The sequence below is a fragment of the Ciconia boyciana genome, chromosome 9, assembly GCF_034638445.1.
Source record: "Ciconia boyciana chromosome 9, ASM3463844v1, whole genome shotgun sequence".
NCBI lineage: Eukaryota > Metazoa > Chordata > Aves > Ciconiiformes > Ciconiidae > Ciconia > Ciconia boyciana.
In genome coordinates this window covers 14,625,312-14,697,400 of record NC_132942.1, presented here as the reverse complement: position 1 = coordinate 14,697,400, position 72,089 = coordinate 14,625,312, and the positions used below count along the sequence as shown (strand labels likewise).

Below are 72,089 nucleotides of genomic sequence, written 5' to 3'. Positions count from 1 at the left end.
ATGGCATTTTAGATACCGGACAACTGGTATATCAAGCCACATAGCATGTGGTTTTATGCATCAACTATCCCCAACATTTCCAAGTAAGAAAAGCTACTAAGTTCATGGTTTCTACAAATCTTGATGGGCCTCCTTGGAGCTATTTAATCCCAACTGCAGTGAACCTTAAATCTTCATATTCAGCACCACCCAACCATAGAAATCATGCATGGTTTAGAACAGTTTTGTGAGAGAAAATATAATTAAGCTAAGTGATGCAATGTTTTTCAGACTGTAGGCTGTGAGCCTCTGATGGCCCAAAGTTTAAATGTGAACCTTGGAAGTTTAACACCACTTAACCAATCCACTGCACTTTGCTAATTTGCTTTGAAGAAGCAGCATATTAGTATTAATATAAGTAAGAATGATAACATCTTTTAATATAGATAGTAAATTGTTCAGGATATATTAGTATTAGTACTAATAGAAGCAGTGTTATATCTCGGTGTGTAAGAAAGGTTGCACTATTTCCTAGAAAACCTGACAACTGAGAACTTGGCATTCACCTGAAGGTCATATCACTCATTTATTTGCTTATTTGTGGTAATGGTTGTTGTGTAAAGGAATGAGAGATGAATAATTGTTATTGAGACAGGCTAAGATTTTTCAAGCATTATTTATGAATCTGCTAAATATATTTTTATGGAATAAGGATTTACAATACTCTTTCTAAAAAATCAACAAGTACCCTTCTATCTTATATATATTTAAATGGTTCTGAACAGAATATGTAAATGTGTTTCTTTTCTAGGTTGTCATATTGTAATAAACAGAGAAATTCCAGACTTCTTGTGACCTAGGCAAATGAGTGATCTTTAAAGTGCAGGACATATTGCTGCAGATTGACTAATGAAAGGACATGAACACCAGACCTTTAGACTCAATTAGACACGGTGGGGGGGGAATCCAAGAAAACACTTCTGACAGTGTTTTCATCTTCTAGTTTAGTCACTGTATTGTTTTAGGCTTTTTTTTTTTTTTTTTTTTTTTTGAAGCTGCATATTGCTAGCACACCCAGAAAATAATTTCTCTTCAGATGCTCCCACATTTGCACAAAGTGCCTTCTCAGTTGTAAATCTGCAGTGGTAACGGTGTGTTTGTACATAGGGCGTATGCTATGCAGGCAGTTTGCACCACCATAGGCTGCCAGTAGAGCACAGCTGTAGGGGAGGAGGGAGCCTCAGGGGCTGCATTGCTCCCTACCCCAGTAGCATCCCCAGAGCAGCTCAGCAAGCACAGGGAAGCAGCAGGGGAACCTCAGCTCAGCCCTTCTTTCCCCTTCTAGCAGCAGAGGAGCCTTTGTAGCTGTTTTTTTAAAAAGACATAATGTTTAATTTCTTGATTTTCTCTCTGCTATGTGTATATATGTCTCTCTGCTTGCCTGCATTCCCACTGAAATATATACCTCTGTGTATGCTATTATCATTGTTTGTGAACTGCTTTCAATGTTGTATATATGAGCAACATCCTAGAATGCCTTCAGCCATAAGCACATAAACCATTTACAAGTTTAACTGATGCACAGACATATTCTAATATAATGGGACAGGGAAGACAGATGAATATGGATATGGAAAAGGGACATAAGATGTTTTGAATAAAAGGTAGCAGGACAGAACAGTGAGCATAAAACTGAAGCAAGAATCAATAAATATCTGGCAAGATCCTTCTTAGGTAAGTGATGGAACATATTATGAAAATATTTTCTTGCTGCATCTTCTAAAGCATACTATAATATTACAATGTTAAAGCAAACATAATAAGCTTCTTTATATAGAGGGCAGTGTAGTCCACATAAAAAAAGGATGGTGAATGAGAATCATTTAAGAAAAACAAGAAACATGCAAACTCTCAAGGGACCTCTCCCACACAGATTTTTTTTGCTTTTCAGTTGAAAAAACAATGTGCAGCAATTCCAAATTTTACATTGTCACTCTCTCCCTGTTTACATTTTGTACCCACTTTTTCAATGCATGCAGTTCTCACTGGGGAATGTGACGCTCTTGGAGTCACTGAGCAAAGCAACTTCTTTTGTGAAGCCTCCTGTTGCAAGAAGGATTTGAAGAAATTTGGCCAGAGCAGCCCAAAAGCGGCGGGGAAGTGGGGGGAGAGTATTTGGGAACAGCGTACAGGGTTGTAAATATCAGCAAAGACATGCAGAAAAGACTGTACAAATGACAGAAGTCAAACAGATGACAAAAATCCAGACTTGTTCACAAGTATTGAAGTTACTGCTTGTTCAGGTTTGGCAGTAAAATACTGCACCATATTCTGTCCTATTGAATGGCTTCAGTGAAGACTTAACTATCTGGATAAATGGGTCACTACCAGATTTCACTGCTTATCAAGCATATTTCCAGTAATGTTTTAGAGACTTGGATTCAGCTGCTACCTAGATGCAATGAAAAGCTCCTTCTTTTATAGGTGCTACAAACGTACTCTCTTTATAGTCATCAAAATATTTCCCTTTCCCATATCTATGTCACTAACAGAAGTCAGTCTAAGTATTACTTTTTAATACACTGCCCAAAGAAACCTAATCATTTAGTACAATTGTTTCACTGGCTGTTTTGTTGTTTGTGCTGTTCTAATAGATTTATTGCTTATGTCAGTCTTGTAAGGCTTTCATTAGATCAGCTCAAGCTTCTTAGCACACAAACCTTTCCTCATATTTCTGTCATTCTCATTTTTATTATCATCTGTGGAGAGGAAGGGGAAACAGGGTCACATTGCAGAATGTCATTTGTGTAAAAACGGAGGTTTCTGTGTATAAACAGGATCCAGCTTCCCTACAGGCAAGCTTGGGGTCTAGAAAAATAACACCCTTCTTGAAGCATGATGTATAAATCTGTCTTTTCTGTCCTTTTGCTGCAATACTTCTGGATGGTGGAACACCTTTTTTCTTTCTCAAGTAGGTCCTCTCTCTATATTTCTTTTACCCTGTAGAGTTATTCTCCTGTCATTATACCTGACAAGCTGTTTCCAGCTTCCTTGATTCAAGGCTCATCTCATCCAGACATGTCATCATCAACAGCAGAGCACCTGTTTCAGCCTCCGGCTTGTGTTCAGCTATTTCCTTCACCCCATGTCCCACCAAGTGTGTTCACTCCCCGTGTAGTGCAAGGGCAGGATGTTCCTCATTGCACAACAGAGGTAATCACCGCAGAATTCAGATTTTGTTGCCAGCCTAATCTTGACAATATCAGCATTCAAACAAGTAAAACATGGTGCATGTCCCAGATATGCATAGTGGTTTTGATGGATAGTGTGCTTACACCTTATAAAATGCTGTGGAACTTAAGGTGATGATTTGACTCAGAGAATTCTTGTAAAATCTTAGATTTACTGAAAGTTGTTGTGTTACCTTAATCCATCTGAAAAACCAGCATTCTTATAGGAGGTAATTTTCCTATGTTACAAATTTCATGGAAAATGTTTCAAGCTGTGTTCTTAAAAAAGGTCATAGAGAAGAAAATGTTATGATTTTTTTTATCATATATATTTAGATTTTTTAAAGCATTATTGCTTATATATCACTTTAAAGAATAAATAGAAAAATAAAACCTGTTGATTTAAAAGTATAATGTCAAAACTAGTAAAATCTGTCAAATGGTTAATCCCATACTTCCTCACTTCTTAAGCAAGTAACCTTTTTGAAGTCAAGGAAATTATTCAACTGATAGAAACTAAGAATAATAGCCAGTTGTAAGTATGTTTGAAATTTCAGGATAAAATATACTGGAATATACGGTGGGCTTCAGTACTATAAAAGAGCAATTTCTATCTCAATCTAGATAGTTAAATTTTTTCTGCCTATTTCTAAATAACATATTTTGTAAACATGAACCTTAGCCAAGTGCTCAGATGACTGCAGAAACTGTCCTCAGTCTTAAACAGGTATCACAGTGCTTATTTGTAGAAAACACTTCTTTGCAGTGTTTTTCCTGTTTTTTCACTAAGGTGGCATCCCAGTTTGGTAGGTCAGACATAACAAGAGGATGGAGCTTTTAATTTCTTCTCTCCTTTCTTTCTTCCCATGCTTCTGCTTCCTGTAGCTCACTTTAAGAGCTTCCTGTTCACAGACTTCCTATAGAAAATGAGATTAAAATAGAAAATGAGTGAAAAATGATCAGTCTCTTCATCACAATTTCATACCTCTTCTAACTCGCATAATGAAAGAAATCATGCTAATGAGAGAATACGCCTGGGTAACTTCTTGCTGCAATAACTCAACCCTCAGCACATGTTCTGAAGCAAAAGTTGTGGTCAGAAGGAAACTATACAAATTCTGTTGTCTTCTAATTAACTGGACTTGGATGAATTTTCAGATAGATGACAAAGGCCACAAAGATCAAAAATGCATGTTGAGACAGTGCTCTTTGATATAGGAAGGCCAGTGGCATACTGGAGTCCTTGTCACTATCAGTATGAGAATGCATCAATAAGAAAATGATAGAGATTATTTTATTTTGAAAAGTAGATTTCCAAAAGATTGCTACTGTACCTCTCATTACAGAATACTGCAAAGTCAGGTGCTTCAGTTATTCCAGAGTTTTCTGTTTTACTCATTCTTGCACAATAAGCAATTAGAAGCATTGCTGTATCTAATCCTTTAAATGTATTTCATTTCTAACACAAATAATCAAAGATGCTCCATGTGCTCCTCTCTGGCCTCTCAGGCTTTGGTATTCTTTTCTAAACCCTTTATTTCTCAATAAGAGTTACATTTCAGAAGGCAGTTAACAAAAAATGCAGCCTGAGATGCTAAAAGTAACATGTTGCTCCAGCGCTGATGTTTTTCAAAAGGGGAGAGCAGGGCTGAGGCTGCTCTCTTTTGTAGGATTGTCATTTTCAGTCTGTCTGCTTGCCCTAAAATGACACATTTAAAACTGAAGAATTTGTCAGAACTTTTTTGAGATTTTTGCACATTGCTTAAGAATTCAGCCTATCTCAGCAGAAAACATGCAGCCTATCCCTTTCACCAAAGGATGTGAAAATGTTTAGCAATTATTCACTGAAAACTTAGGATGGAAATGTTGCAAATACAAAGGCATCTCCAAATACAAAGGCATCTCCAGGAGGTCCTGGAGGTATTTGGTATTCCTCTATTTCTTTCTAATTTCAGTGACAGCTGAACTACCACTGTTTTTAATGTCTGTAAAGTGTCAGAACTTTATTAGTATCAGTTCCTGGTGGGTTCTTCATTTTCACTTTTCTGTGTAGCTGTGTTGCTTCATTTCTGCTTTGTTTCCACGCTAAACTGAGTTTTTGCTGAAGCAATGAATTTATACTATTCTTGATTCACTAGAATGATGCAAGCTCTCTTTCACTTTGGTGTATTGTATAACACAGGTTGATTGAATGACACAGTTCCTTGGGGAAGCACAAACACTGTGTTTCAACCTCATTTAAGGAAAATCTTCTTTTATTTTTCACATTCTTTTTCAAAAAACAAGTTGTTCTGTGAAAGGAAACCTGTTTTTCAATGTCTTTGTGACCCAGCCTTTGTATCTTATAGTCACATTCTCTGATGTCTAATAAAATTAAAGCTTCTATTTAAACTTTTCACTGTATCAGGCACTCCTAATGCCTATTTTCAGTGCAGATCCTTTTGTGCTTAGGAAGGAGTGTTCTTGAGTTTCAGCCTTTGAAAAGAGAATTCATTTCCTCTCCTCTACCTGGCTACCTGTTTTAATAAATCATGAGGTGGTCACTAGCTTTAGGACTTATATTGCTATACTAAACTCAATTGAAAAAAGCTAACAGGATCATAAGGGGGCATCTCATAGAGGCAGACAGAGACAATATGATGACACAAGCCTTGTTGGCTTAGAAGAGTAGGTAAGAAACGCTTTTCAGAGGGAGGAAAATTTGTAATGTCTGGTGTCTCAGCCATCAACAGATAATTTATCCACACAATACTATTAATACCAGCCAAAGGGGAAAAGAGAATTATGTTAAAATATGGACTTGAGAAGTGGCAGCAAATCTTTAAAACTATGATTTTACATGTTGAAGTTCTTTGGAGCTGTGTCTATTGTGTGGGTAGACTCAGTCTCTAGAGAAGTCTGTGAGCAGAAATCCTAGGAGATCAAGTTTTTAGGAGTCTCAAGTGCAGTGATTTTTACAGATGAGTACCTCTGAAGGTGCTTTGTAGGAAAAAGGAATTGCTTTAAAGAGAGAAAAACATATGAGCTATATATAAATGTTATAAATATAGAAAGAGAGACGGGTGCATCTGGAGTGTTTTGGGACTTAGTTTTGGTTCTGAAAAGGTCTGGATGCTGCTTTAAATCTTTAAGAGCCTTTGGGGGATCTCAGAGAAGTAGCCTTTGCTTTCCATTGTGTGGTCAACAGAAGAAGGAGGAAGAGTTAAAAAAGCAAAGGAATGATGCACAGAAGTCTGGCTCTAGAAAGTTAGACTTTTCTTGTTTGTCTTCCTTTCAGGTAGTTTTCTCAAGTGGAATAAATATTGTTATTTGCATTTTAAAGGCAGAAAAACTGAGTTACTTGTCTAATGTCCTATCCATTAGCTATCACTATCCACACAGTATCTGACTACCATATGCTATTAAATGTAATAAAATAAATTATTAAAAGAGGCACATGTTGTAAATTGCTAATAGAGTTTAGCTGTAATTTGAAGATTTTTAGAAAGGATTAGTCTGAAATCAAAGACAGATTATTTGACAGTAAGAGAACCCAAACACAATTTTTTTTTCTCAATAAAGTCCTAAATGATCTATGTGAAAATACTACCATGCTTCTCTAGAGTAACTGCTTTTCACAGGCATCAAGTTCCCTTTCTGTCCTAAGAACCACTTCCATCACATATTGCCTCCCTTTACCAAGAATGCAGATCTCTTGATGAAACAATCTTACAGATGTGTTAGAGCAAGCATTGACTATATACTCTTTTGCTTCTCAGGCTATTTTCTCATTGTCACTATTACTGTCTCCAATTTATGCTACTAAAATCCTATTTAAAATTTTCTTGCACTAGTAGTATCAAGTTTCGGAAGTGGCCTTTAAGACCATTAAAAAACCTCAAGCAATGAATTAGCCATAATGTCCTAAGGAACAAGAAAAGACAAATTATTAGAGCAAGAACAAGCAAAAGACAAATTGTTAGAAAGTTAGGGACTTTTCAGAGGGAACAACAAAACAATTATGGTATCAGCATGAAAGCAGGAGATGGCCTGCTGTTCCATGGTATCAGCTCTGTGAGCCAAATAGTCACAGCTACAGAATATTTTCTGGTCGTTCAGTCCAAAAAGCCTATGAAGACACCAACTAGTTAGTTATTCTGTGTTTTTTTTTAATAAAAAGCCTAAATAATCCTTTGCTAATACCTTTGAGGCTCTAGAACAATTCCAAATTTACTTGGGTTTTAATTATTTCAGATTTAATTCAGCTAAGCATTCATGAGGGACTTTTCAATCCTTAAATAATTCATGAGTAGTTATAAAATGTTGTTAATTGATCCAGTTGTAAGCAGAAGAGGAAATACTCAAAATTAGTAGATAACTCGATTCTAGGAGCATTGTGTTTTACTTTTTTTTTAAAAAGGGATGGCAGGTTAATGAAGTTGTAGTTCTAGTAATCATTGCAATGTTTTTGAGTTTTATGCTGTGTACATTCCAGACCCATATGAAAACCATTTCTGTGTTTACACAGCTGTTGTCAAACTCAGTAACCACTATTCTGCCTCAAATTGTTTTGGAGAAAACAGAAAATAGCATTCATGAAGAGCAGATAAAATACAATGAATTGTGCCAATATTCAGAAAACCAACAGCAAATACAGACTGCATACAGGCTGCATACACAGTTGTCTTCTAATAACTGTGGGAAATGTTGGCTATCTACAACTCTGGTTTATAAAGCTTTAACTGAATGAACTGTTGCCTATTAGAGATGGAGCAAGCTCTTTGCGTGGGATGGAAAAGCTGCTGAATTCCAAAATACCCTTATAACCTGTCCCAGCATTGCATCCTGCTAATTCAGAGTGAACCTGTAGCAATTCCCCAAACTTTTGTCTGTAACCTTTGTTAATCCAGAGCTTGCTCCAGTTAAGGTAAACTCACATTCTTTTAGTCATCCATAGCCAACCTTTGCAGGCAGCAAGGCAGAATTTACTAAACTGCATCAGTCAGTAAAATGGAAGATAGTGTGCACCTAGGAGGTTTTAAGAATAAAAACTTTGAATTGCTGGTGTGGTCAGTGAAAATAACACTGCCTTCCAACAAGGTTCAAAGAGCCATTTTTCTAAAAATAATGAAGGTAAAAGTGAAGAGTTTATTTTGTGGTGTTAATGTCTGCCTTACACTGTTTAGAGCCCTGGGGAAGTCCACTGCAAAAGGGTCAAACAGAGGCAATGATGGGGGCAAACAGTGGAAGACAAAGGAAGATGTGAAACAGAGATGGGACATGGGCATTACTCAGAGGAGCTGTTTGGCTCTTTATGGCTAATAGGAATTGTAGCTTAAAGCTAAGCAGCATCAATCTTGCTGTAATTTCATGGTTACTCCTCATAGAGCCTTCCATTGACTCCCTGAAGAAGAGCTTCCCTCTGCCTGGTTTGATAGCTGCCTTTCATGCCCTCAGTAATAGATTGAATCTAATATATATAGTGCACAGTTGAATATTCACAAATGAGAATAATTTAGTGGGTTTTCCTCCTTTCCTTTCAAATGTAGCTGAATGACTGTATTTTTCACAAAATCCCTCCAAGGATCTCTGGCAGATATGTAACCTTTTCTAGCCAGCACCTCCACTGCTGATTGTCTTTTTCTCCAATAATTCTAGCTAAGAACACTTGCAATGTCTGTTAGACACCACTGCAGCCAAGTGAAATAACTCTTCCCATTTGGCCAGTAGGAATATTTTAGTTGTGTTTCTAGTAGTCTGTTGTTTTGCAATCTGGTGACATATTGCAGGGGTCAGCATGAGGAAAAACAGACATAAATCTTTCACATTTACCATTAAGCGTGTGCTCAGTTTTTAGCAATCTCATCTCGAGAAACCTATTGCACTTGGCAGCTTGGTTGATTCACTCCATGTTATGAATGGAAATAGTCACAGCATCACCCATGCTTTGAAATTGCTTAAGAGTACCTATTGTTTTATGTTGCAGGGTTTGTAGAGTTATATGTAATCGTAGTACTAGATGCTACAGGGTGACAATTTGCACCTAGAATCTCGCTCTCCAGGAACAGAAAGAATTTTTTGAAAAACAAAATGCCATGGTTGTATTTAGTTGCTGGTGTTAAAGGAAGGTGGCAGTTACTTCTCTAACAGACCTCCTGTATCATGTGGCATTTAGCACTATGGTCTTTTTCAAGACTTCCATTAGTTGCTTTCTGCCTATATGCATAACCATTTTAAAATTGTAAAACAGACCAGTTTGCATTGTTTCTCTCCAGGTTTTTTTCCATTTATTTGGGTATCTTTTTTCTACCATTGTTTTAACCTTTTGAAAATATGTATTTCCTTTTAAATTTTAAAGTTCCAAAAGGGAGCAAGTTGGTTTCTATTTTCAGCCTATTAAAAAATCCTAGTGGAAAAGCAAATAATATAAAACAATAATATGGCCCTATAATGGCCCAGAATCAAGTGTCACTGTCCCAGAGATAGTATACCTGAAGTGGTGTTTGTGGAAGACACTGCTAGCACTGAAAACAGCTCCTGACTCCTGTGAGACTCCCTCCTAGGAGACCTGTCCTTTCTGCCAGTTCTGTAGCACCTCTGAATCAAATATTTAGATCTGAGCTTCTTTAGTCACAAGGTGAAATCAAATATCTGAGTATAGGCTTATTAGCAGCTAAAAATAATGGTGCTAGAAAGATGATTCACCAGTCATTGCTAGCTATTGCTGAAAGTGTTCGATATAGAAAACGCCTTAAAAAGAAAGATTTGTTTGTGTGAGATAGAACATAATTTAAAAAAAAAAGAAAAGAGATAACTACTGGAATCTTGCTGGATTCACACTAAGAAAAAAGCAGCATATGAAGTAAATATAAGACTTTTTCTGTTTTCATGTTTGTGTGTTGAACATCTAGAAATTTAACTAGATATTTTGGTTCTGAATGCACAAATTCTGCCTGCACTTTCTCTTGTTTACATTATATACTTCCAAGACATAATCTGCACCCCTTTATGTGCCATATCATTCTCAATGCTATGTGGTCAGCCAGTTGCTGCTGTTCCTCCAGGTCCTGCTCTGAGGCCATTGCTATTCACTGGAAAGCCTTGATAATTTTTGCTGTTACTTCTTCTCATGGCTTTCATTGTTGTTCATTATTGATTTATATCTATGGCACCAGAAATAAATGTAAAACCTACCAGGCAAATACAAGAAGAAGCTACTGCTGCTGAGGGATCTTGCCCTAAAATCAGATGCAACTTGAAAAATGAGCAATATAAACAGCAGGGGAAACAAAGGAAGTGTCTCAAAACCAGGAATGTGAATCCTGAGACAAACTGCCTTTACTGTATGATGATAAAATAATATGAAAATACAGAGAATGTATGTATGCTATGGTGATTTCTGTTTGTCAAACGACCTCACCCACCCACCTTAGAATTTTCTACTTTCATGTCTAAGTTAATCAAAACCCCTGAAAAGCCATTCAAGAGCAGTATCACATCAGCTTTTATTTTAGGTCAATTATCATATGTTAATTTGTAATGAAGTTATGTACTCCTGAAAAACTTTCAGTTTTTTATGAGCACAGTAGGAGGCAGTCCAGCAGCTCAGTGCTACGAGGGAAACCTTCACCTCCAGGCAGCTTTACACTGCTCTGTCCATCCCATTAGCTCCACTTCGTTTCCACACATAAACATCTTTATTACTCTGCTGGACCTCTTTCTACACCATTATAGGAATTAATTACAACCAGTGGGTCAGTGTAGTGTACTGAGTGTTAATGGTTATTAACAGTTGAAAGATAAGCACTTGATAAGGATCCTGCATTACTGAGAGTGATGAATGCCTACGTGATTTACATAGAGATATGACAATGTCCTAGCTTTAGACCTGTATGCTATGTGGAAGTAGATCTTTGCAAAACAAAAGAACCCAACCCTTTTCCTTCTGCTGTTGATTTATGCATTTGTGACTGTTATGTGCCTTACCTTTGAGACTATTGTATGCTAATTCACTGGAGAAAACATATTTATATTCTCAAGTCTTTTGTTGTAGAAAATTAGGGAGTTTGCTGATAATTTCAAATCATGCAGTCGCAGAGTGGATCCCCTTCTCACATAGGAATGGGATATGGTTCTAGCTGTTGGGGAAGGGTAATGTAATCTAACTTTAAAACTGAAGTATATTTCCGAAAAACATAGAAATAAATTGTAAGCTCCTCCACAGTTTATGGGAATGATAATATGTGACAGGTAGGATGCAGCATAACACTGAAATAGCATGACAAAGAAATGTTAAACCCAAAGAAATGTTAACAGCAAACCATTCGTTAACAATTCATGTTAGCTGCAATCAGTGTGCCATCTAATTCACCCACTATTTTTCTCTACCATGTTTGGAGGGTCTACTCTGACAGATAAGTCTATACTAAACTCATAGACTTGTCTCTTCATAGAATTAAGTATCTAGACAATAAGATAGATCAGATTTAGCTGGACTCCTGCATTAGATATACTGGAGACTTTGGGGATTAACAGCAGTATTTGTGAGATGGATACAGAGCTAGCTTGACCAAGCACTGTGTCAAAAGGAAAACCCAAGGCTGAGCTACTGGAGCTCTTCAGGAATCAGTGTGGGAACTATCTTGTAATGGTTTTATTTGTAATTGTGCTAGAAAAAGGAGGAGTGGTCTCCTGAAGTTTGGTGATGGTACATACATATCAGGCACTGCCAGCCCATAAAAGGCCTGCCTGGAATATCACACACAAGCAAGCACTGCCTGACTTTCACTTACTCTACTAGATATAAGGTACAAACACATTATTTCATTTCACCACCTGAGAAGGCAATAGAAGCTTGATCACTCTGAACAATTTCATACTAAATGGGGTTTTTTTTAGTCCTGTAATAAACTAGACAAAGAGATATAACTACCAGATTCTCCAATATTTTTAAACAATCAGGCAGGAGTAATTAGAAAAGTTAGAGATGACTGTAGAATGTTTGGTGTCCATATTCATATGTTGCTTATCCTGGTAAACTTTATCAGCCAGAATAAATGAGTATTTTCCTGTGATAGAAAAATTATGTTTTTAAAAATCTAAATACAAATAAAAAAATCTGTTCACCTCAAAAATGCCTCTGGTTTCAGAGTGGATTTTCATTCATCCTCTCTGTCCCATGTGCTTTGATGCATATAGAAATTTATTTATCAGCTTTCTGGTTTTTTGCTTTACATCAAGATATACAAGAGAGTAATTTAGTGTTGTTTAGTCCAGAGTTTGATATCAACCAGAACAAAAGAGAGGAGAAGACAAAGAATGATGAAGAGAATAACTGAAGGTGACTCATTAAGTTAAACAGAAATAACTGAAATAAGAAATACAGCTGCAGTGCATGCATAATCGGATGGCATATAGTAAACCAGTTAAGATTTTCTTTTCTGTATTTTAAACCCCTTGGTGATATTGTTTTAGAATTAGGGCTTTATTCTGGTTCCACACCAACGTATGTATGGATAAAATTATTACATGTTCATATCTGAAGTAAATTAATGATGTAAGGGTATTGGTGAAGTCAATTCACCTCCTAGGACCTCCTAGTTAATTTCTGATTTCTTGAATTTTCTAGCACCAGACACTTTTTCCTTTTCCTTTCCCAGTTCATTCTTCTCTAATTTATACCACCTGGGGCATATCCATCTGTCATTCTGTTCAAACATCTAAAACTCAGATATATTTACCATGTTGAAGTTCTCAGGCTGTGTGCTTAATTTTAATACGTAATTTAACCAAGGGTTTTAGAATACAGAGTCTGTATCCTATGCAGCATCCTATGTAAAACATAGCCCATTGAGCTGAAAATTGAGAAACAAATTCATAGGTATTCCTCTATCTTCACCTCACATATTTTAGCTAATCTTATCAGACGTCACTTCAATTTCCAGCAATAATGCTTTCCGTATGTGCTTGTACTTAGTAATGCTGGGTTTTACATCAAAATGCCAGTCTGCCATATCTTGATGTATCTTTTGAGGTTATTTATATTCATTTGCTGTACCATTTTGGGTCTGACTAGGTTGGCTTGATTTTCTTCTGGTATATATTTTGAAATTTAGAAGCCCTTTATTCATTAGCAAGCTTTGCAAATTATTGCAGTACTGTGCAATTCTTACTTGAGAACAGCACATATGGAAGTAGACTACAATAAAAGGTTAAAATATGCACATTATGTGGTTTTAACCATACAATGAATTCAGGTCATCTACTTTTAATATTGGAAATCAATGCTTAGCATTTACTCTTGAAAAGGATTAATGTACTTCCTGAAGAAAGATCTGGAGACTTCTAACACATTCTGAAAATTTAATAGTGCTTTACTTTTAAGGTTGATTTCCAGGTATTGTAACATTAATCTTTAAGCCATAGAACAACTCTATTTGTATCCTACAACTCTTCAAATGTCTAGCTGATGTCACTGAAAAACCTTGGATTTAAATACAAGTGTGCACATCGGCATGCTCAGAGGCAGATGTGGCTTCTTTGCCCATTGAACATTTGGTGTTAAGGAAACCAAAGCTTATAGTAATCCTGTTATGGGGCTAAAAAAACATTTCTGAGGGATGGCAGTCTGGGTATGCTTTTAAGAATTCATCATTTTGGTTTTTTGGACATCTTGGAGCTCATGCATGAAAGTGAATTTGTGCAGCTAGATAAAGAGATGGCAGCAAAGGTCACCCAGAACATCAAGATATGTTTTTGAAAGCAGCTTTAAACTATAAAAAGAAAGGGATGAGAAAGATAAATCACTTCTGGGAAAAAAAGGGGAAAAAAAAAAAAAAAGAGTTGTTTAGAAAAAGGCGGCCTCAACCTTGAAAGGAACTTCACTTCTACAGAACATGTTATAGTCTTCTGTAGACATTGCTCTTTTCCTCAAATTGGATAGTATCTGTGCTGGTTTTTGCACTTTCTCTCAGCTTTACTCTTGCACATATGCTTTTCATCCATTCCTGAAGCTATGGGGTCATTAACTACGAGCTGCAGATAGATTAGAGTAAGTGACATCAATCAGATGTAACTGGAAGATGGTTTTCCTCCCAATGAGAAACTTTCTAAACTAAGAGATGTTTGGTACAAATGTTTCATTTTTTCATAAAGGTGAGAAATTTAACTAAAAAGATTCATCTGTTTAGTTTTGGGATGGTTTTATTTAAAGAAAAGCTATTCTTAAAATACTATTCTCAAAATATATTAAGTAATCAAAGAGTTTTGAGGGGAGTTTAAGTCTTCCTTAAAGATAAAATAAATATACAGTTGGATATGACATTTAGGGAGAAAAACACTAAAAAACACTGACCAGCATTTAATTCTCATGGTACTGGAAGTTTGACCTTCGGGGGGAATGGTCTCTTAAGAATTTGACATGGCAGACATAAAATGAAAGAAAATGTTTTATAATTCCTGTGTCAGCTCTGAAAATATGAGAGTTTTGTTGGTAGTGATCATTCAATGGGTGAAGCAGGCTCTATGAAGTGTGAAGTTTACTATTCTCCTAGTAATCAAGGATAGAAGATGACTATTCATCTATTATTTCATTTAAGAGCTGCTTCTCAGCTGTTACAAGACTCAGAATTATTTTATAGACTGCCAGATCTTTGGGTTGCACTGTTTGATCAATAGCTTACTAGTGTCAGTATTAATTTCATAATAAACTCCTGTTGAGTTTATTAATTTATTTATGAATTACTGCTACTTGACAACAGTAGGACAATGTAGGCTATATGTATTATACATCATTTATTTTGCTATCTATTCTTAATCCTCTATAAAGTCCTGCAAAACAAAAAGAGCTATACAGCTACAGAGCAACTAGTGCTTGCCAAAATACCAGGGGTTTTAATTCACTAGTGATATATATGCTTAATTTGGTTTTAGCCTAAAAAAATAAAATTCTTTAAAATTTCTGGAAAAAATCCCAACACTCTCTCAGCCTGTTGTTGCAATATCCTTCCCAGCTTAGCTCCAGTAGCCTCCAACAAAGTCCCAGCAATCCAGGACACCTTCTCAGGCTCAGCAAAATTCCCCTGTACTGGCAACCTTTGTAATGAAGCAGTGTTCAGCAGACAGCTGAAAACAGTGGCAGACATTTTTCAATAATATATTATTTTGTCACAAATATTTCTGGTTTCCTGTTTGCTTCCTGCTTCCAGCACACTTTTGCAATGTGGAAAGCTCTTAGCCCATCTCTCAATGTTAACTTCCTGTTTGCCTTGAGCAGTTCCTTTCTTGTTCACTGCTCTCATGGCTACATAAACAATTTCACTTAATCCTTTAACTGAATGTGAAAGAGTGGGATACAACCTGGAATTTAACACCACTTATATTTGCCTTTTGTCAAATACACTATTTAATGTCTACTATTAGCACCTTCCACTATAATAGATGACCAGTCCTGGGAGATTATTAAAAATGCTGTAGTAAAACTTTGCACTTAGTATCACAGTCTTGCCAGTACTTATGTGAGTTTACCACTATATCCATATTATATTGGAAAACTGTCTTAGCAGAATTACAGTTCTCTATGGCAAAAAGTTCTTTTGATAAGAAAACCGACAGTAACTTTTCAAGCTCCCTAAGTTAAATTAGCAAAACGACTTCTTCTGCAAAAGAACTACAGAAACATTAATAGCAGGAATTCTGGTGACAGAGTTATTGATAGCAGAATTCTGGTGACTCAACTAGGAACATCAAGTCATTTTTCACCATGCTACTGTGCCACTAAAATTCTATAAAGTGGAGCATAGCGCTGGCATTATACACCATATTTCTATAATGATGAAACACATCTACTCCAGTATAGGCAAAGTTTTATTTAGTTCAAGGAAATCCTTGGAAAACTGAGCATGCATGGCTCTTCTTTCTGGTGACATTTAATTTATGGGAGATAACATGGAGCCTGACAATACAAAATGAGCTCATAGTACATGAGTGTTCAGATTCTGGATGACCTTCATTTGCAGAAGTAATCATTCACTAACTTGTGTTATTAATTTTTTTTCCCTGGGTATAGAAGCTTACTGGATGATCTTGACTTAGATGTTAACTGGCAATGTAACCTGCTGCTTCGGAGACTCATAGCGTTTGCTGAACATAGAACAAACCCTCATGGGTTTCTTTAACTGTTTCAAAAAATCACTGTATTTCTGTCTATTGCAGCATCTGCAAATTGATTAGTGGAAAATGTTCCATTAAAAATTACTTATAAAATGACCCACTGTTTCTCTTTTTCCCCATGTTTAGACCCTGAATTTTAGTTTCATAGAAGGTAGTGACTTTTTAAACCTTGTTGCCATTAACTGCCTGAACCTCACATCCCTGCCCTTGTGGAAGTCAGGGCTCTAGACTTCTGCCCATTTAAAGACCTTTGCAAGAACAAGAATTAGACAGAAGTATTGTTTATAAAATGTTCCTGGTTTTCAAAATAGTCTACCAGCAGGTAGGACAGTGTTAGTAGTAGACATACGCCCTTTCCTTTGCCCTTTCATTCCTGCACAAAACAACACGTTATTCTGAGGAAGGCACAGACTGCACCTCCTGCAGAGGGAGGCTGAGCCTCAATCACAAAACTGCTGGCTTGCATTGAGGGTGTAAACCCTTCCTGAAGGAAGAGGTTTTACTTTGGCCTGCATTTTGAAAATGTGTTACACATGCATTTAATCTCTTTGCTGCTAGTTCTGGGCATAGTAGCTGTGTGGTCTTAAAACTACATTTGGTGATACTTAATTCATTGCCATAAATTTAAAGTGATTATATTGTTCATATTCAGTTATGACCTCGGTCCAAAATACTATAAAAATGTAGGTCTAGTAGCCATCTCAAAAAGAATACCCAGTCCTGAGCCCTGCTCAGAGTGAAAGTACCTAGATAATAATTTATAATCTAGTTTAAAAACCTCCACAGTCTAGGCTAAAATATATAATGAGCCTTTCATAATGATCCTTAATGAGTATGTTCTAAGTCTTCGCTCTAAATGTATTTCATACTTTCCCCTATTGAATTTCATCTTACTAATTTTGAACTATTTGTTAACATCATTTTGAAATCTGATCCTGTCTTGCAAAGTACTTTCACCCCCTCTAATATTGGTATATATAACCTGCACATTTTTTATGTGTGCTCTTTTATAAATACACTTGCATCAAAGTCTAAGAGGGAATGTTCAACAGAATTGGTCTTGGGACAGACACTGTGGGAGTCTACCTGAAATGTCCAGTTTGCTAGCAAATCATTGGTAATTGTTCTTTAAGTGCTGCTTTGCATCCAGTTGAGTATCTGTATTTTGTAGTCAGTTCTTCTAGCCTTTTTTTACTAATATGCTTGTTAGACATATTAGATTCTGCTTATTATCATATCAACATATAAAACGTTCTAACACTTTTCCTTTCCAGTAGACCAGTTGCCCCAAAGACAATGAAATCTATTTGATATAGTTTGTCCTTGTTAAATTCATGTCAGCTGCATTTTTTATTCCCTCATTATTTCTCTTTGCCTCAGGAATTATTAAATTTGTAACTGGAGTAACTGATCGCTGGAGTAACTGATCACTAATTTCCAGAGGCCTCTATTTTCCTTTTCAGGATAAACATTATATCTGACATTCTGTGGCCTTCTGGGCCATCCCACATTCCGTATATATCCTCTTGGATAGTACAGAGATTGTTTTGGTAGTCCCTTATGTAGTCTATACTGAAATCCATGCCATGCTGCCGAGCTGAATATTTCTACATTTTATAAATATTCTTTAACTGGTTCTTTCCCTGTTTTAGGCTAATGTCTTGTTAGATTAAGTTGTATGTATGATAACTAAGTAGGTTTTTGGGAAAACTGAAGTAAATAAGGCATAGATTATACCAGATTTCCCTATGTGATCCCTGATTTCTTCTACTTCTCTGTTAGGTAACATCCATACTTTCTTTTGACCTTTCCTTATAACGTGTTGTAGGGCTTAGCCATGCCACTTTCCGTCCCTTGGTAATTGGTACTTATTTTGCATCTTAAAGTTACTGATCTTGCCATACATCTGGGTGCTGGTTTCTTCAATTTGTCTTTAATCATGAGTTCGCTTTCCATTTTTGTATTCTTCCTTCACAGTTTTCAACTGATCAAGAGGCTCCCAGTGCTGCCTTGCCAGCCTATTGGAATACCTCATTAGTATGTTCCTGCCAGTGCAGCTGTGCAAGTCTGACTCAAGATCATTCGCTTGGTCATTGCTCCTTCATCCCAACTGTTTCTACCAAGTCAGAACCAGGACATTAGGAGAGGTGTCTGTGTTCAGGGTCCTTTCTCTGCCCTATCTTGTCAATTCCTCCAACAAATAGGCAGAAAAAAAGCAGTAAGGAAACATGGAAATGTTTTCTTTTCCATTTCTGATAAGTGTTTTTGAGGTCCTCAGAACAGTAGAAGAATAACCAGTGCCTGCATGTTACATATTGCTGAAAAATTCTTCTATTTTCTCTCTTAAAACTCAAGTTACCCTGGTCTCCTCAACTACAAATTAACTGTGTGAACAGAGAAATGAAGCATCTTTTATGTTATGAATTAGTGGGCTGGTAGAAAAAATCCCACATGGCTCTCAGTTTTTGGAAATGCACGCAGGATATGAAATGCTTTATATCTGTGCATAAACTGTGTAAAATAAATAAAAATGTACTCTGTTACAAAATGGATTAACACACATTGACATGTATGTCTTCGTCTGCACCAGTCAAAGTTTGGTGTATAAGACCTTGTTCCACAAATATTCAGACCTAACCAATTTGTCAAAAATTGGTTAGATTCCTACATGATGAGTAATGACACTTTCACATCTCTGAGATCAGTGAGCACCACTCAGGTGCACTTAATGTGCTACACTGCACTGACAGATAAAGTTTAAGGTATTAAAACATTTTAGTATTACTCAGGAGTCTGTGTTATTTGGTTGAGACAAAGTTTCTGGGCCTAGGCTCTGTGATTTACATGATCCTTTGTACTTAAAATTTTAGTTTAGTTAAACATTTGATAAATTTTAAATGGTCTATTATTTAGTGAGCAGCAATTGTTATGTCTTGGCATCGTGACATTCATATGGGTATACTATTGCTTTTCCCACCTTGTGTATGACTTACACACAGTTGACAACTTCTGTTACAAACTATTATTGGTGAACAGCTCAAAAAGGAAGGAAGGGAAGAGAGGGAAGAGATTACATTGATGATGTGCAATTAAAAGGAAAAAACAGTACCATGTATATATCTCCAAGAGCTGCCTCCTACAATTAGGAGTTTGTATGCGATCTACAGCAGCTACGTCTTGAGATTTCTCAAAGCATTTTACATAGATTTTCTGACAGTTTATGCATTTTCCAAGACATAAAAACACTGAACATTGACTCCTTAGCATAACAGACACTTAGCAGACACATATTTTTTCTACAAATTTGTTTTCTGCAAGGCAGTCTATTTTGGGGTTGATGTATGAAACATTTAGGAAGACAGATTATTTTTGTATGAATTTTACTCTCTCAACAATGCCAAAAAGAGAAGAAAATGAGTCTGTCTTTCCACAAATAAGCTGAAGACATGTCATCAATACCATAACGAGAATAAGTGAACTCAGAACATAATTCATCATTATTGTTTTGTTTTGTTTACCTAAAATACTAATTTAGAACTTGTAGATTAAATATATTTTTTACAAATGTTTCCTGCTCTAATAGTTTAAGAAATTTTTGCATAGAACATTAGAATTCAGGTTTCAAAACATTTTTATTTAATTCTGGTTTTCACATATTTTTAGGGAGTACAAAATGTATTCTGGCCTAAAGGGTTTCTTTCTGGTTTTTTTGTTTGATGTTGAGTCTCTTGGAATACTTTGATCAAACTTCTCTAGCTATTTTTGAGTTCCAAGAAGGTTAAAAGATGTTTTCTTTCTTTAGAAGATTCTTTCCCACTTTTTTCTCTTTTACTTAATTGAAGCATTCAGGAGTCATTTTCCATGAAACAGCTGATCCAGCCATTGACTGGATAAAGCCGAGAGTAGTTGTAATTGGCTCTACACATGCTGTGGATGTTGCCAAGAGGGCAAGTTTGCCTCTGAGAACATCTAGTGCCTTTGAAATGCAAGTTTGTTAAGGCTCTACTTCCTTTTTTCATGGGCACATATTAAGTCTACACTTTTCAATATAGGTATTGTGATCAAGAATCAGTTTTAAGAACGATATGGGGAATTTCTACCATCCCCTTAGGGCTCTTAGGTCATGCAGGTGATGGAGGGAGATCTTGGATGAGAAACATAGGCTAGTCAGGGCCACATGAAGTTCGTAATTTTCTTTGATAAATGAGGTCTGAGCTGTATATGGGTTGTACCACAGTGGAACAAGGGATGCCAATATGGATGCACACACCAGGCTTTTTTTCACGGCTGGCACATGCAGCTGTGGTTGAGAATATGACAGCAATTGTGAGTTTACAAGCAGACTCAGGTCTGCTGGAATAAACGTGTGGTGTTGGTAGATTGTCCTTTACCAGGTACAGTACCGGGATTTATTCCTTTGTGCAACTATCATTGTTTTGTTTGGTTGGAGTGTTTTGCCCCTTTGCTTTCAAGTAAGTACTCTTTAATGTATCTTACAGCTACTACATGGTATCTACTATAGGGTAGCTTAAGTGCTTAGGCTGCATTAAGGCCCAGATTTGGATCTCTCTCACATTTGAGCAAATGAGTTCCAGAAAAGTAAATGGAATAATACCATGAAAATAGTTATAGAAAGCAGAATCAGCACTAATCAGCTAAGGTGTATTAAAAGATTATGGGTTAGTACTCTCAGTGTAGATCAGCAACATTTCATTGAAGATAATGAATCTACTGTGAGTTGGACTGGCTGAAGATTTGGCCCTAGGTCACACAAAAATTTGATATATGCGTATTCTTCCTGAAGAATTTACACTGCTTTGAAGCTTTATACGATGAAGGATTTTAGGTGGTTTATCAGTAAGTACTTTTTCACCATCAATATCCACAGTGGTTTGAAAGTTCATGACTTCTTCAAGTATCTAAACTTGCTTTAATATGCTCCACATTTCAGAAAATTCTTTTTACTTACTTTACTTTAAAAAATATATATTTTCTGTTCTTTTTTGAAAGCAGAAGAATGTGAATGAGAGAAAACTTGTCTCATAATTGCCAAGATTATGACAATCTTGACATGTCTCAAATCCAGTCAGGAAGTTAACATGTCAAGGTTTCAATAGCTGTGGTAGTCTGGAAATATTGCACAATATTCTTCTCTATTCTTGCTTTTCTTGTCAATTGTGACATTGTAATGTGAAATATACTATGCAGGTCATGGTATGCAAAATTAAATAGCATCTAGCAAATAGTTAATTTAAGTATAGATAATTTACTATAATTAGAAGTATATATAATTTACTATAATTAGACAAAGTCTTTTATGAGTATATTTTGAAAGATAATTTAGACCATGTTTTATAACTGGCAAAACTGGACATAACTGGTTGTGTTTCTATAGTTTTCCCCAAATGTGACAGAAATCAATACAGCTGCTTACAGTGGGGCCAGTGCAAGGCTTTGAGAACTTGTGGGATCTGTTTAACATTGGCAGGCTTTACTATAGGCCATATTTGTGTTATTTTCACTTACAGCTTGATCTATTAGTCTGCTAAACCTCTGTGGAAAGTGTGAGCAGAAGAAAGAGGGGAGGCAGAAGGGACTCCCTTCATCTTCATCAGGAAATGTTATTCATTGGGCCAGCCTTGACAGCTATAAAATCTTCTGAGATGGAGATATAGACAAATGATGGTCTGAATGTTATATAAGGAATGATAGAAGGAAATGTTGCCTACTTCTATCCCTAGTGTTTATTAATGTACTTTCTAGGGGACCGTCTACTGAAGACAATGTTTATAGACCAAAAAGGAAAGCAAATACAAACTAAGGCATACCAACAAATGAATCACAGTAAGTATATTCAAATTATAGTATACTCACTACCACATAAGCAGAGGATTTGGCTCAATCCCATAGACACTGATGCATGGAATATGTGCTAAATACAGAAGGGCAACTGGTTATACCCCTTCTCCCATGTGCTAGGGGGAGCAGTGCCACCATGAAGCCCTGATATCCTACTCCTTGCAGGACTGGGTATGTTCAAACTGTCCATATACTACAGGAGAAGTCATAGTCAGGCAGGTGAACTACCCTCAGGAAAGTCTCTAGCACTCTCTTTCAGTCAAAATCAGTCGCGATGTTGTCATTAAGTGGAATCGTAGACCTGTGGGTTGTATCTCACTTTTGTTTTCCATGATGGCTAAATTTCTGATCACTGTCTTTATGGTAGCAGAGCTATCTGAGTCATTTCATACAGATTTATTCCAGAGTTGTTACCCTTGGGAGTGGAGATTGATTATTATCACAGAACTCAGTTTCTGCTTACCTTACCTAAATTAGAAAACATTTACTCCAGGGGACTGGCTATCACAGAGCAGTCTATAAAGCAGAACACTTTGTGCAAGGCTGTTAATGATAGCTGTACATATTTTATTTAAATCTTGTATGGAACCATTTTCTTGAGATAAAACTCAAGCTGGAATTTGAATCTCTTGTCTGAAGAACTACTAGCATTCAATTTTGAAACTAAAATCTATAATAAAGTTGGTATCAGAAGGCTATTTGCAATGAAATGTATGAAGCCATGTTTTGCAGAGAGTATCGTGGAAAAATTCCTCCACTGTGTAGAGAGAACAGATTTCTGCCATCTTGCTTGCTAGCCATTTCTAATTGTATTCATTTCAGTGAAATGAATATTAATGGTTCTACTGTATTTAATAAAGTTTGTTCCTGATTGATTTTTCCCTTCAAATTAATTTCTCTTTTCATTTAATTAATTTATAGATATTTTACTTCATGTAAGTTAATTACAGTTTTTTTCCTTTTAGAGGGAAAAATGTTCAGATGATAAATGTTATTATTTTAACAAGTATAATGAGGGCACACAGCAGCTTGAAGATGAGTTTCTTTATCCTTTTCTGTAAGTGTTGTGGGCAAGCCTCTCTTATATTGTAATACTCCAAATTTTCCATCAGCTAAGGTATGAGTTATTAATATATCCAATAAATTTACATATCCTGATCTGATATGTCATGCACAGCTAATGCAATAATGTCTGCATTAGAGACAAATACAACTTCTTTCCTAGGCTAAGTGGTTTTAGTTATTAAGATCAATGAGAAAATGTTTGTAAGTACTAAGATAAGAAGTATAGTCACTCTGAATGTCAGGGGTGTAAACTGTATTAAATGTATTCCACAAATATTTTCTTCATATGTAGGAGATACCTAAAAATGACATGAATACATTTCAGCAACAATATGAAATAAAGGTCTGAATATGTGAATTCATAATCCCACAGAGGTCAAACTGAATTTTTAAAATGGTTTCAACCACTGATACAGAAATGCTAAATTCACACTAATGGTGCGAATGGTGACTTGATGGAATACACATCTATTTTATCACAGGAATACTATGGACCTATAAAACAACAATATATTAATACAAATAACATGGGTGGTTAATAATAAAGTCCTTTGAAATTGTCCTAAAAAGTTCTGCTCAAGAAAAGGGCTACTGTGGAAAACAGTAATTTCCATTTCTGTATTACATGATTGCTGACATCTTTTCAAAGTATTTGCTCTTCTTCCCAATAATTATAGTACCAGCAATGACAAAACCAATAGCTTAAAACTGCGAAAACCTTGGAATTAGCAAAATCTTGGAACTGGTTGTTCTCTGATTTACACCAGTGCAAATCAGGAATAGCTATTCTAGTGTTACTGAGGCTGAACTTAATTTTATGTAACTTCAGAATTGATTATCTACAGAACAATGCAGGAGTTTTTGTTGCTTAGTAAGGATAAATCTTCTGAAGTGATTTTACCTGCATACATTTGTTGGCAAATAGAAAGAGATATGGACAAAGAGAAAAAAAAAAAAGTAGCATTTAATAGCTGTTTTATACTACAGGTATTAAAACCCATTTACTCTTCTCTTTGGTGATAACCATATTCCCATGTTTTTCCTACAGTAACCTTTGTCCCAGTTTAAGGAACAATGACCTATCAAAAGGCAGCTATATCAGGACAAATTCAAGTGTAGAGAGGGATGATTTGAGTTTGTACCAATAGAACTGACCTCAGCTTTGGGTGAGTATAAGCTCCACAAATATAAATGATGGCTTTTCCTTGGGGTTTTCAACTAATGTAGGTACATCAATACCTGACTCTGACAAATTCAGAATGAGAAGCAAGACCTGTGGTCTCAATCAATAAAATGCAAGCTTTTATTGAAGATTAGAATGTTGTGAACAATGAAAGTATCCCCTCAAAACAAATAAAACTCAGAACACAGAAGAGTTTATTTTTAAGAAAATGTAATGGTCTAGGTATTTCCAAAGGCATCTTTGCTTTTTCTATGGAACTGAGACCTTTTATTTTCTCCTTCTTTGAGAATTTGATTCTTCCTGGTATTTATAATACGTCACATCCTATTATCGTAGCTGTTATTTTTCTCCCTTTTTTCCCTTCAGCTGTAGAAAATGATACCTTTCTTTGTTAAATAGCTGCTTTGTAGTTACATACTGCAAAAGGATTTTTTTTCTGCAAAGAACTACAAGGCAGTACATAGTTGAAATAAATATTCTTTCTCCCCCTAGTTTCACTGTGCTGGTAGTGCTATTCGTGCTGTAAAGGATGATATGTAGGCAGCTGCTGTTTACAATTACCTATTAACTTGGAAACCAAAATCTACTTATTGAGCAGAAAATAGCTTTCTTCTTTATGTACACACATTAGTTTATTTGTTAAACACAATGTGAAGGCTGCATTAGTGGCAGTAAAATTAAAGAGGATTTAAGATTTTGTGTTATCGTAAGTCATGGGAATGGATCACTGCTAAGTTCCCAAATTCTGTTGGTATTTTAGAAGGTGCTTTTTGCAGTATCAGCAGTTAGCATATTCTCTCCCCGCCACCGCTTCTTTTTTGTTCTTTTAAAATTTTTTTAAGATGCTTTTATATAGCCAAATTATGCTGTAGAAAGAGAAGACAGAAAAGATCCCGTGTGCACAGATCAGCTGATACGATGCATTGCTGATGTGCTCCTGCTAAGCTGCCAGACTATGAGCTGTGACAGTGCAGTGTGGGTGCGATTCCTGCTGCTGGTGCTGCTGGGAGGGTGGCAGAGTCGAGCCCTGACCCCCGGGCTAGATCTAGCAGAGCCTGCAGCCCTGTCCTTCTGACTCAAATGCAGAAAAACTCCCTCTCTTCAGCTCCCTGACCCTAACACACATGGAGCAAATCATCTTATTTTCCCAGAAGTCTTTTTAAATATTTGGGAAGCCAAGTGCTGAGGGCTATGACCCTGAAGTTGCTGCACAACTGGCAGACATTTTTGTAAACCTGGAAATGGACAAGTGTTTTCCTATATGGATTGTTTGCATATTTAGAAATTACTAGTAATCAGATAAATTACATGCTAAAATGTGTAAGAAGTAAAGGCAAGATAAACTACCTGCATAAATAAGCCCACTCGCTCAAAGAAGAAGGGCTATGTTTGAAGAGAAATTTAGGCCCAATCTGAAAAAGGGGCCCTGGACACTGTGACCGTGAGTTTTGCGGTAGGGCTAAATCCTGGCTTCATGTTGCGCACATTCCTGTTTCCCTACACAGTGGGTGGGAAACATGTGATATGTGCCCCTGAAATGCTAAACTCAAACCCCAACATACTGATTGGGACACTGCCTAAAACCAGCATGGAGAACAGTTTAAAGTGTTTTGGGGAGCTCATTACAAGGAGGAGGTCTTGTTAGCTCCCCATCAAGGCTCTGGCTCTTCCAATTCCCATCACAGCCAGCCACAGGGAAAGGCTGGGTTCAAAGATACAGCTCAAGTCCATTCCTCACCCTGTCATGTGTACTTTACCCTGAACTGCAGGGAGAAATTACTTTTTTTGTTTGGGCTGCTCTGTCATTCTGAACTTTGGGGGCTGGTGAGTGTGTCTGGGGAGAGGCTGTGAAATGACCTTGCATATGACAAGTGTTGGCCTAGGTCTTTCAATTAACTTCACCTTTTTTGAAAACAAATCAAACCCCACTGTTGTCTTTTAAATAAGGCCTGAAAAGGGAACCCTGGGGAGAGAGTCCTCTCCATAGCATTTATCAGGAGGCAATATTGGGATTCACTTCCTTCCTCTGTATCTATATTGAATATAGATTAAAATCTCTCTTTCTCAGAGAATATCCTATATCCAGGATGTTACAGTTACCCTTAATGTACTTTAGACATTATTAAAGCAGCAGAGAGTATAGTGACCTACAGGTTAAGAAGAACCCAGACTTGACAGATTCAGGCACCTACTTTCTTTGCAATAATGATGACAGAATAAATTGCTTTAGTGCCACAAATCTCCAGTACATTCTATATGCTTCTTTTCTCCCCACAGTACTTCCATACCCATAGTATAGCTGTATACTGCAGGGCTGGCCTTAGAAATGTGACAGCAAGTCTCTCAAATCAGACACCATACACTAGCTTCTATCACACACTCAGCATTGCTTTCTCACATTTATGGAGCTGTACCATGACATCTTTCCTGCTCCAAATCCAACATTGCAGACCATGTGGTCAGGCTGGTCTGTGAATGAAGTTGAAAAACTGATAACATGCTGCAGCTGGTGACTTGCCACTTAGCAGACATAATTCTAACTAAAGGAACATGACTAAAATTTACATTCCTCCCACACATCTGATCCAAGGTGTAAAGTTTCTTTCAGACAAAGAGAAGCAACTTCAGAGATCTGCACTGTACGCCCTAGGACCTAGATGGCGCATAGAACCATGTAGTTAAGACAAAAAGCCGTTTCTCTACCTCAGACTGTAATTATATGTCTTCTCCCAGTACTAAGAGCATTCATAGCCAAACAGTGCTACTTCTGTCAGAGTGGTTGGCCTAGGTACCCCACTCAAACCCACGTGACAGGTTACATGGTCAGGATACCTGGTGAAGTGCTGTGTAATTTTGGGCGTAGGGGGTGGGAAATGTGATCAAGGTATAAGTGTGCTTGATTAGCATAGATAAGCCTTGAATGATTTCAGTGTAGAACAGAAGGCAGAGACCAAATATGCATATGCCACAGAGGCAGATATGGGAAGACATTTGAGAACGAACAGTACCTCTGTTACTTATTCTCCAGTCACATGGCAAAGTGGGCAGGTTATCAGTACGACTAAAAGCTGCTCCTGGGCTTTTGCCTGTAACCTCAGGCAGCCTCCAGTAGAGTAGCCCAGGTTAACAGCAGAATTATGTTCACATCAGAAGTATCAGGTGAGAACAGCTGATGAGAGAGTGTCAGGACCTGAAAGAGATCTTGGGTTATCTCTGACTTCAAGATGTGTATATACATGGAGGAAGCTGAAGATCTCACAGACTCCTTTGTTTGTTGATGGGGCAAGAGGAGAGGCCAGGGAAGAGCCTCTGTTTGCCATGCAAATTAATGCTTTAATTGTCAAGAGGACTAAGCCGCAGAGGGCTGAGAAACCTCATGAAAAATTCAGTGCCGTTGATCCCATGGGCTTTCATCTGCTGGTCTGGCACGTAGGACTCTTTCTGGAGGAGGGGAGAATCTTTCGAAGAAAAGAAATATAGGAGACAGAAAACAAGAGCAGACAAAATCAGTGATAAGGTTTTGTGAGCAGATATGATGGATTAATGTGATTTCAAATCATTGAGGGATGATCAAGAAATGCATTAAATTCACTGTGAGAAAATTGTCACCAGGAGCTCCAGCACTGACAAAGGTCAGTATAGCTAGTATAAGATCAGTGCTGGTTTGAACATCTTTCTGTTCTTCTCTGCAATAGATAAACAGTGCTGAGCTGCAGCAATAGTGCTAGCGACACCAGCTTTTGGTAAAAGAACTGGTTTATAAATTTTGCTAACCACTATCTTGCAGGATTAGACTAGTTATGTTGTCACAGACCTTCAAAGATTAAATAAAAAGGTCTGAGAAATCCTCCATACAGGCGTAACTCTATGTTTTTTGTGGGGGAAGAGGGGAGAGTGGAAGAGAGAATGAAAAATGCTATTTCGCTCCTCTATGATTTTTGTAATGTTTCCTGACATTCCAGTGATTTATAGAAACAGCAACAGTCATCAGAAATTGGGAAGAGTACAGGGAGAATAAGCCAATGAAAGATGAAATTAATAGCAGTCGTATATGCTTAAGGGATCAATGATGTATTGGTGCTATTTCTTTTTCAATGTCACATACTGTGCTAGTGCAGTAGGCCAGATGATATCTAAAGACACTGACCTATAATCTGCTCTGTTCCCTCAATGTCTTGCTAATATTTTACTGAAGGTTTGACTATGCTGCAGCTTAAAACAGAACTTTGCCGACTGCAGGAAAAAGATACAAAAGACAATTTCTGGTGCTTTGTACAGAGAAAAAGAGGCTGCTGGATTTAATCATTACTCATAATCCTCTCAAACCGGTGGAGCTCGAAACAGCAGTGAGAAAAAATGACAGAGACCTTGCCTTGATAAAGGATTATAGTCATCACGTCGTAGTGTATGCACCCACAGATCCAGCCCCTTCCCTTCGCATTCCTGTTAATCTGCAGGAGGAAGGGACCCTGTACCATGACAGAGGAAGGTGCAACAGGTTCCAGATAGGGGTCTGTATTAGTGGTGCTTAACACTAAATGGTGATGCTTGCTCTGCTCCATAGTGGCATGCACTTCCAGACCATTTTTAGTGCAGCAGACTCCGCTCATCTTGTCAAATCTGATTAATTGCTTCTGTTGGGTTACTATGCTTCTTGCCAAAGAACTGTTCCTCGTTTTGGATCCTTTTCCTGCCTGATGGGCTGCATATGCTGTCTGATCCCAGCCCTGTCCAGTCAGCTACTCTCACTGTCTGATCCCACACTGTCCCGCCCTGCTGCTGTCAGATCCTGTTGTTTTTATAATCAATTGCTTTCTTCTCCATTCTGTTTATGATATGCTATTTTCTATTCATATCGCCTGGTCCTGGGGCTCTCATATCATTTCTTGCTGCCTAATTTTGATGTTGCCTAATACTGCAGCTGCCCCATAGTTATGCTTGCTGAGTTCTTACTGTCTTACTGTCTAAGCAAACAGCTGCATAGCCTCCTGTTTCTAAGTTCCAGCTGTCTGATCAGCTGTTTTTGCAAAGTTATCCTTTCCATGGTCTAATCCTATTGTCTGGCTCAGTAGCTGTAGGATCAGTTACTTTCTGCACAGATCCTCTGGTTGTGTAATTATATATTTCATATATCAACTAGTTAATACTTTATTTTGAGATTGTTCCAAATATCTGAATATCTTCTTCTCTCCTTTCTTGCCTTTCTCATGTTTAATTTCAGTGTGCCCTGATCACACTCCATTTATCCAACAAATTCCTCTTTCCTTTCTGACTTCTTATCAGCTGCTCTTTCGCATCTATTTTTACTTTCACAGCTTCTGCTAGTCAAAGATTCTGATGTGTGAGTTGCTATTCCTGCATCCCCATGTCTACCACCATCCGTTTAATCATCTCTATTGTCTGCTGCTTCTGCTGTTCAATCAGCAGTGATTTTTTTTCTTTTGTGCAGGCCTGCAATAATCTGATCAGTACTTTCTGTCATGTGATTGCCCCTGGTTATCATTCCTACCGACTAATCATCACAAGGAACTCTGTTCTTGCACTGTCTTGGATAATTATCTGCTCTTGCTGTTTCTGGTGACTTTCTCGAGCCCACAGAGTGAAGTTACACAATTCTTAGAAGCACATGCTTGCACTATATACACTGCAATAATGATATTGCTGGACTTTGTGGGGTTCGTGTCCTGTAGTTAAATATCTAAATGGGCATTGTTAGCTAAAAGTTTTGCAAATAGCTGAATTTCACTGTGCAGTAGTCAATAAAAAGTTCCCATCCTCTCCCTTCTGTCAGTCATATTGTTCCCTTTCACATATTCCTCTATTTACGTGATAAATACATAATGGTTCTTCATTAACCAAGAACATGTACATCAAGGCTATGATGTTCATCTTTCAACTCATGTTTCCTTCTAGGTACTTATCCACCCAGCACAGCTAGACTGATCCCTGCTTCACTGCTGTATTATAATATAAAATAAAAGGACAATACTGAGCTGATGTAAATTATCATAGGTCATTGACTTCAGTGGACCCCAATAATTAAGACAGTCAGCTCAAAGTATCTGGAGGAGAAGACGCATGCTGTGACTAAAGAGCGCTGTCTCCTGTTGCTGGCTGAGAAAAGTAGATTGATTATCTTTGCTTTCCAGAGAGGATTAGGAATTAGTTGAGAAGAACAAAAGCACATTATAGTCTTATTAAGAGCTTTAGAAGATATCAGACAGGGAGATGCATTTTTCACAGCCATGCAAAAATCTGTGAAGTTCTGTATAGGGGCAATCTACCTTTCCTTCCTTAATTTTTTTTTTTCCCTGCATAGATCTTAGGAGACTAGCCAAGGTTGCATTTGGTGCTTTACCTCTCAAGCTGTGACTGCCTGTTTTACAATGCTGATTTACTCTTGGAAAGTTTAAATCAACTTGAATTGCTAAATTTGCCCTCTGCTTGTCCCACATAAAACTGGTATGTCATAACCTGTCTCATCTTGCAGCTGCTTAGGGGGGCAAGAAGGCAGGACTTTTCCAAATCTGGACAAATTTTCAAAGCTCTCTGTGTAGAAGCAAAAAGTATTCTGTTTGACTCTTTCCTTAACAGTTTCAATACTTGGGGAAAGGAAGCTCAGATTAAGAGACCTACCCCTGTTGAAATTAATTCATCTGTTGAAATAACTTGGAGGGATGCAAAAATTAGAGTTAGCAAGTTTTGCGGTGGGAAAGTGGATGAGACAGCCTCCTGAAGTACCTTCCAGTCCCATTTTTTATGATTGCCTTCAAACTGAGTAAACTGTGATTTATGAAGCTTTATAGAAAGCTATGCATTTTTCAGGTAGCCTCCCACGTGCTTATATATTTACCCAAATCTTTCAAATTTGTAAATTCTGAAAGATTAGAAGGATGTAAAAGCAGGTAGAAAGTTACTTTATGCCATATATTTCAGAATTTAGATAAATGTTTGAAGGTGGGAGTTTTTTCCCAAATGCATGTATAGTTAGAATAAAAACATTAATTTTAGAATTCAGAAAAACATAATTTTAGAATCTGGATCTGAACAGCACTGTGAGATTTTTTAAAGGAAGAAGGGATTTGTAAATATAAAATATGTCTTTCTGTGATCAGTATCTTTTCATATTGAAGCAGTAGATGAACTAATTATTCTAATATTATTCACAGAATCCTTCATGACATCAAAGATTGTCACCCCATGCATGTTTTATCATTTGATAGCAGTGACTTTGGAGATGACAACTACACTAAATATTGCATCCACTTACACAGATAGGCTTCAAATATATGTCTCAGATTCCAAAGCGTACTATAGCAGGAAATCTCCATCCTCTCCATCTGTTCTTCTTACGCAGTCTCAGTAGGTTATAGACGCTTCTTGGATACTTCTTGGTGCTGTTTTCTTATCATCTCAGGTCTATTTAATACAATGTCTTAAACCTATATTTAAGTGCTCTGACAGTAGATTATTAAGAATTCTTGTAGCCTGTTTGTGTTTTCAAGATGTTTTCAAGTTCAATACTTAGAGCCATTGGATGTTAACGTCTCATTGCAAAAAACTTTTTGTGTTTTGATTTTACTTATACTCAGCATGATTCTAAGGCAAAAAAGCCACAAAACCAAACGATTACATGGAGCTCCCTTTCCTGCTCAGCTTGCTGATGTTCAAAAATCTTTTTACTTTACACCCTTAATTTTACGGTTGTGATTTTTCTGGTTCTTTAGGTACATAATAAATGTATCTTATGTTAAATTTAATGGAATTTGATCCAGCTAAGAATGACAGTTCATACTGTCCATCTAGAATCTAGTAAAATAAACCTGGTGTTACAGTCTGACAAAGGATGCAGATAATGCACTGAACTGAACCCTGTAGTTTCTTGAGATATCAAAACTAAATGAAGAACCATTTTCTACAGATTTCTTCAAACATGTTAAAGGCATTCAAAATTCCAAAGAGAATTACAAAAGCATTTCCCATCTGACTGTGCCTGTAAGCCTCTGTATCTTTCACTATCTCTTCCAATTCTTGTTAGCCCATTTGGTAGCATGGGGAGCACTCTCAGCAGGATGCTATCTGCTCATACTGCTGATAGCTATGAACACTGAATGCATTTGTGGAAGATTTCAGTTTTTCATTGAACAGTACTATACTTAATTATTATAAATACAGCATTCTGAACAAATCCACTTTTTTTTTTTTTTTTTTTTGGCATACCTGGGATCTATTCATTTTTCATTAGATTAAAAAATAGTGAAACTAACATAGTATAATGATAATGTTTAAGCCTTCAAGTTGCTTCATAAACCTAATCCAAAACTCTAAGCCGATCATGAGAACAGTGGATTTTTCCTTTGATTCACTGAAGTCTTTGAAAGATTGATGGACCACCATAGAGCTGGCACTATCTTTTCCATCACATGCTTAGATATTATTAAAGCAGAAGAGGAGAGCAATTTTTATCTGCTTATAAGAATATTTTGAAGAAAGTGTTCTCTGTTATAGAAGCCATTTACTAGTATAAAGAAGAACAACATGCTATTTATATTTGATAATCTATTTACAATTGTATAAAACCAATGAGCCAAATACTGGTCTCATTTACTCCATATGAATTAGGAGTGGATACAGTTAAGTCAATATAATAATCCAGGAAAAATGGTTCATTATGCATTTTGGGGGAAACATTTGTTGGAATGTACCTTTAAATTTGTAAAGCTGTTTCTGATAGGCTTACTATGTCTATGTTAGACCTAAATCTTTGCTTAATGCCCACAGAAGTCACAATAGAAAGTAATGGTGAGGATTTATAGAGCTCATTAATAATTATAAATACTTAGAGGGATAAGAAGATGAAAAGAAATCCACAGGTTTCTTTTGAGACTCTTCATGCTAAGTTCCTTATTAACAGCAGGAAAAAAAAGAAATAACAAACTTGTATTTTCTCCTCTCTCTCTGTCTCTCAGCTAATTCAAAAGTGAGGCTGTTAATTAACACCCAGAGTACAATCTTTAGTTACTGGCTTAATTACAGAAGAGTTGCTGTGGGTTTTAAATTCTCTTGGGATTTTTTTAAATCTGGTGGGCAGTAATACTGCCATCTGTTTTGTGAGCCAATGGTTAGTTCTTACTGAAACCATTAAAATCTTGAAAACTACATTGCCTGCTATGAAGGTTTTTAAAAGTAAAATCTGCTTATAATCTACTGTTCACATCTGAAACAACATTCAGTGTACCTCCCATACATGTCATGGGAAAACAGCTGGTCTGGGAAAGCAAAATGAACAACCTGTCTATCCAGATCATATAAAATTTTCAGATAGCTAAATGAAAGTTACAGCTGTAGATGTTCATGTTACAGAAACTTTCCAACAAATAAAAGTCTTTAAATAACACTGTTCTAAAAAAGTCATCAGTTTTCGTCTGATGCTGGAAAAATAATTGATCAGAACTTGCTGCTGCTGTTAACTCGGCATTCTCTGTAGCCTGAGAGGCTCATCTGCATTCAACTCTCTGTATAAATAAAACCTGATTTTATTGGGAATACTGTTGAACACATACTTACCAAGAATTGCCCTAAGGGGAAAAAATACCAAAATTTGACTAATTGTAGATTACTCAGTCCTCTCTTATTCTGAAATAGATGTCTTTTCATTTCTTTTTAAAACCCTATTGGATGAGGTTGTTTTCCATTTGTATTGCTGGCAGCAGTCTGACAGACTTGCAGAGATCCAAATCATTTCCAGACACATTTGCATGCAGCATTTAATTTAGTATTTTCAGTCAATAGAATTGGTAAGATCTGGCTGATGGTCCCTTTAAGTACAATTAGTTCAAACCATGTGCTTGTTGGCTGGGGATTCTTCATCTTTCTATTTAATTTCATGTACTTTTCAATGATCTCAATACTGTCCTATTTTTCATCTTAGGACTTATGCCTCAGCTTCTGGCTGTGTTAAACATTTTGGCATATATCAATGTAGAGTAGATAATTGCATATTAATTATCTACTACACCATGAAGGTATTGTTTCTTTACTTCCTCCAATTTCAAATTTGTTTTATGCCCAAAGAATAAATTATCTTGGTTTTTAAGAAACAAAATCTATTGAAGGTCTCCTAAAGTTAAAAAGTGTTATGTTTCACAGTTGATTCATCTCTATTACCTACTGTATGGGTGTCTGTCAGTCAGAAAAATAAAGTGATATTTTACCCACAGAGAAGCAGAAAAGGCAAAAAGGCAAAAGATTATTCTACAGTCCCAAGGAGGGATGATCCTTTTTTTATGATAATGAGCAATTGTGAGGAAAACTGCCTGACTTCCTATGGACTGGGCGAATCCAGAGAACTGATTGAAGGGTTAGACACATGCAGGAGTTATAGGAATTTCATATTTTTAACATGCAGGAATTTAACAATTTTTGCCTGTTGGAAGATTCAATATTTCATGAGATAACAGATCTCTAGGAATCAATATAGGCTAAGAAAAATAAGAGATGCTGAGAAAAGCATAATAGTCAGTTTTCTAATCATAGGGATTTTTAGTATATCTGTTACTTAAAATACGAAGTTTTTATTTGCATCACACTTGAAAAAATATATCTTATGTCCTGTTAAATTAGAGGAAGGTGATCAATCATGAACTGCTCAGTACTGTAGCAGCTACTAAATGGCTGTCTTACATCTTCAGCCCAATATGTTGTTTTCAGATTCCACTTGCAGGAACAACTCAGAATAAAATGTATCTTTTCTGGTGTATTATATTTCAGTACCACTGCTGCAGTGTGAACATACTTTCCCACCCTCATAGAGGAAGATCTCTGAAGCTGTGTTATACCAGCTGGTGTGCTCAGTGCCCACTGACATGACTGAGAGAACTGCTGGTGAAAACAATTTGACTGCACATGAAGAAAAGAGAAGTGAAAGCTATTTATTTCCCCTCTTTACTCTCTCACCATTTTGAGATTAATTTTGGATCTGACCTTCAAAAGCTTAGGTATCAAAAGCATATGTATTTTAGATTTCATTTGCGCCAAGTAGGAAAGTTGCTCTCAGTACATTTCCACTTGGGAGAGATTTGCCATTTCCCTGATATCAAATCCCTGAATGTATTGATTACCACTGAATCTGGTCTCATCTTCTGGGTAAAAAGCCAACCTTAGTTTTCCTAAGGCAATTTCACCTAGTATATGGATATATGCCAGTAATATCAGCAGCTCATGAGTGTATTCTCATGCTATTACACTATTGACTATTAGGTAAAGATAAAGACAGACCAGCTAAATACTTATTCTTTAATGATTTTTTTTTTCTAATCTGTCAGGTAAAAGTTATAAAAGTTAATACCTGTGCAGCAAGAGTTAAGCTATCAATTTAACACACTTTAGGTCAAATACAGTGCAAGAATTCTTATAGCTAATAGTTTGTTATACTTGCATATACAATGAATACTAGAGATATCTTCTCAGGAAGACAAATTTTGTAACTAAACTCTTACGCTTATTGTTTCTGTCCTGAAACCATGAAGTTTACATCTGCATTTATAGCCTGTATCTGTTGTCTATGTGTCTTACAAAACACTTGATATACCTTACTCCGTTGGTTACCATTACATGCATTGCTCCCACATTGTAGCCGCCCCCCATAACACTTGTTCAAACTCTGACTTGGAAGGGTCTTAAAAATACTGCTTAACTTCACTGAAATCATAAGAGAAACATTGTTGCAAAAACAACCTTTTGCCTGGTTTACAAACTTCTAGGATCTAACATGTAACACACACACCCCCCCATTACAAAAAACATCCACCTTTTCCTCATACTTACTTCAATGGTAGTACACTAATTTCACCATTATTTCCAGAATTCAAATACTTACAATTAATATTTGTCTATGTCTCCTCAAATCCTATTTGACTTAAGTGTTGATAACCCACTAAATGTCTCAGTACAGAGAAGAAGAACTTGTACAGTTAGGCATACTACCTTGACGCGGCAACGCACATCATTGCTCTCACTCTCCCAGAGTTGCTCAGATGGGAAGCCATACGCGCCATGAGGCCGCGCATTAAAACTTACATCCTCAAGGCAGTTTCGTTATACGAGAGTCAGTTCTCCAAACAACAGTGGACTTGGAGACCCAAGCAATTATTTAAGACTCCTTTTCTTTTAGTTATTATATTGCCCTTTATTTTTTTTTAAAGTGGTTTACCCTATGTATTCAGTGATTTCCTTTAATTTTTACCCCCGAAGTACAAATCACTGACAAGCTGGATGGAGTAGGAAGAGAAGAACTTGGAAGATGTCTTGACTTATGAGTATCATAGGGAAGATGACTACCAAATGCTAGTTGTGTCCTGAGGAGATCTTTGAAATTTTTTTAATACCCTAAATGTCAGGCTGGAGAATGTTAGATAGTCTCTTCCTGTGAAAACTTTTATTTGAAATCAATACATACCCATGACACATTTTCTCTGTAACTTAATTAAACTTTTGCAACCGATTCTACTCATTTAAAAAATTGCACGTTTCTTCTTTTCCTCATGTCTTCTCCCAGCCCATTTGTTACATCCCTGCTTTGTTGATCTGTTCTTTTTAAATGTTTCAGCTGTGATGGGCAGTAACATTACTAACATTTCCTCAAATATGAACCTTTGGAGTTATTGCTGCCCTATGTCAAAGTATCCTTAGACTAGATAATATCACTTTGAGCTTTCTTTTGAGAGGCTGCTAGTGTTGGAAGGGAGGCATTTTATGGGATTAAATAGAAAATCAATAGGATAAAAACCCCTTTAGCTAGCATGTTTATTTTTATTTCCTGATTGTATCTCTCTTTCTGAGAATTGCCTGTGGTAGAAAATATGAAGGTCTAAGATTAATGTTCCAGCTGTACTATAAAGATTTTGCTAGGACAAATTACAAAATAGTATGGAAATCACCGTCCCATTCTTATAATCTCGAAGTAACCTCCATGTTTGGAACAGTTACTTTGTAACTCAATGGTATAAAGTCTAGCTATGAAAAAAAATAAACCAAATAATGTAATTTATTTGAAAATTACACTGAAATTAGTCTTCTTCTAGGTTTTGAATACAAACCATTCTAGATAAATCTGAACAGCTGGATTATATTTAGTTGGCTGTTTTGGTAGGTGGATGACGTCCTTTCAGCACAAGTTAGAGTTGGGGAAATTTTCTTTGAGGCCTTTGGGAGTCACTTTGAGTAGGAAAGAAATAAAAGGTAAATCCTTCATTCTCCTCCCCTGTAGAGATACAAAAGTAAATAGTGTGTCATTTTTTCTAAACCCAGTTTTCTATCAGTGGGTTTTCTCCGCAACAGAAATGTAATCCAAAGGAAATAGTGTCTTCCCTTATCTGTATCTCTAAAGCCCTAATTATTTTCCTAAAATGTTATTCTAGAGTTGTGGGCCTGATTTGTCCTTCAAAGGAACTATTCAGGAATTTCAGAAAAACTGCAGAAGTACCTATTTAGATTAGAGAAAACCGGTTAGGATGTGACTGCATTTCAGCTGAGAGTTTCTTTTAATGTTTTCTGCAACTTTTGTTGAAGGTCATAAAGATTAGGGTCTGGAGGTTTAAACTTCTTTGAAGCTTTCACATTTGGTCCAAAAGTCAGAATAAACCTATGTGAAAATATCAGTATTTCTCATAAATTATATTAAATAATAATGTTTAAATAAATATTTCTTGTAAACTTTTTTCTATAATGTTACATAACATCATGAAAAATAAATATAAAAAGATGAGTTGTTGTGGAAAGTCATTAACATAAAGGTGCTAAGCCTCAGCTATCCATATACTACAACAATATGCAAGTAAAGCAATAAATCAAAAATTTGGGCTCATTCTTTTGTCCAGATGAGTATTTTTCATGCTGCGAAGAGTAATGGTATTTTAAGAACAACTCTACAGACCCTGTCTGTGGATCTGCATTGTATCCACACATATAATGTGTGTCTCGAAGAAGAAAAGATTAGAATTCTTGTGAAAAATCTTTGGAAGACCAAAAGCTTAGCATTTATTGGGCAGAAGCATAAATCTTGAATATCAAGTCTGAATCTAGCATGCTATGTAGATACTATTCATATTAAGGGGGTGTGTGGAGCCCAAAGACAGGGGAGTGATTTAAATTTTCAGTTTTGAGAAGTGAGAAAGATTCTGGAACCAAAGGCTGAGCAGGAAGAAATTGGACAGATGTGTATTTCCTCTCTGCAGCTTTAACACAGTACTCTCAGAGGTACAAAACTCATCATGGGCTTGACAGTTGCTGCAATAAGTGCTAATTTCTTACTGTCTGTTATAGAACCATAGTACTCTGTTTTAATTCAAGCTTTTTCTTAGAGGCCTTTTCAAGATTCCTTATGAATTGAAATGTGGGGGGGAGGGTGTTGTCTCACAGCTTTTATTGTTTGACTTTTTTTCCACCATGTGCAGAATATTTTTTTTTCTTCTGTCAAGCCATGACTGTGTCCTTTTCTTGCTTACAAATGTTTAGTGCTAGAGAAGCCAAATAATTCAAAATAAATAATTTATTAGGCAATGCTTGGCTTGCTTTATTTGCCCTGTACATAAAAAGCTCTCACACTGTTTATATTTCTTCAATGAAAAATTCTGCGTGAGCCAGACTGAGCCAGTGGGTTACTCACAAATTCAGCGTATTCATTATGTGTGACCTTATACTCAAGCTGTTGTAATGGGTCACCTGAGTCACATTGTTCCACTTTTATTGTTTCAGTTCCATGATTGGATGCCATAAACTGTATATGTTGCTTTTCCAAAAATGAGTTTTGTTTTGGGACTCATTCTATTATCCATACTCAGTAAAATCAGCTACTCCAACTGCACTAGTAGGGGGCTGTACCTGTGCCAAGGACTCCATCAGGGAGTCAAGCCCTATTAGTTCAGGTAGAGAAATGCACTAATATCTAATCAGCTTTGAGCCTAAATCTGGTTCTTATGCTTCAGCTAAAGCACCGTGGAGAGATGCCCAGCAAGGAATGACTTGAAAGTGATCAGATCCATATCACCAAGTCTCCTCACAGCAAACTATTACACAGGGTGTCAACAGCCCTGCTACAGTCAGAACCACACTGGCCCCCAAGAATCAATGGGACTTGCACACATTTTCAAGATGGAGACTTAGCCACCACTTTTCATACATGGCTGTGGCTATTGCTTGAATTTGGATATTATAAGTGTTTCCTCGTAAAAGGAAAACAATGTGTTGCTTTTGTTTACTTTTTGACCCAAATTTTGATCAGAAGGGCTTGGTATCATTTGCAAATGTATCATGAGTCAGAACAAACCCTGAGTTGACCTCCGACTTTTTAAAATTTATAGAATCCATTTGGGAAACATTAGTCCAGTTCATTTGATTACCTAAGGGAAAACCCCCACTTTTCTATATATAAGAAGAAATTATGTATTCTTTGCTTAAAATCTGTTAAAGATAGAGTCTATTTCTTATTCTTTATGTCAAATTCCTAAAGACTGAGTTCTTCCATATCCTCTTACATTTATCACTCAGTCTGAACTTACAGCAGGCAACTGCTCTTGGATTTTTGTTGAGACATTGACAAAACCCTCATTCCTTTCCAAAGTTAGCAACAATGAATTTTGCTTGATGCAGTAACTTGGGCAATTAGAATTCTAAATGATTACTAATGCTTAATAAAAGTGAATGCTAAAATCCAACTATGTGAGAGGGCTATTGAAAAAAAATGTAAATATAAGAGCTTTTCTACATATTTATTTTAAATCAATACATTGTCAAAACATACTGATAGTGTAAGACCTCACAGTCTGGGTATCCTACTTCAAGAAAGAATCTATGTATGCCTTCTTTAAAAGTGGTTTCTTACCTGACCTGGAACAAATCTTGTTTAGCTCCTTCCTTTATAAACTGTATATTGTCTTAATAGGCTGGACCTGAATTCAGGAAACCTAATTTCTACTTCTATCTCTTTCACCAGCCTTCAAGTTTCATTGAAAGTATTGAAAACCAGAGAAACATGCACTATTATACTCTTTCTATTGACTTTTCTTTTCTTGCAGACACAGGATATACTGGGTTGGATAGGATTTTGGAGAGAATCAATACAATATTTTTATGATAGCAGATAATCTTCCCCTTCTGCCTCTGCTCCCCCATTTGTCAGAAAACCAAAATGATCAAGATCTCTGTTGTAAACTCCTTTGATATGTACGAACAAAGGGCGGTTACAAGAGTACCAGAATTTTTTATTATTTGTTTTAAAAAGAAAGAGATATATAGAATAAGAATACAAATAACTTACCTATAGAAAGATCTTATACAACACTTCTAGCCCTAATCAAACTAAATCTTTCTGTATTAGTCTTCGTATAACCAATTATTTTCTATTTAATCATGATTGTCCCATTTAGTTTTCTTTTAAACTTATTTTTCTAATTATATAATCCCAAGGTATTTCCTCCAAATACTACTTAATATTTAGTAATGTCATTTTTTCCTTTACAGTCTGCATTGTCTAAAATTCTTGCTTAGTAGTGGCCAAATCTTTTATGCTTTTGTCACATACATCTGATAGCTAGAGGAAAGTTGTTAAGTGTTGTTGTCATTTATGAAAAAGCTCTATGATAATTTCATTGTGATGCACTTCAGGAAGTTTTATTCCTTTTGGAATACAGCAGTAATATACCTTGTGGCTGATGCAATGAAGCAGGTAGCTAATTTTCTTACTTCTTTAAGTCTATGTTGATATGGGATCTACATCTCCATTAGTCCTCCATATTTTGTATTTAAAGAAAAGGTTTGTAATCTTACCATCCTTTGAAAATAAAATTTGTTTCCAATTAGAAGTGAATCCTCAAAAATGCTTGAGGAAGTAAAAAACACTGGAGTTGTTTTGTACAGTTGTATGCAATGGACCAATATTTGCCTTAAACTGAGTTTTAATCAATTACATTGCACCAACTTTAAAAGATGTACAATAACTGCTAGTACTGAGAATAGATAAAATTATATTATTCACATGGTGAATTATACACAAGCTTTTGTGAACTTGAATAGGCAATCCAAAGACAGTATAGAATAGTATATATTTGATGAATTACTTTTATTTAAATTTTAAATAGATTTTATAGATGATATAAAATATGGAATAAATAAATAGAAATATTCCATTGATTTTTCAGGCTAATCACTGAAAAATGCATTGTCCCAATAATTTACTTAAATTACATTACCAAATAAATTGAATTTTTCCACATTTCAATTAAAAATTCAATTCTTGAGGTCTTACATTATGAATATGGAAGATGAATAGCCTTCTGAATTGATACATTGATTTTTATTAGGCATAGTCTTTTTGTGCTTCATACATGCTTCACAGAGATCACGCACATTTGTTGTTTCATGAACTTCAAAACATGAATGGATGTCTTCTGCCTGCAAAACATGATAAATAAGCTGAATTATAATAAAGTGATGAAAAGATCAGTTCCTAAATGATGTAATAAATCATATGCTAATTATAGCTGCCTATATATGTATAAAGATATTGACTGGTCGATACAGACTTGATATCTAATCTTTTATTTTGGGAAGTTTGAATCTTTGCCTTAGGTAGAAAAAGTGGTGCTGCAAAGCTGTTCACTGCAGAAGGCAACACTGAACAGACAATAGAGGGATGTTCAGGCAGAGCAGGCATGGTAATAGCACTATTCATAGCATTCATTCAACACAGTATGATGCATTGTCTTTTTAGCATTTTTCATGAAATATTTATTTGCTGTAATGTTTCTCCAGAGAACAGTTTACAGTAACTCCAAGAATAACCTCAAGTTTTTGTTTGAATATCTTTTTCCCTTTTATGCCACTTCTTACACATTTTTTTTCCATGATGGCCTCGTGACCTTTATGCACTCAGTATTCTTTCTCATAAATGATGTAAGTGCAATACTATATTTACAGTAGGTTTAGCCAGATACAGATGAATGGATATCTTGGATAGAAAGTATCTTGTATCTGATGTAGATACACACAAATAGATGCACCATGCTAAAATTCATCAGTGTAAGGAGAGTGCATAACATCTTTCTGCCTTCCCTAGAACAGGGAGCAAAAAATGTCCAGAAGACAAAACATGGGATGTTTGCAAATGCTACAATAACAAAGGAATTGGTACATGCATTCATGGAAGACAGCCTCTATTTTTCATTAAAAATTAACTCAAGATATAGAAGTGGAGTTTAGATTCTGAACCCCACCTTCTTCAATTTAGGATTCTTAGTAATTAAAGCTGAGGTCTATAATTTAGGAAACTACTCTCCATGTTTTCTCTGTCATCAGTAAAAAGTGAAAATCACTTCCAGATTCAGATCTCAGGTGGGCTTTTCCTCTTGGGGAGCTAGTTGTCTCCAGTGATGACAGAGGGAGTCTGCGATAACTTGGCTCTGAAATTAGCATGCATCCTAGCTAAATGTAGTCCTATTTTAAATTTGCTTTGCAAACTAGGTGTACAGGCAACTGTTCAGATGAATAGCGCAGATCTAGTTTACATCTTACATTTTTAATTAGCATGGATGCTGCTCATTACATCAGTCAACACAACTGTTCTGCTTTGAGGGCTTAAGCTGCTATCTCACTTGGAACTACAGGAAGACCTCTAACGTGGCACCATTTTGCTTTCAACTGGGTTTCTTGGTTCTCTGTTTACCCATCAGTTCAAACTGGGTTTCCCAACAGCAGCAGGCTAGTGCAGGCTACTCACCACTGTCTTTCAACCCTTTATGTAAGAAGTCTTACATGTGAGGAAGACAGATCTGGCTCTAAGTCAAATTGTTATTCAAGAATATTTACACATTTGCAGTGTTATCCTCTTTTATCATGCTTCTTGTTCCAATCAAAACACATAAATTAATAAATAAAACAGAAACTGAGCATGTAGGTATAAGATTTAAATTAATAAATGCTTTGAATGAATTTGACAGTGCTGTGTCCTTTGGAAGGATCTGATTTTATTAGAACATCAAAGTTATAATGCATAAAAGGCATCTTGAAAATTTATTTATTGCATTGCCTTTTATGAGGTCTAATTTGTTGAAGACACAGGTATGGAAAGCTGGGTCCTTCAGGAACAGGACAATGTTGTTGGGTCCGAATGTTTGTACTTCACAAAGCTATGATACAGATTGGCTTGTTTGGCAGTTTTTACGCAGGAAAAGGACATGGGAAAATTAATGGGAATGTTACAAGCAAACTGGAAAAGCTATGAAATATGAACAACAGTATGATAGTTGCCTGCTCTTTATCTGGGCTTAAAACTAGAGTACATCTATCTGTTTCATTAGTATTGAACTCCTTCATGCATTTCAAAAGTAAATTAGATGCAAGGAAGATAAACTTAACATACATTGCCCTTATTTGTTATAGTTGAAACCCACAGACAATTCCACTATGATACATTTTCAAAGACCTATAGAGATACATTTTTGGGTGCTTTTCCCCTCTGAATGCATAGAAACGCTTTATCAGCACTTTCTGGCCATGCATAAAACATTGACATGAAAACACAGTAGGATGATCACTTATTCTAGCTAAGAAATATCTTTGTACCACTAGGAATTAAAAAACAAACAAACAAAACCCCTCTCCTTTTTTGTTGCCAGAATTAAATTCTGTAAAGGAAACATTGATCTATTAGGCTGGACACAATCTGAGGTACTGCTGGGCTGGGAATAGTAGAATGATGCAACCTGTATATGCAGTAAGCATCCTCTGTAGTTCTGGCGAGCTGTTGTTATTCACTATAAATGTACCAATAGCTGGTTCAAGTTGAATAGTAAATATGTGATATATAGAAAGAGAAAAGCTGCACTTGTTGGAAATGATCATCTGAATTATAGATGCTGCTGCTGATTTTACAAGTTCATTAAGAACTTACTAGAAAACCAAAAAATTCTCATGAAGATTCATCTTTTGCTTTTTCCACGTTTTATTTCTGGATGTGCTGGCTGAAATTTTTAAGTCTGGAATTGTCCTAGTTAGGTAGCTAAAAAGGATATAATTTGACAAGATTCTGAGGTCTGTTATCTTTTGCTAATGTCCAAATCACTGGATTTCAATATAAAACCTTTGGGAAGTATAGAGTTACAAACAGCTGTAAATAAGACCAGAGTAGCAGCACTGACGATATGATTAAGTTCCAACAACTTAAACCTTGCACAACATACTCAGTCACACTAACTTAAATGAAAGAAAATAATTTGGAATATTTACAGATGCCTTTCAAAAAAAGACTTAGCCCTGGCAGTTATACAGGTTTACAGAAAGTCTAGGAAGTTATACAAATTGCCCTCAGAGTAGGTTGGCTCTGACAGAAAGTAATAATAAAAGAATACATTCATATGAAACCAGATATGAATCACCAATGAATCAACTGAATCAACTTGGCCCACAAGTCAAATTATGAACTTCAGTGGGACAAACAAACAAATACAAAAAGTATTTTTGCTCTTTTAAAAATTATTTTGCGTTAATTTTTGCATTATTCAAAATTTCTTGCATCTTTTTTTGAAATTGCCAAAAAATTTTTGAAAGAGAAAGCTAATTCAAGGCTAAACCTATAAGTCAGGCGGAGCTGATTCCACGAAGTACATGAATAGACTAACATTTCTTTACGTTCCTAAAATTCAGGATTTGATATTAGGATGTGAAGTAATACTAATCTGAAATCTTTGTCTTTCTGTTGTATTCTTCTATCGTCACCTCTAATTGAGCTTTTCATAGCTGTTCACATGACATTCAAAGAGTTCTTCAACTTAAAAACTCTCACAGAACTGTAAATCACTACAAATGAAAAACAACTAAATATTGTACATTATTGGGTGACTACTACTATATAATTGCAAAGTGTTCATTTGTTAATTCTCATTATGCCTTCTCCACAAAGAGGCAGAATGCCAAATCTGAAGAAGGCCATATGGTCTCAAATTTTGGCCTTCTGGTATAATAAAAACTTCATTCTTTACAGTCTGACCTCTAAAATATAATGTATCTTTAAATAAAACCTGCATTTAACCTTTTATACCTTGGTTAGAAACACTTTCTTTTTACATGCTTTGTTCTTTCATGGTTGCAAGGATTTAAATTGCTCTTTTTAAGCTTTGGGGACAGGAATTATATAGGACTTTTTTGTTATTGCATTTCTTGGCACTTGGGAAAATGTGTTGAGACTTCAGAAATGTGTGTCCTATGGGACTGAACTTACTACAGAGCAGCAAGTCACTTATTAGAAAATGTCTGCTAGTCCCTGAGGATCTTTTCCTATTACCTACCTCTAAATGAATGACTAACATAATGGATTAGTCTTTTCACCCTTGATACATGACTAGAAGACTTTATGAACTAGCAGGAACGTATTTTGATTTCACTGGTGTCCTTCCCCATCACTGCTGTTGAATTTCCTAATACTTTTGGTATTCACCAGAATCCAGATGGAGAATTCTCTGAATTGTGAGAGGCTAACACTTGTTCTGATTCTCTTTTTGCTTAACCTCCATGTGTCCCTTGCATAATTGTGCCTCTTCCCAGCATCAAATCCGTGACAAGATCAAAAATGGATCTAGTCAGATAGCAAAGGTGTTCTCAGATCAAAAGTACAACTAGAATTTTAACAAGAAAATTCAAAGCAGAAATTCTAAACATGTATATCCATAAATGAAGATAAATGTATTGGGTTGTTTTAAGGTTTATACCATAAGCCTGGATGTATTGATCTTTGTTAGGCTTCTTTATCCTGACTTTGAAAAACTGACCATGCAAGCAATGTGTATGGAGGATATCTTTCAGAGAGCCCATTTTTAGGAGATACAACTTGCAAGGATGCATTTGAATATATCCAACAATCTTTTTATTTGCATGTTACATTTAAAGCTATCAGTTACCATTCAAAGGTTTGGATTTTGGCTTAATTATGATGATCTCAGAGATTTAGTTATGATTAAGTATGTTTAATTAAAGTTATAAAATAGCAATAGATGTATTTAAAGTGATATACAGATTCCAGTTCAGTATTGTGCTTCTGATGAGATTTGCTTGGCACAGAAACTGGGGATTTGAGGTAGTTTGGGGTAGCTGAATGCTCTGATCTCATCTATATTGTCTCTAGTGCAGGTTAGAGTAACCTGTTGTCTCACTTACAACATTTTGTAGCATGCTCTCTGTAGTCAGTTCTGAAGTAACATCTCTGAAAGTGTTTTTGTAACAACTTATATACTGAGCCAAGACTGGTGGAAGCCTGTTATGGTCAATTCTGTATGAAGTGAGCATTTTGACCACCCACAGAATTGTCAGCTAGCCACATCTGACTGCATTTTTGTGAGCTCAAATTAGCCAACACGTGATTTGATAGGTTACTGAAGGGTACTAAATTTCCTCAGAAAATGGCTGGTTTCAAGAACTACATATGAGGCTTTTGAAGCCTTTAGACAAGCTTCCCAGAGGATTGGCTATAGACACAGAAAAGCAAAAGCATTATTATCTGTCTCCCTGTGTTGTAAGTGGATGCTGGTTATATCCACCTCTTTCTCTATGCCATACCTGACCAAATAGGCTTTATTAGTTACTGACCTTCTCCATCCTGAAGCAGGATTCTAAGATGTTAAGCTGCTGGCTAAATATTTTCTGTTACCTTTCTGTGAAAAACAGCTCAGCTCATCAGGCCCACTCCATCAGGTGCCACTAACGTTTTACACCTGCTTTGTCTGCCCTCCAAAGAAAAAACCTGTCCCAGTTACTTTTCAAACACTCTGGTCCTGCCAATTCTTAGCTCATTGCTTGCAGTGGGGCCTCTGTCTGTTTCTGCTCCTTTTCTGAGAGTATAAACCGATTATGGTATTAATTACTCCATTTCTCAAAGCTATGGAAAATACCAGGTTTGTAATGCATCACAATCCTTTTTCTCACTCCAGTGTGGCAGTGGCAGGAGTCAATATACTATAATGAACAAGTGTCTTCACAGACAAGAGTCTGCTTCGCCAGTAGCTGGATGCCAAGCACAGTGTTATTCTTTCTCTTAGATATGCAGCTTTTTAACAGAAAACTAAATTCTAAAGATGAGAAAATTGCTCAATGCAACAATACGTGTCTGCTTTTATAAGAAAATAAGTGCCACTGGGAGTTTTGGTAATGAACAGTTTCTATGAGAATTGCCTACTTCTTAATTAATTGATATGTAAACTGTATGATAATCCACAGTAAAAGCCATAGCATATGCTGTGGAACTGTCTTTCGCAGCCTCTAAACAAAGTCTGAGGGGAAATGAATCAGAGGTTAGCTGAAAAGTGTGTTCTAGTCACTAAACAAACACTCTGCAATTAGAGGTTCAGATGTTGACTTTAAAAAGACACGGAACAGGTGATCTGACATTCAGACTGTACAGTAGAAAGAAACGCAGATGCCATCTTTAGAAACAAGACAAATCATAGTCCAATAGTGGCAGGGGAACTTTACACTATGCTATGTTATTGCTCAGCAGAGATAAGGAAACTGTGAACTAAATAAATTGCAGCCAGTGTAAGTTATGCTGCACAAAGAGGGAACAAAGAGAAGATCAAAAGGCATGGGACTCTGCAAGATTAAAATAACTGAAATTGTTCTCTTTCTTCTCACAGTATCAGCTTTGCTTCATGCGGCACTGGGGAAGATCTGGGCAGTGCTTTCTGGGGAGAGTGTCTTTTTTCAGACAGTGCTCTCATTATCAAACACTGGAGTTTGTTGTTCTTTAAAATGACTATACAAAAACTAACAGGCGCCTTGAATGTACACATGCATAGATTCCTACAGCATATGCTGGTAATTACAAAATATTAGTTTAATATTTAAGGGAGAAAGGGACAGCACTAAAATAATAAAAGTTTTGTTTTCACCTGAAATTGCTTTTTTCCTGTTGATTCTTCCCCTCCCCCATCAAAAGTATTGTTGACAACACTAAAATTACCTTTTTTTTTTAAGAAAAACCGGACTAAAGAGAAACACAAGTCTTCTAGTCCTTTTATCCAGTCATTTTAAGATACTCTAAATCTAATTGTTTGTTTACCATCATTCATTTTATTGCAAACTGACAGATATTATTGTAGTTAAATGTCCAGTGTACCAGAATATCTATGTAATTTAATCTCCTTGCAAGCAGAGCTCCTGCTTATGACTTCTAAACTCACAACTCTGTCCTCAGAAGAGAACAGGCACATAGAGCTCTCTCACTGCAGTTTTATTGAACAACATAACTGACTTCCATAATGGAAATGCTGAACTGAAAAGTGTTGGCTTTTAATTCAAAACTATTAGATATTTCAGAATGGAATTTACTGGTTGGGTGCTTGACTTTTTTGTCTTGAAAAGACAGGGTTTCCAGAGGCTGAGCACTGTTGATGAAAATCTCATCTTGTTGAGAACCTGGTATGTTTATATTTCATTAGAAAAAACAGTAGTCTTCTCCTTGTATGTATCCTAGCACCATGAGATCCTGGTAAGATATTGAGAATCCTATTGAGAATTCTACTTCCAGTTTAAGAACATAACAGGAAACAGAAAATAAAACAAAATTATTTTTTGCAAGTCACTGTGCCTTCTTTCAGTCTCTTTTCCACAGAAGTGTCAAAGAAGTGTCAGTAGATGAGTTTGTTGTGCTAGAGGACTGGAACTGTCATGTAGTAAAACTCTATGACTTGTATGAGTATTATACACTTTCAGTACAAAGTCAAAAAGTGTAATTCCACTCAAGTCTGCAGAGATATAAAAGGGATCAATAGAGACCAATAAAGAGCAGCACTTGTATTATCAACATATTATTTTAAATACTTGACTATGATCAGTAGGAATCATAATTGATCAACATATCTGAAAATCATGTACTTTTATTTATGTGCTTAAATATGATGATAAGGGCATCTTTCATTATATTGAAAGAACTTAAGAACCTGAATTTGCAGATAGACTTTCATTGTGATTTTCAGATGTGCTTATGTAGCATTTGTCTGCATCTTTAAATGCCTAATACTTTTAAAAATCTAGCCTTTAATGTGTAATTTCACGGATCTTAGCAAATCTCTAGGAGAAAATTTCGTCCCTTTCTGCAAAAAAGAAAGGGAAGAGCCAGCCCAATTATTTCTACTGTCTCTTCCCTGTAGTTCCTCCTTTTAACCTGTGTGTCTTCAAATAGAAATTATTTCAATTATTTAAAAGATAACAGGTTGCTGTACTAACAAAAGATCACAAGGTTTGACCATGGTGTTCCCTGGAATCAGCACACGATTGTGTAGATGTGGACATAGATTTTATTAAATTCAGTATTAAAGGCAGAGAGGAAATATTTCACTCCAGACTGAGATACTCAGTTTCAAGAAATAGGGCATTTCTTTAAGGGTCCTGGATTCTTCTGACTCTCTCACTAGATACCATAGAGCATGTTTGACTGAAGTGATACAAGCAGCTAGCTGCAGAGTGACTTGACAAAATAAAGGGATTGCTAAGCTACTTCAGAGCCTTGTCCCATCAGACCATTACAACCACTGAAGTGGATTGAGTGGTTATGTAAAACACTAGAACAAATGGAGTTATTTTATTTGTACTAGAGCAAGTCCACCATTGCATGCCCTTTGACTGACTCTGAATATCTGTGTAACCCTATAGGATAAGACATTTTCTAGCCATAAAGAAGTCAAGTGCATCTCTATTTTTTATGCATTTTAATATCCAGGTTAATTCTTGTTTCTTATGCTTAATTTTATTTTTTGAGCAAATGGAAAGGTAGCTGTTTCTAAATTCTTTTAAGTTCTAGTGAGTGGGGAAGAGACACTTGCAAAGGCAGCCTGAGAGATTGTATTTTCATTTTCCAGAAATAGGCATGGGGCTGGCACTCAAGTCAGAATTCTGTGTATTTTTGAAACAAGTAACACATTGGACCTTGGCAGAATGATAAGCAGGTAGCAGAAGGACACCCCCTCTAAATCCAAAAGGATATGGGAAGGGAGACCAATGCTATTCTTTTTTATTTACAGTTCTTTTCAAACTTCGCAGTCACCCACTAACTTCAGAAATGCGTTTTCCATGATATTTTCATAAAGATTATGACTCTATTAAAACTCTGAAACTGCAAAAGATTTACTGTGAAACCTTCTTTGGATTGTGATGTTTCTGACAATTGAGATACACAACTACCTAATGGGAGGGTAGACAAAAGATGGAGCCAGACTTTTCTTAAAGGGGATACAGGGATAGGACAAGAGTAATGGACTCACGTTCAAAAATTGTAAATCACAGCCAAATGTAAGAAAATACTTTTTTACCATAATGGTGGTCAAATATTGGAACAGGAGCTGACAGAAGTTGTGGAATCACCATCTTGGGATATATTCATAGCTTGACTGGACATGGCCCTGAGGAACCTGAACTAACTGGACCTGCCTCAGGCAGGAGATTGGACTAGAGACCTCCAGGGGTCCCTTTTAAGCTAAGTCGTTCAGGCACAACTGGTCCACTTCAAGGAGACCCTCTGGGCCACATGCTGAAGTTAGGCTGAATATTTTACTTGCTCTAGAGAGGAATAAAGAAGGAGATGGAGTTGGCAGTGACATAAAACTTATCTTAGAACTTCTTCTGGGCCTGAAGTCCAGGCTTTGATGTAAAATATTCCCTTAGGTTTAGCATGTACTGAGACAGATTCCAGTGATTAAACCCTAAACACCCTGAAATATTATAAAAATACGGCAGATGTACTGATTTTCTCCAGACACCAACAAGAGTAAGGGCATTTGTGTAGTGTAAGTATATCCTTTGAATTTTGTTCGTTTTCGACAAGGTCAGCCATGCAGTCTCCATTGCTAGACTCTGCAATTGATGTAGGTTATAGTGGGTAACAGGCACAAGAAAATCTGACTCCTACAATGATCAACAGGTCTTGAGCTAAAAAATAATGTGAAAAACCCCCAGCCTCCAATTCCAGAGGGCAATAGGTATAATCAATTTACGTGAGCAGTGAAAAGTGATTTCTCTTTTCTGAAAGTCCTGCCTGGAATGCCCTCCAGCACTCAGAGCTCTGGACTCTGAGACCACCATCCCATACTTTCCCTCTAGAGGGATGATGCCAGCTACTCTGTCTCACTATAGTCACATTGTGTAAATCACCTGTATACCTTCCAGATGGAAGTCTGCAATGCTAATCACTTGAAAGAACTGAAAGTCTACAAATATTTAGAGCCTGATCCTCCTTCCATTTAAGTTACTTGAAATTTTGGTCATTGGAGTAGGTCTGGGTTCTTAAAGGGGCATGGTCAGGTTTCAGAGACCTGGAATTTACCTTGTAAAGGCAGATTCTCAGTCCTAGCCCTGAATCTGTGGATGCTCACAGCAGATTGCTCTTCCTTGGTTATCATTCTGTCGGGAACTATTTTTTCCAGGGTATTCTCTGGGCAATGTCTGACCCCTTGAGGGGATAGTGATATGGGTGACTTTAAAAATTATTTTTCCTTATGGGATGTCTCTGATGCATACAAGTATTCTCCAGTTTTTAAAGTGAGGCAATGTTAGAGAAATAGCTGTATAAGAAAATGTAAAGTGTGGGGTTTTAGTATCCAGAATCCAAGATGGTAATTGAACAATATTTATTACTGAGAAAAATAGTGGGTAGTTTCCATACTGCTTTTTATGTCAGTCAATATATATAGTATGTATATAATACACAAATATTCCCTCTCTCTTTCTCTTATTATTTCTTTTAATTACATTCTTGACTTTTTTGGCATTAGTAGGTTTGGTTGTTCTTTCTAAATTAACTGTTCTTGTCAATGCCTGGAACAGTGGGGGTTTTGTGGTATTGAGGAGTATTGTTACTTTGTTCTGTAATATTAAATACTTTTGGCGACATAAGCTATTTTTTACCACAGGTTTTTGGGAAATCAAACTGTAGATGGATGAGTTTGCTTATGGATGAGTTTGCTTTTGGTTGTTATAAAAATTTCTGTGCTACAGTCTTTGAATGTTAACCCATAAATATTAAGAACAGAATTTTTATTCATTTCTAAGCTCTATAAAGTGATTGTGAAAAAATATAGTAAATATTCTTGGAAGCAAAGCTTGTTGATATCTCATTAGAATGAAAAATGTAACTTTTGGCTGGGAAAGTTTACCTAATATATATACCCTGGTGTTTTAAAGCTTAATTTGGACCGTAAGCCTAGTTCTGTATTTTGATATTGAAATTCAGGGGAATGCTTACTAAATAGCAGGCTTATTAATGTCTAACAGCATGCATTGGAAAAGGCTTTATTTGCCTAACTCCGTTCCAAATGCACTGCAGAAAAAGTTTGCCTACAAGTTGAGCATGTGGATATCTGTACAGGTGACAAATACTTTGGAAAACAACATTAATCAGCTGAAATCTAAGAGGCATTTGCTTCTGTCCTTAAACTCCTTGGCCTGGAACAGACTGCATTGGAAATCACTCAGACCGAAGTCTTGAACTGATAGGGAGTTTGTGTGAACACAGTTACTGTACTGTGCAAATCTGTTTCAACGTCCATCATTTAAAGGATCAGCATAAATTTAATTTCTATCAAGCTGCTCTTGTGTTCAATAGTGACCAGTTCATAAAGTGATTTTAGAAGGCAGGACTGCTGATGAATGTGCATTTTTAAAAGCCTCCAGCCAGTGTCAAACATATTAAGAACTACAGCTAGTCCTTTTTACCACAAGGATAACTTCCAAGATTGATATTCCTTATTTGACACAGTGTAATCTGCACATACACCCAGAGGAGAGCTGAATTCTTAAAATCAGTTGTTTCTTCTTTGTATTTAAGTATATTAGTGATGTTGATTAGATGTCAAAGCTTGGACAGTTTGTTCTCTAATGCTGTGAACTTGGCAACATTTCTAGCAGAGAGTGGCATTTCAGCTTATTTCATTATTTAGACAGGGAAAGCAGAAGAAAAATCTTAACCTTTTAAAAATAAATTTGAATAACATTCTGAAATTTGCAAAAGGCCATCAGACCCTGCACCTGCTGTGTTGACCTCTGCTGACCCCTTCTGAGAGAGGAAAATGCACTTAGGTCACAAAAAAGAACATAGAGTATTAAATAATTTAAGTGGGCAAGTTTACTATTCTAAAACAAGCCAAATTCTGCACTTTCTCCCTAAAAGAAAACAAAGCAGCAAATCTTTTAGCATAACTGAAAGTAATAGTAAAGGAAAATTAAGACAATTTTCTTACTAGAAGGTAGCAAGCCTTCTCCTTGTTGCTGCGTACTAGCAAAGCTTTACCAACTTGGGTAGTGCAATGCCAGTTTTTTTACCATCTGAGAAGCTGGCTTGGCAATGGAACACAATGAATCATCAATTCAAGGCTCTCCCATCAACATAGGGAGATTCCTTAAAATGCCTAAATACACAAAGACTTCCTTCAGTGTACACACCTAAGTAGTAGTTTGTATTTAGGTTCACATTTAGGGCTTGATGATCTTACTCCCTTCTCAGGCAACTGGACTATTTTTCTGATGAACTGTAGTAGGCTTTGTCTCTGTATCCATGAAATAGCCAAACTGGACTGAGGAGAATGCTGAGTGAGGCTAAATGATGTAGAAATTGATTGTCATATTTTGCACTTTTCTTATAATTTAATATGTTAAATTGTTAAGTCATTAGACTAAGACCACTTCAAAACTTCTGTCTAATGAAATTATTTTGATTTACATACCAACTGTCTCTGTCTGAGAGCAGTAGTTATGCATTTACCAATGTGATAATCTAATTCTTCAGGCTGAAACAATTTTTTTTCAAATTTGTATGCTATGTTTGCTTTTCATCCAAATATGTGAAAATAAGTGATTAAGTGGAAAACAGAACTACCCACAGATAATAGTCTTTAGACAGCAGAACATAGCTTAGCAGCAAGTTAACTTCTTGAATCATTTAACACAGATTCCATATATAAAGATGTTGTTCCTTTATTTTATTCTATTTCAGACACGAAAAGTAGGAATGCAGATTTCAAAGTTGTGTATGACAGCTCACAGATGCAGATGGTTTGTAACTAATTTTAGGCTGCACTTTCCATGCAGATTAACAGATTCTAATGTTAGAATCTTCACGATACATGAAGAGTTGTCTTGAGAAGCAGAAGTTATTTATAAAGATGTCGGTCTGCTTTGGATGGAAAACTGCAAATGCATTATCTTTTCTCCATACTGGTACCAACATGCTATGAAACAAGATGTTGCAATACCAATGCCACCAATCTGTATGTCATTGAACACCTGTTTTTTACATGGTCTGTTTGAAGATTAATTGCCTATTTTGCAGCAAAAGCTTCTGGTCGGGAAAACCCAGTTAGAACACCATTTTTCTAGATCATTACCCTTAATGTAACCACATATACAACACAATGATTATTGAGTAACCACATTTAAATACTGCCATTTCCAAGTAAAAGAAAAAAACCCCACAAGTATTCTATATTCACTGTCATAGCTACAACTGACTGCTAAGGAAGTGTCTTTGCCTTTAATCCACCCCAGTTAAAGCTGAGGTACAAATTTTAAGAAAGTTGCAAGCTAAACACAAAGATCATTAGCAACTTCAGAACATTTTACCCCCAAAATACCAACATCTGGGGGGAAAACTGGGCAAATTATTATTTTATGTTTTCCATTTTGCAGATGCAGCATATGTATAAATGATATCTTGGTTGCAGAAGATTTTTCAGTGCCAAAAGTCTGAGAAGATGATAGGACTGAGATAAGAACTTAAGGTATGTTTGATCAGAAACAACTGTGAAGATTTCAGAGCTTACAAAGCAAATGCAGTGATTTTCTTGGTCCTGTCCTTTAAACTTTTTCCCACAGGAAAACTTTTGCAGCCTCAATCAACTCCACAAGCAGCAGGTGTCTGTGCATGTACAAAAATCTTAACATGAGCAACTTATCAGAATGTAATCTCCACCTGAATGCTGGGAACTGTACAGCTTTGCAAAGCAGAGCAGCACCAAATGGAAGAAGAGCACATGAAGCATTTTTATTTGTGTACACCTAACTGAAACTTTTATTTTGTTTTGTATTTAGGCCAAGCACAAGAGAAGCAAGCCTATCTTACCTGCAATGTAACATACTATATTAGTGTGATCACTGTGCCAGAAATGACCAATTTTTCTTTTACAATATTACCCCTACAAGTTGGCTGCCAAAAAAAGGTTAAAATTTTGACAATCTTCTGCTCAAATTTGTGTAAAATCTATGTTGCATATACCTACCAGCTAACACCACTACGTACAGTGGTGACTGAGTGTTTTTTTGTATGTGATGCCATATATATTAAATATCTTTGATAAATAAGTTGTTGTCCTCTACATTTAATAAAGACATGCAAATACTGAAGTTCCTTGTTTGTCCTTTTCTTCTGTGTTCAGGTCTAGATAGTTATACAACATTGCACATCTCTAGTAAAGCACTTTATAAATGGCCAGAAAGCAGTCAAATGGACCCTCATTTAAAAAGATATATATTTTCCCCTACTGGTAAAACAACAGGTTCAGCACAGCTTGTGTTTTTATTGTGTGGTGGGTTAAGCTTGGCCTATGGCCATACCACCCTGAGAATGGCCAGCTAGTTCAATTGTAGAGCATAGAACTCTTATTAATTTCAGTGTTGTGGGTTTGGCACAGTATTGGGTGCCAGGTAAATGATAGCAGTGGGGTGACCTTGGCCAACTGCCAGATGCTCACCCAGACACTCCCTCACTCTCCCTTCTCAACATGATGGGAGGAGAAAGTAAGAGGAAAAAGCTTGTGGGTCAAGACAAAGACAAGGAAATCACTTACCAATTACCATCACAGGAAAACAGACTTAATTTGGGGAAAATTAGTTTAACTTATAATAAAGTCAGATGGCAAGAAACAAAAACAAAATTAAAACAACAGCTTTCCCCAACCTGTCTCCCAGGCTGAACTTCACTCCATTCCCAACTCCTATATGCCCCTCCAAGAGCAGGGCAGGAGGATGGGGAATGGGGGGCTGCAGTCAGTCCATAACAGCTCCTCTCTGTTGCTCTCTCCTCCTCACACTTTACCCTGCTTCTGTGTGGGGGTCTCTCCACAGGTCCTTCAGGGCATACCCACCCGCTCCAACATGGTCTTTCCACACACTACAGGAGAATATTTACGACTGGAGCACCTCCTCCTTCTCTCACCTTGGTGGTCTCAGGGCCATTTCTCACACTTTTCCTCACTCCACACTGCCATGCAGCATTTTGCCCTTTCTTAAATACATTTTCATAGAGGTGCCACCAGCTTGGCTGATTGGTTCAGCTGTGCCCTGCGGTGGGGCTGTAGTGGAGCTGGCTGGAACCAGCCGGAACTGGCCAGAACCGGCCGTGTCTGGCACAGGGCAGTCTTGTCCTGTCCTCACAGAGGTGCCTGTGGCCCCCCCACTGCCAACATCGGGACACAACACCCAATACATACAGACAGGAATTACATTATAAAGTTAAAAAATGGTTATATGAGAATGTTGCCTGTATCAGAAGGAGAGTGGAATCAAAGTCTCAGGTAATCCATTGTTATTGTATGCTATTTATTGAATCTGTCTATTTTTCATAACTATGTGACAATTACAAAGTAAAGCACAAGCGTGGTTTTGAAATCCAATGTGTACCTTTATATTAGGTTTCCTGTTGTAAACTCCTTTTATGAGCATTGTAGTAATCTCATTGTGTCTAAAGGGTGAAGAAAAAGCTTCACTAGTTTCTCATTAAAGAATTAATTCAAGCTGGATACTTTTTAAAAATTTATTTCCTTGTTTGTCTTCCTGACCCTAAGATGTTCAGTCATTTATATTAAATGAACTTTGCTGTGGACCTCTGTGTCAAACCAGCGCTATGGTGTCAAATTGCGAATATGAAAGATTATCATCTTTGCTACTACACGATATTGCAATTAAAGTAATCTTCAGCTGTTAGTTGCTTTTTCTTATCAAATGGAAACATGACATTTCAGAGGCTGTTAATTTCCAGTCTTTTCTGCCATGTTCTTTCTCTAATGCTGTGGTAAGTCAGAAGCATGGCAGGAAATTTATGCCCACAGGCCTGGTTCGAAGGTTAGACTCAACCTCAATGAAGTTCCTAAATCATGGGAAAAGTTTTTATTAAATTTGGGCTATTATTCAGCATGGAAATTCAGCGAGTAGGTTAGGACAGTCTACTGAGTGCAACTGCAAGCACCTGAGGTAGAGGAGAACTGCCAAAAGTGAGTCTCTCCTTTTCTGCTTAAGTCTCTGGCATGCAAGCTAGATGTCAAACAGTTGCAAGAAACAGTGACCATATTCTGCTCAAGGTGCAGTACTAGGCTCATAAGAAGCTTTACTGTCATAAAGGGAAGTGTAACGGCTCTAGTGTTGAGGAGCAGCTGTGTGGCCTCTTTTGGATTGCACTGTTGGACTTAGTGCCCATATTTTGCTTAAGTCCTGTCTTAAATCCTGTTTCTAGGATACAGGCTGATTCCTCTCTCTGTAAGAGTCAGGGCCAATGAGAACATGGTAATTTAGCTAAGTAGAAGGTTCTGGGTTTGATAAGTGGCACAGCTGAAAGTGGGATAGATAATAAATGAAAACTAATTATGTTCAAACTGCAATTGGGCCAGCAATTGTTTTAATTTATAAAAAAATAAATGAGTAGCAAAGTATTTGTTTTGTGGGAGGCACTTTGTAGATCATTAGAGTAAGAGTTTACAGAAGGACAGGAATTTAGCAGGTAAGGGCTTTTTTTTTTGTAAAAGAGTAGAAAACAAAATGAATATCTAGTTAGTCATTGCTATTTCAGCTTTTTCTTTCTAGCTGTTTCATCTGTTTTCAGGCAAAAATGTTTTTCTACTTTATAAATTCATTAGTAAAGAAAAAAAAAGTTAGAAGCTGTTTTCTGAAAAGCAGAGTGTATTGCCGAATGGATAGGTTTTGAAATGCCAAGTTTGACCATAGAGAAAGAAAAATAAGCTCAATTTGCTAATAGTGTGCACCTGATAGGAGAGTTTTAACCCTTCATTTATTAAATCAGAATGGAAGTAATGGTTTCTATTTCACTCAGTTTAATCATGTGATTTTTTTTTTTCTTTGGTTCAGCATATGTTATCAAGGCTAGCAGGCCAAATTGTCTGTGGTCTAGTAGTAGAGTTTTTTGAGCCTTACTCTGATGATTAAGGAGAAAAATGAAGCCTGTTTATCAATAGAGTCCCTTTACACTGGAGTCTGTTCTTTCTACAACCAAGATCTATGGACTCATGATTTTTAGGATTTAGAGGTTACTGTTAATAAGAAATATGTGGGGAAAGCATCTAATGGCTTTTGCATTCTGGATACTGCTGATGTTTAGAAATGAATAGTACTGTTTAGAAATGAAAAATGTATTAAATCTTTGACTTTTTAACAAAAACTTCTAGGGCCCCTTAGACTAACTAAGGGTATATGGGAGGAAAATATTCCAATTTTGCTGAAAGTTGTGCTGTTTCATGTGAGATAATTGAAGAGAGCTGTTGTTATTTCTAGTGTCAATGGCTTAGCGTCGAAATAATCAATGTATTTTGGAATGGCAGTCATAGAATCAATAGACAAATGAACGGTATTTTATTTGTGAATTAAATGTTTACCTTTGAACTAGACTCTGTAGAGTCTAGTTTTTTTCCTCAGTAGAGCAAATATAACAGTAGGTCTGACTGATAAAGTAAGTTCAAATAGTATCACTTCTATCTTTTATTTTTAATATTTCATAGGTAGATATAGCTGTTATCCTATCTCGGCAACCACACTGTCTTTAGCTTCTGGAGATTTATAAGGTATGACCCAATACGAATATTTTATCAGTCTAAATCAAACTTCATTCTTTTTTAATTTAAATGTTATGAGTGTGTTGATTGTAGAGCCCCTCAAATGGACTATAATACCACAAAGATGAATGAGAACATTTATAAAAGCTTCAGCTAGCTACTGTGTTTATAAAGTACTTCAAAGTAAATGCAAGTGACCTACATACCATAGCAAAACATCAGTTCAACTACCAAATTGTACAATGAATAAAACCAGAAATCTAATATGGATTTTTTAAAGCCAGAATAGAAGCTACTTAAAAAAAGAGACTTCCAATGCTTCAGGTGGTAAAAGGGTACATCTGGTTTTGAACTGGCCTATCTATTCATAATAAGTTCATCTGAAGAGACTGAGCATCCACTAGATCAACTGAGTTATTTTTGTAACTTACATGAGTGTTTATAAGACTAGTAGCATTCTAAGCTTACAGGTTTGAATATTGGCAAAGTAAATATGGATTTGCATGTGTTAAGATTTATGTTGTTTATGAAAAATTACATGTCACAAATCTTTGCCTGCTACAGTATGCCTTGCAGTGTCCAAATGCTAAAAGTGTTTCTAGGTGGTAAGTAGTTTCTTGACTGAAACAAGAAACTGACTGTTGTGGTTTAGCCCAGGTAGGCAATTAAGTACCACACAGCCCCTCACTCACTCTCCCCTCCAGTGGGATGGGGAGAGAATCGGAAGAGCAAAGTAAGAAAACTCATGGGTTGAGATAAGAACAGTTTAATAATTGGAACAACAACAACAACAAATTGTAATGAGAAGGAAAACAACAAGAGAGCGAGAGAGGAACAAAACCCAGGGGGAAAAAAAAAAAAACAAACTGATACAACCGCTCACCACCCACCAACCGATGCCCATCCAGTCCCCGAGCAGTGATCGCTGTCCCCCGGCCAACTGCCCCCAGTTTATATACTGAGCATGACGTCATATGGTATGGAATAGCCCTTTGGCCAGTTTGGATCAACTATCCTGGCTGTGTCCCCTCCCAGTTGCTTGTGCAGCTGGCAGAGCATGGGAAGCTGAAAAGTCCCTGACTAGTGTAAGCATTACTCAGCAACACCTAAAACATCAGTGTGTTATCAACGTTATTCTCATACTAAAATCCAAAACACAGCACTATACCAGCTACTAGGAAGAAAAGTAACTCTATCCATCCCAGCTGAAACCAGGACACTGACATTAACTTCCTCTGTTGTAATGGGCCTAAAAGTTCCCTTTGTGTCAAAAACCAAACCCAATTGATATAGTATATCAGATATCAACTAAATGTAGCAACCTGTCCAGGATCACTTAATGGAATAGACCACAATGACCTTTGTGCTTCTGGAAAGTAAAAGGAAACGGGTGAAGAAAAGACATATACAACGTGCCAGTGATGGATATCTGTCTGCAAGCATTGTTGCTGTTGGATTATAGGGTGTTCCCTCTTTCTTCATTGTTGGAAACAAAAAAAGGATGTGAAAACCAGTTGATCTCTCCTCTCAAATCCCCATGTCACCTTATTCTTCTATTCTGGGTGTTTTCTTCTGAAAATGTGCTGTGTCTTAGAAAGTACTGTTCTTTCTAACATATTGTACAAATTGTAAGTAATGCAAATGGTTCCAATCTAAGGAACAAAAAAGTGAAAAGTGCTCACTTTTCCAGTAGTTAATGACTGAAACCAATTTTTTTCTCAAATACTGAGTTCATAAATTGAACTGGCTTATATCGGTGTATAGCAAGATGTCTAAGCATACGTACAAAGGATGTTAAACTTTTGGTCTTGAGTATTATTAGTGACAACTGTTTGACTCAGGACAGTATTTATCATTGCTTCTTTGAGGTCCAGATATTGATTCCTTGCATCCTACATTGGCATAATGTGTATTGTTTCTTCAGATATTTTCCAAAAATCTTTTAACTGCACGAAATCTTTCTCATGGTATTCCAGAAGGAAAAGCAGAATAGAAGATTTTTAAGACAAGTAAATTATGTTTGTTGTAAAGCACAATAAGAGCTACGCTATCATTAGCGGCATTAACACCTTGAGTTTTTCAGAAAAGGGTTGAATCTTCTGAAAATGAAGATTGAAAAGGTAAGCTTCACTGATTGCTACAAAGAGCTCTGCAGACAGTGTCAAACAATAGTTCTGTGACAGCTAGTTGTTTGATTCTGAGTCACTCATTTCTTTTCTCTGTGGAGGTAAACTTGACAGCTCAGCTGTTCTTATTAGCAGGGCAAAAGGCTCTGGAAAAATCCATAACTATATGCAATTATCTTCTATCCTGTCCTTGTGCATCTCTTGCTCTAGTTTATTTAAGTTTTTGATAGAACTGATTTTTCCTAGTCTCTAACCTGTTTTATACACAAGTTCCTTAGTTCATTCAAAATCTGACAAAATAGCCTAATATTTAAACAAGGTTTATTTTACCAGTTGTTGTTATTAGTCAGCATTACTACCAATTTCTGTTCTAGAATTCAGTCCATCTAAAACATTCCTCCTGATAAAAAGCAAATTTTAGGATATGCTTTTCAACACATTTAAAGCTTATTTTGCTACTCCATTTATTCCTATAATTTGCTAAACTCTGTCTAGCTAATGCATGGTTAGTGGTTATCCCAAAAATGCATATATACACAAATGAGTCTTAATTTGACATCCCAATTGTTCTTAAAAGCAGGAAAGAAAGGTAACTAAGATTTGCAGTGTAACTGGAACACTAACAATGTTGAGCTCTGTTTGGACACAAGAGGGGAAGGGAATCCCAAAATGGAAAGCCTTTCACAGAGTCCCTCATATCATGTGTTGTACTAGATGGTCTGTACTACATGTGATGTATCTGGTTGAAACTGCTAAAATGTTTCGCCAAACTTCATACATCAGGATATAAACAACTAAAGTCAAGTACTTGCTGAGTCAAAGCTGAGTTGGACCTTTTAAGAAATAAGTTTAAAACAGTTTTAAAACTGTTCATTAAGGCTGGATAGCTAGTGAATCTTGTTGCTATCATCTTGTCTGTATTTCTGTTTCTCTTTAGAAATAAGGATTGTTTGCTTCAAATAATATATCTTACAGTTAATTTGCAGAAAAAGTTTGGATTTTTTTCCCAAATGTGTCTGTCAGAGCTGTAACTAGATATGACATTTTCGAGCAGTACTGTAATACAATAGAGCATGTTAACAATTATAATGGTCTCTTTGCTTATATGGACTTGGCTATATGATGAATAATTTTTTTTAATTTTAGCTGAAATATGAGATAGAATAAAAATCATGTGGAATGATAAAGTATCTGTTTTACCAGTCTACATTAAGCTAGTAGGAATCTTGTCTGCATAACATCAGTAATAAAACTTAAGTAATATGGTATTAAAAATTTGCATGCATACACATATATGGAACTCATTGACTACAGCTGCATTACCTTTTAATTATGCAAGGGTAACAGCATGTAGTCAGCTTTTAATTCTTCAATGTCTTTTCTTTGATTAACCCCCCAGATTATCAGTGGGAGCCTATGACGAGAACATGAAAAGCACTAAAACTCATGGTTTTCTTCAGGTGACATATCATGGTTCTGGACAGAAAGACTAAACAGCTGTGTTAGGTTTTTTGAATGGTTTGAGGCCTATGGGAATCATACTTCAGAATTACAGTAACTGCTAGAATGTCTTTCTTTTGGCCCAACACCTTTGTGTCTAGATGATCTGACACCTGGGTTATGAGGACCTTAAGAATCAACAGCTAATCTGCTGAAACTGATGCAAAATGGGCTATAGCGTTGTGTCCGCCTCAAATTATGATTGTGTAAATTATTAGAAATTCTCATCCAACATGAGGAACATGTTACCACAGAAACAGTGAAGCTATCAAAGGACCTCTGAATGGAAGGCGTTGCTTTTACTTTTACCTCTCAGTAAAAGCCCTTAGTTGACTGTGTATTTGTTTTAGGGTGAGCCATGAATTTTATCTGCAAGGGACAGAACTGCTCTAGTTAATTCAAGTTAAATAGTAGGAAAATCGTTTCCCTTTACAGTTACCTTTCACCTACTCCTTTCCTCAAAATGCCAAAAACCCAAGGAGCTGCTGCTGGGTCCCATTCTTTCCTTAATGGATTGCGGTATTTCTTAACTTTACCCATTGTGGTGTGAATCCTAATTTATGTTCTTAAAAAAAAAAACAACAAAAAAAACCAAACCAAAACCAAACCCTTCAGCAATTGCTAAAACTTTGTTGCTTCACACACAAACTCAGTGTCAGCAACTTTTCAGAGGCGGCAGGCGCCTTAATATAATGAGACGCTTGCTGCATGCTTCTGCTTTAAGTGACATTGAATTGCTGGGATATTGGCAAACCTGTCCAGTAGACATTCAGCTTGTCTTCCTCTGGTTCTAGTTCACTTCACTTACGCTGAGTCCTCTATTTTCTGTTGTCATTTGAGAATTTCCTATTCAATGAAAACCTCCTTTTGAGACTAATTAAAAACAAACTAGACATTTTCTTTGAAGCAAAAGCACTATAAAGAACTGCACTATCTCATTAGTAATAAAGAAATGTCTACCTTGCCCACTGAGTTTTTTTGCAGCTAATCTTAGTATAGTTGTAATATTTAACAACTGTATATACTGAAGATTGCTTTCTCATTATTCTCCATACTGGAGAATTTTCTTTACATACATCATTCCATACCCATAATTACTGCTGTTGTGGTAAAGTGATGAACAAGTGCCTGACAATTACAAGTCTGAAATGAACCCCTTCTCATTTCTTACACTAATTTAATATACACGAATAGATTAACATACAAATTATTTTTGTAGTCACATTCTGAGTTCTTTTTGATGCCATTATACTGCATGGTATAGATGCAGAGTATTTGCAGGTACAGTGGGGATAGGCTACAGTCTAGATGTGGTACATAACCATAGATTTCTTTGTCTTGTGTCTGAGTGTCTCATATCCTTTACTTTTTCTGTCTCTTAAATTAGGGAGGCTCTTGAAATCTTGTTTTACACAGAGACCTGTGACAAAAAATAATTACTTTGACTAACGTCACACAAGACTCTGCAGGGGGATGATGCTCAGCTTTCTTGTATTGCAGACCAAACTGCTTTACTTCCATTGTCTCTGCTCCAAAGGTAAAGCTCCTTGTAACAGTGAGACAAGAGGAGAGCTATAGTATGTGTATAGGGCTCTATGAAACAAGTCGTCATAATCTGTTGTTCATTCCAATCTTTCTGTTTGCAGTGCATTCCTTCCCCTGGCCATTAGTCTAAAATTACTTGTTCCTTTTGACAACATTCCACCAGTGCTTGCTTCTGATGATTGTAAGACAGTTTATACAGCCTTTCTGAGAAGGAATTTTATCAATTTTCTGTCTCTGGCTGCTGGAGACATGTTACTGCTACATGTGCCAGCTAGTATTTCTTAGCAGAGAGAAAATCTACATGAGGGAAAGAGGGTTTCATAGCTAGTTAAAAGTAACAAAAATAAATAGGAATGGTCAATTTTTGAGGGAGAGGAAACTTCTGAAGCCCTGCAACATCTCCTGTGTTACTAGATCCCTGAATCATTAGACACAGAGTAAACAATGAAGTTGCACATTTTACTCTACCTAAATTATTCAGCATAGTTAAAATGAAAATGCTGCAAAAAATTTCAGAGAGACTTTGAGAGACCAAGCAATAAGCTTTAGTCAACAATAGTTGGGTGATAAACTTGGAGAAATCCTTAAGTATGCATCAAGATGGGCTGTAAATTCCTGGTTACCAATCAGAACAAAGATCCTCATGATGCAGTATATAGCATGCTTGACCAGTACTGAAAATACAAGAATGTTAGAAATTACCAGCTAAGTACTTAGAAATAGAAAAGATTATTTATTTATGCCACTGGTAAACCCATAGTGAACATCCTGAATCCCTCATACAGTTCTCACTGCCTCCTCCACACTTCCCGTCATTTAAAAAAGATCTAACGGAACTGGAAAAGGTACGGAAAAAGTTGACAAAGTATATCTGGAGCTATTTAACAGCTTATAAAGTAAAATTTATTTTATCAGGATTTTTTTCTCTCAAGGTAAGAGAACTGAAAGGAATGCTAAAGTTCTGAAAAAATATGAATCGTGTAGAGAACAGAATGATTATCACTGTTTCTTATGATTAAAGCTAAAGGACACTCCGTAAAAATAATAAGCATTAGACTTACATTAACAAGGAGATATAATTTCACTTCAAGTACAATACCACTGTAAAATTCCTTGCTAGAGGATATTGGGGGTTCTGAGATGTGCTAGAAAAGGCCATAGCAAGTTCATGAAGAATATATTTCTCAAAAGCTATCAAATGTGGCAAGGAAAATGCAACTCCTGGCTTCAGATGTCTTTAAACCACTGGTTTACAGGAGTTGGAATGGTATGCTAGGCAAAGTGTCACTGTACTTGCTCAGGTCTTTTGCTTTTCACTTCAGCATCTTTTCATGGCCGTTGGCTGAATTCTGGGCTAAACGTTGCTTTCTGAAAGAATGTATATGTTATTACAGAGGAGGAACAAACTTGTAAGTAAATATGACAAAGCATCTCCAGATTTAACAAATACATTTTATAAACCCGCTATCTGGTGTTTTCTGTCTTCTTCCACGTGAACATTATGCCTGAGGTAACTTTTCTATAATGGAATAACTTCCTGTTACCTCTATTTTTCCTCATCTATTCTCCAAGTTTTATCTGTAAACATGTGCCTTCTGCTTTTTTATTTGTAAAGTATTTAATTTTGCAAGCCTACGTGGGACAATAGCTTTTATATGAGTGGCTGTTTGACCCAGCATGGCTTTTTATGCAGAAATGGCATTTTTATACAGCTTTCTGTAGTGCTTTGCAAGTAAAAATTTTAGAACAAGCTCCAAAGAATTTTGTATCAACTTTTCAGTTTAACTTTTGCATAGATAAGTTAATGGAATTTGTGTCATAAAATCAAAGAGAACATAGAAGATTATTTTAGTAGTGTTTGGGCTGCACAACTTTTTAAAATTGCGACGTAGAATACGTGATTGCTTCAGTAACAGAATGAGCTTTATGTAACTCATGGCATGGAAAGGATGATCAGTTAAATTTTGCTTTAGGAATTTTATGCAGAAACTATTATTGAAGTCTAATATATTCCATGTGGTTTCCACCCTTTACTAGGTACACCAAATATATCCTTTTAGAAAAACCTACCAGTGCACAAAGAGTTCACTTTGAATGAATGCTTTTAAAAGGGAGGGTCTTGCTATGGAGACCACACTGTTGCAGTTAAAAGCATTGAACAACCCCCTTATCCTTATAAAGGACTGTGAATTACCTTGTATTTTCCTCATGAAACCCAAACTTCTAAATAAATCCAAATCTTTTCTTCCTCTACCACTACTCCTATATAAAAGCTATTAAAAATTATATATACGGTTTCAGATAACATGTTTTTATAGGGAGATAATCTAGGCCCTTTTAATGTAACTTTCAGCTGAACTGATTATTCTAGCTTCAGAGGCTGCTTTCCTCTAGCTTTAGAGCCAACCAAGCTAACTCAGTACCTCTTCAATTCCAGTTCAGCTTCAATGCCTATTTTTTGGATCATGCTGCTGTAATTCCTTTTTTCTTTCAACATGCATTCTTTCAATGGGTGACAGAATGTCTGCAATCTTACATGCTGACTTTTAACACTCAAAATAAACATTGCTGTGGCAGAAATGAGGGATGGTATTTGAGATTTATAAAATTAGGTTGCAGGAAGTATAAAACAGGTTTTGAATGACTTGGAGGGATTACAGATCATCTGGACTACAGAGAATTGGCTACCATAATTTAGAAATGACTGAAGCTTTAAGAACCCAGCTATATTCTTCAGTATAATCTGGTAAATAGTTACTGAGGATGAAAGAGACTTTGAGTTGTGCACCACCACAGCCACGACAAAGAACTAAAACCGATGAGGAAATTAGTAAACTTTCCTTAAATTGGTTGTCCTAGCAATTTTGTGTAAGCTTTCCTTATTATGTCTCTGATCTAATACTTACAGCCATCTACAGGCAAAGATGTATTTAAGATGGAAAAGGTTTTGGACCTGCGGAACTGAAGACTAAAAACCAGCAAGTTTAACTTACACAGGAAAGGAAATATCTATTTCTGCCTGTGGTATTTTACACATACAGGTATTTCCCCCAAAGTTTACATATAAATATCGATATTTGCTTCTGATATCAGGTACAAGAAGAGCTCATCTGGCACATTCTAATTTGATGCGTTATTACAAATTTGCCAGGATTTTAGTTGTAAATCTGACAAAGCAGCAACTCTTCAGGATTGGAGAATAATTTTTTCCTGCCAACTTTTGTTTGGCTTTTAACAAATAAGTCCATCTCTCTCTTGATGTTCCAAACTAAGATCATCTACGCTAAGCAGTACAGATGAACTTCCTTGAGGGAAGGAAAATATGCTGCTGTAATAAGTGAACATTCACACTGGTTAACATTGCTGATAACAGTATTCTGCAGTGATTACCACAACAGTAAACCTGCACACATGTGCTTCCTAACCAGCACATCCTTTTCAAGGGAATGTGTGGGTGCATTTATCACTCACTGAAAGATTCAGAGTGGTTACACTGATTTATTGTAAAATGCTGTGACTAATGAATTAGTATACAGAGGTGTTGGTGTTAGGATAGAAGTGGGAGGGAGATGCAATGGCAATTCTAGAAATGCACTTACATTATTAGCATTTTCTGCATTTAACAGGGTAGGCCTGCTCTCTATAAGCTTCCTTGTCTTCCAGCTGGCATCAAACACTAAATATTAACCTTATCCTTCTGGAGTTTAGGACCATTGACAAATATGTCTCAAATTAAACTGCAGAATGAGGCATCCCTGGCAGCAGTGGCTGGTTATTAATATTGTGAACCTGCACAAGGCTTTCAGGGAGATACTCCTGCAGGGCTGCATTGTGCTTACAGGGAGGAGATAAACCTGACACTTCTGAAGAGCTTTTGATCACTGTGTCCAGCCTTGCAGCTTCCTAAGCACCATCTCTTAATTTGTCTTTTCGTTCAGCCTGAGGAGTTGGTGCATACTATTATTCTATGTCTTAATGCTGAACAAGTAACAGGCATTTTTGCTGTATCGGCTTGGACTCTAATCTCCATTTTTGTTTCATTACAACTAGCAAATGAGTATTCTAGAAGAGCAGGAAAGGGGTATTTTTTTTTTTTCCCCTCAAGCAATGAAGATGCGTTCCTACAGCAACGTGGGCATAATTAAGGTCTGAGTTGGGTCTTCAGAGATCTTCCTAACTCACCCTCCCGCTGTGAGACACCATTAACGAACTCTTTATTTATGCTCTTGCCCCAGAGAGGTGTTGACATTTAATTTTCATCTACTTTTATTTTTTTCTACAAGACACAAGCAGGTGGAGGGGAGAGCTGCCAGTTGTACAGCTGAGGAAGCTGAAGCAGGGAAGACTGGAAGTTTCTAAAGATTGAAACGGGAGCGTCTCTTAGAAAACACTGATGTGGCATCCAGACAGTAAGGATCAGGGACCCTGCAGCCCGGACGGCCTGGTGCCTGGCTGTCAGGAGGTCCCGGCCCGCCCTCGGGGCGCAGGCCGGCCTGTCGGCAGCCGCCCCCCGCCGGGGTGGCCACCGCCAGCTCCGCTCTCCCGCTCAGGTGCGGAGGGGAGGGGCTGCTGCCGGGCGGCCACCGCGGCCTGCTCGCCTGCCCCGCGGGCAGCCCCACCTCCTGCTCCTGGCGGTCGGCTCAGGCCTGGACTGCGGGCAAGGGGCAGGCGTGAACAGCGGCTCCCCAATGAAGGCGGAGAGGCCCCTGAAGAGGCCTCGTAGCTGTTCTCTCGGCAGCCTGATCTGAGGTTACAGGCTGAGCCATGTCAGAGCTGACCTGAGCAGGGGGGCTGCAGAGCTTGTTGGTGACTCAAGGCCCTGACACCCGTGGCCCCAAACACGTTCTCCGCACGTCATGTGCTCTGCGCTTGCTAGATAGAGATGTACCCGAGGTGCGGAGTGGGGCGGGATGCGTGGGTTCCTCTGTCAGCCCAGTGTGCCAGGGCCTGGCCTGGGGTGGGGCTGGCAGGACAGCAGCGGATGTGCTGCGCGGGCAGGAGGCTGGCGGTGTGCTGCCAGGCCAGGGGCCAGACCGAGAGATACAGGGCAAGACTCAGCATTCATGTAATATCACTACAGTGAAAGTCAGTTCTTAGTGCTTTTAATACTGGTTGGTACTGTGTCCAGGTGGAACTGCAGCAGCACTGCCGTGGTTACTGCTTCTCACTAAAAAACAGGCTCCCTAACAGCCAAAGCAAGAGGAGGTTAAGGAGCTGAAATGCCAGAGGTAAAAAGGGCCACAGCTAGAAATAGCGCCTTCAAAGTTTTGGACATAAGGATGTTGTTCTGCAAATATTTCCAGGACTAGCAGCTGACTTTGAAGGAGTACTTAGAGGCAAGTAAAGTAGCGCATGGGCTGACTGTCACTCATCGATTTTCAAATTGAACTAGGCCAAAAAAGACAATTTATAGCAGACACTTGGCCACGCTGCACTGGAATGGCAAGTAGGTGGCAGTAAGACATACCAAAAGTAATATGTCTCACTGTGCTGTGCCTTGGTTAGGTCAGTCTTGTATAAATAGGCTTGGGAGTGTCACCAGAAGAGACACACCTGTGTTAGTGAGCTTCCAAGCGTTCATTATCTTACAAAGACTGAGATTGAAAAGGCAATTGTAAAAGTTAACTTTTATAGCTTCTCTGTGGTGGTGTGGCTAGTAGAAAAGCCCCCACATGGCTGAGAATCTCAGGGTGGGGGGAGGGGCGTGTCATCCATCAATCTTACTTGACAAATACCATAGTTTAAACAAAGATGTGCAGTGCATTTTAAAAAAAAGAGATAAAGTAAAGGCAAGGAAAATGAAACTGTATCAGTCCTTTTATCACATGTGCTATTGGGCCTATTACAAACTTTTCTAACTTTAGCTACCCATACAGTAGGGACTCTGATTACTTCAGTCATGGATTGAGGCCAAACAATGATGCTTTACCATGAAATTCTTGCAGTGGGATACACAAGTGTTCACATTCCAGCCAATCAATGTTTACAACACAAATGAAGTTCCACCTCAGTGGCCCAGTCCTTTTGTCTCTGGGTTTGGTTTTAAACACATGATCTATCTATCCTTTGTCGTCACTACGTGCATTGTTATTTAATTGTGCAGTGCCTCTATATGTGTCAGGATCAATATTCATAATGTGCTCCAGGCAAATTAACTAGCCATGTTGCCAAATTGTAATGCCTGACTTCTTCACCACTGTTAAAAATGAGTGTTGCATACTCAAGATTTGACTCTCCTGAGCTCCTGCTTTAAAGTAACGTGATGAACCACCAATTTACAAGTGCAAACATTAAGTTTCTGACACACACAAGCATATCAAATATAGTCACCTCGTTATTTTGTTATTCCCTTGGTATGGCCCTTGTCCCTTTGAACCCTATAAAATGCAGGCTGCTTGACCAAGATAATTGCTGTTGAACAATGCTGTTTTATTAACATTCACATCAGCACCACAATCCAGTCCTGCTGGGGCCTTGCTGCAGTGTAATGTGAGAGGTATGCAGAGCAGCAGAGAAAAATCCTTAAAGACAAATTCATATGCCAGCTTGCTTTCTGCCTTTTTCCTCTTTTTTTGGTTGCGAACATATCAAAACTCTTCAGTTTACCAAGCAAATATGAAGCCCTCAAAGAGTATAAACTAGGGGTCAAAGTAGACTTTCACACTAAGGTTGTAGAAAGGATTTTCTCTTCTGCAGATTTTCTCATCTATGCATATTAGAGAACAGACATTTTTTCCTCTGCCATTGGCAAAGAAATCCACCCTGCTTAATCTTATTATTATCCTGTGACTCAGCAATAGTCGTGCTATTGTATCTCAGTATTCTGGTAGACATTGACTGCTTAATCTCCAGCATAAAATTTTAGTAAGGCTGGTAAGGTCAGCTGTTCCTAAATGAACAGCTTTTTCTTACAAGTCTGAAACTATCTGTCTCGATAGGACAAGAGAAAGAGACGGAGTAAGAAAAGAGGTTATTTTAATATCCTTGAGAAGGGCTTCCTCAACTTACAGGTGCCTTGCAAGAGCTTCTTGTCACAAATTGTTGATAAGAGCTGTAGTCTGGAAAAATAATCACAGCCTTATTTTTTGTCATTTCTTTCAGATAGCAGTTGTCTGTAGTATTAAAGTCATATATTCATGTCAGTATGTTAAATAAATTTTAAAAAGCACAGACTTAAAAGAGCTGTAATCAGGGCTACAATCAGGAACACCAATGAACAATTATTCTGCAATAATCAGGTTGTGGTAAAACCTGCACTGGCTTTTACTGCAGGATCTCTCATGCAGATCATACTCAGAGGATTAATTAGTTATACCAGGATAAGAATATCAACCTTATAGTGAATAATGACAAAGAAACTGTATCCTAACATTGTTCTTTCATTCCATTATGACCTTTGGTTCAAAATGACTGTAGATCATACATGCTCAGCTGGAAGTAGCAAAATTTTTAAGTGTATGTAAGAGCTTTTTTTTAATTAGGCACTGATAAAATATGTAAATCTGAGGTTTGGACCTTTCAAAGTTCATATAAACTGAACTAAAAGTTTGGAAACAATTCATTTTAGAAGTTTTGGTCTAGTTCTCTTTTC

At 36.9% G+C, this 72,089-nt stretch overlaps 1 long non-coding RNA gene across 1 annotated transcript; it reads left to right on the top strand.

Moving 5' to 3' along the window:
* Positions 1-22,127: 22,127 nt before the first annotated feature.
* Positions 22,128-55,537, top strand: LOC140656953 (uncharacterized). Its single transcript, XR_012044179.1, has 3 exons — positions 22,128-22,202; positions 24,331-24,448; positions 55,180-55,537. It is a non-coding gene; the product is annotated as an uncharacterized lncRNA (long non-coding RNA).
* Positions 55,538-72,089: the final 16,552 nt, after the last annotated feature.